This window comes from Peromyscus maniculatus, chromosome 2 (genome assembly GCF_049852395.1).
Source record: "Peromyscus maniculatus bairdii isolate BWxNUB_F1_BW_parent chromosome 2, HU_Pman_BW_mat_3.1, whole genome shotgun sequence".
In the NCBI taxonomy this organism is placed as follows: Eukaryota; Metazoa; Chordata; class Mammalia; order Rodentia; family Cricetidae; genus Peromyscus; species Peromyscus maniculatus.
In genome coordinates, this window is record NC_134853.1 from 20,849,771 (window position 1) to 20,921,859 (window position 72,089).

Sequence of the window (72,089 nt, forward strand, 5' to 3'; positions counted from 1 at the left end):
CATCATGAATGTCTCAAATTAAGTTAATTTTCCTTTTTCTGTGGCTCTCAGGATGGCTTTAGAATCAAAGTGTAATTATTGGGATTGGAGAGATATCTGCTTGTGAAATGCTTACAACACAAGATGAGGGCTAAATTCAGATCCCCATCACTCACACAAGAACTGGATATGGGAGCTTTTGTTTGTAACACCAGCACTGGGGAGACAGACAGGAGGACCCTGGAGCTCACTGGTCAGTCAATCTAGCCAAATCAGTGAACACCAGAGTCAGAAAAAGACCTTGTCTCAAAAAAATAGAGGTAAACTGAGGAACACATCTGATATTGGTCTCTGACCTCCACATACACCTAAACATACATGTACACCCTCCCACCCCCCCACCCACCCACACAGTGTACACATAAAAGCAATCAATATGACTCACTGTCTGCAGCTGGCCAGAAAGCCCCCGAGATATGCCTGCCTCCACCTCCTCAGTACTGGCATTACAATTATGCCACCATAACTGTATTTTTCATATGGGTTCTTGGGATTGAACTCAGGTCCTTGAGCTTGAGTGGCAAGCACTTTACTGCCTGCCCTATCTTCTCAGCCCCTTTCACTTTTAAAATACAGAATGCCCTTACAAACTCGTCAGTTATAACAATGGCAGAAAAGCACTGGCCTTGCCAATGGAGAAAGAATGGAAACAATACCAGACATACCATCTTCCTGTACAGAAGGCACTTTTTTTCTTTGAATCCTAGAGCGTACAGATGAAGACAGTGTTGTACTAACAAAAAAGCACTAAATCCAGAGGCCATCTTAAGTCAAATAGATGAGTCAGCGTTTCATTCCTGGATGCTCTTAGCTTACATTTGAGACAAAAGACTGGAGTAAGTTATTTAAGATTTATGACCGTAAATGGAGGAGAAAACTCGTTTTTTAAATTTTTTATTTTATTTTATTAGCATTTTTCTATTTATTTTACATACTGACCAGTTTCTCCTCCGTCCTCTCTTCCCATTTCTTCCCCTCAACTCCCATCCACCCACCTCCCCACCCACTCTTCCATCTCCACTCAGAAAGGAGCAGGACTCCCAAATACACAATAGACAAGAAGAAGAGATAAAGCCATTTTATTGGTTCAAGTAAAATGGAGAGATTGGCAAGGTAACGAATCTCTTAATGTAATTATACTATGAAGCATTCCACAAAAAGAAGGTGGATTTAAGCACAGGTACATACTCAAAGATTGCAAATGGCAAGCTTATGAATTAATTTGCATTAAGCATAAAGAATCAAAATAAATGGATTTTAGTTCTATGGATTAAACTTGCAGGTATGCTGTATTGCTAGCACTGAAATAATTTTGTTTCTTGAAAGTGATTACTTTACTGGGTCATAGCTGAAGAGGGGCCTGGTCTTGATCTTGAACTCACTCCTTGCTGGGTCTCAAAATGAAGCTGTCACTGTTCTGCCCTTCAGGGGCTGGGTTGGACGGTGGTTGCTCAGAATAGGAACAGCCGCCTCTCCATCTGCACTTGACAGGATACTGCGGAGTTGTTGCAGCTGTGGGGTGAGATGTTTGAAGGATGAAAAGCTGTTAAGGTCTCAGAAAGCACTTTGTTTTCAGAGAAGTTAGCGCACCGCTGTTTAGAAAGCAGTTGAGGACAGCAGTGGTTGTCTTAGTGGACAGGAAGTTTTCCTGCCTCTCTACCAGGTATTTTGCCTAAATGAGGCATTGTTGGCTCTGTCAGAACACCAGCTTTTTCTTTGTTAGCTGGGGAGCTTGTGCAAGTAGTATGTCAGCTCATCATGCCTTAATTTCATATAACATCTTCTATTGGGGATCTGTTGTTAAGATTAAATGGGTTAATCCATGCACAGCACTTGGTGTACAATGACTCTTCTCAACAAGCGTCACTTAAAGACAGGGCACAAAGGTGTGAGAAACACAAGACAGCTCAGGAAAGTAGTTGTTCCATCAATAAGCAGCAGCATCTTTACAAACAATAAACAAAAAGGTACTTTGTTGGATATTTTAAAACTTTAGCTGGAAAAACCAAACTGTTTAGTTAGGCCACCTGAGAGCCACAGTAGAAGTTCCGAGAAGAGTTCATTGTTTTTTCCTGACATTTGAGGAAGCCATCTAACAAGTTTGGTTTTTCTTTATGAAGAACAACAGCAACTTTGAACCTCATGCATCTATTTTCTGCATACAATTAAAACAGTTATTGCATGGGCTTTTGTTTTTATTTTATTTTTTGAAAACTCTGGGATTCTTCACTAGAAGCAAATTCATTTTAATTGATACCTGCTCAGGGCTGACAGTGATGCTCTCCTTAAGGATGAACCAGGTCACACTTTCATGAAGAGGAGGGTGAGTCAGAGAGCCAAAATAAGTCCAGTAGTCCCGGGATGAAGGAAGGAGAGTGGATGGGTCAAAATTTGTGAATGGAGCTCGTTTTCCCTGGGAACAATAGCAGTATATATCATGCTATAGAATGTATCAATATATACCCCCTTACATATTACCTAGAGATTTTTGGTGCATTAAACTGGCTTTTCTAAAACAATTATCATGACTGATAAAATATCATGACTGTTCTTTTTCTTGACTGCAGTAGAATAATTTCAGTTGTAGAAGCTGGTGATATGAATTTTCATATTTAATCTAATAATATAATGCATCTACTCAAAGATGTCCTAACACTAAGCCATCTGCATCAAGAGTGAACTCTACTTGTTCAAAAATAAGACTTTATCAATATGCTGTTGTCACTGATTTGCTATAATTTCAGGGTTATTTCAGCCATACTATTAGGAAAGATTGTGCTACAAATTTCTTTTTGCAAACTTCTTTACCCAATTTGCGTACTAGATTTCACTAGACTGATAGGAATTTTCTGTCTCTTCACCTGGGCAAATGTTTAGTTGACACTACATGATTTATCCTTTCTCCTTTTTTGTACTTCATTGGTATTTTGTATGTTTATGTGTGTGTATGTGTGTGTGTGTGTGTATGTGTGTGTGTGTGTGTGTGTGTGTGGTATGTGTGCACATGTGTATGTGTGCTCACTGATGTTCACATGAAGGCATATGTGCAGGTGTGAGTATGGATGTAAAGGCCTGAGGTTGGTGGCTGGAGTCTTTTTTGATGGTTATTTACATTATTTTATATGCAGGTCTCTCAGTGGAATCCAGAGCTCTCAGCTAAGTCTGGTCTAGCTAGGCAGCTGGCTCAAGCGATTCTGTCTCTCTCTTCCAAACTCTGGAATTACAGTGGACACACCATGCACCCCTGGCATTCAAGTGGGTTCTGGAGATATAAATGTTGACACTCATGTCTGCATGGTAATTTTTTTTTGCATGGAAAAATCTATTGAGCCATCTACCTACTTGATTGTTTCTTAAAGGTTGAGTAAATTTTTTATAAATTGGACTGGGCATGGAATTTTTGTTTAATAGATATATTTTCACTATCTTTTCAACTTATTCTTAGAGTTTTTGTCTATTTGGTTTTTCTTTTGTTTCATTTTTATAATTTTGTGTTGTCATAAATATCACTCATTTTATGACTGTTCAAATTTACTGGTATACTGTTATAAGCAGTTTTTGCTTCAAATTTTTTCTTCCACATCTATACTATTTTTCTAAGCTTTGAATAGAATTTCTTACACTTATTAGTTAATTAATTCATGCATCTGTCTGTAGGCATATGCATGGGGATGCACATGTGGAGGTCAGAGGACAACCTGTGGGAGGTAGTTCTTCCCTTCTACTCTGTAGGTTCTCAGAACTCAAGCAACCAATTCACCTGCTTAGCCATTCTGCCAATCCCTCTATAATAGCATTTGGTATTTGTGCCAGCTTTCCTTTGCCAAAGCTGCCCAAATCATTTTTTTGTTGCTGTGTTTATTCCATGGAATAAAGTTTTATTTATTTATAAGACAGTGTTTTGCACTTATCTGTCATTTTATTTCTTATTTTACTATTTTCTGCTTTTTTCCTCACTATTCCCTTCTGTTTTCATTTTCCATCTCTCAATTTACAATATGCTCACTCAGTTTTTTTTCTGACCTCAGTATAAAACAAACTTATTTTTAAGTAAAAACATAATGGTTCTCCTCATTATGAAAGAAAATGACGAATCACTTTGACCTACAGAATAAGGAGTTAATGTTAAAACAGTGGCGCTAAGGATGGACATTTCAGACACTACATTAAGGGTTTTAAGTTTAGTTCAGAATCATAGTTCTCAAATAGGACTCTTCAGGGCCATTTTTTTTTACATCACTAAAGAAATCAAGATATTCCTTTTCATGAAACATGATATGCCAAAAACTAATCAAACTTGAGTATGATTGGTTTTTAGCAGATCAAAAAGTGACTGAGCAACATGCTTTACTAAGAACAAGCACCACGAAAACAAAGCAAAACCAACTCCTACATCAGGTTCTCAAGGACAAGCAAAGTCTCCATGGCACCTTGTGGCTGCTTGGCTTCTACACCAGTTTTCCTGTTTCCCATTTCAAACAGGCAACTGGATGATTTCTGTACTTCTGTGTGCTCTTGTTTCCAGGATTAAATTAGCTTACTTAGCTTATTTACCTTAGTTTTAACTGAGTTTAGGGCATCGAGTACTTTCTGCAGGTTTGGGTTGGCTGGACCAACCTAGAGAATTAAAGGAAAAAGAAAATATGGGTTGAAGATTGTAATTTATAAAACACTCTTTAGTCAAAATTTAATTTTTCTATTAACATCAATGACTGTTGAGAGAAAAATGGAATTTCTTTCTCTCCAAGAGAGGAAATTTTCTGAGGTATATACTTTTATGGATCTTGTACTCTGTCAGTTTCTCATGACAGACAAAGTAGTAAACAGAAAGTATGGCTTAAATTTGATAATGAATTAAATGGTCAGAAGTATGTAAGACAGACTAGATGTTTATCAAAACAGTGACACAAAAATTGCACCTTCATTTTTATCTGTTATGTTAGTTATACTCAGTGCATTTTTGTCATATTTTGAATAGTGTTTGATAAAAACCACCTCCAAATACTGTAATCTCAAAAGTCATTTAGTCATTCAGTCTTAGCCAACTTAATGATGGCTTTCTTCAGAGCATCTCTTCGATGATAATATAAATTTAAATGATAAGTTTCACATCTACCATTTAAAAAATCAAGTGACAGCTATGCAACTACCTATGACTCACCTTCAGAAAAGCACCAATGATTGCCATCCCATCAGCCTTTGAGACTGCTTCGGCAACACTGGAGTACTTTGCAGCATTCCAGTGAACTATGTGAAGCTGGAAGTGGTGACATGTAATTCATTATTAATATGCAAATAAAAAGACAGAAGATGAATTACATGTTAATTTGTTATATTTAAGATATATCACGGTACAGGTAGATAAAAGACATGTGAACCCTCATCTTGTGGGCAACAAACTTTAGAATAAAAGGCAAAATCATTTTCTCTCACATGAGATAACTTTGTAAGAAGCTCCTTGACCGCTCAGAAGCTTGGGTATATTGGTGTCCTTCCCAGGATCCCCTCAGTCAAATTCTGCAGCCTAAACTCTTGGTGGAATTTTAGGCTTATGCATCCACATGCACCTGGATGTGTTCCTGACACTGTCTTGATATCTTCATATAAGTGTCTACCAGATGTCTGAGGAATCACGTGGCCAAAGGAAAGATTGATTCCTCATACCACATTTGTCATTTTCTCCTCTTAGGAAAAGTAACACTATACACCTAATTGCTCAGTCAAAAAGTGCCACTGTTATTACAAATCTCAGACTTTACACATTTATCATCCTCTATGCCTAGCAGAGAACACCTCCTCCTTTGGTCATAATTTGGGGTTTTTGTATTAGCTGCTGACTTCCTGGAATCTCCTTCCTTTTTCTCTACAATTAGGACTGAATTCAAATGCCACACTTCAATGAGTTGATTACCCAATATAGAGTTACCATCTTCAAGTCTATTATTTTCATAAATTTATCTGATCTCTTCTTTCTCTCTACTCCTCTCTTTCCTTCTTATCTTCACTTCTTTTAAAAGGTTTTCATTCCCCTACAAAATGTAGGTTCTGACTCAGTTACTTTAAAAACAAAAATACAGTATATTACAAAGACTCAGTAGTTGATATATAAGTAATTAGAACACTCTCTTTGAGGAAGATCAGTCCCCAGTCCTAATTCAAGCATTGTCTTATTGTCATTTATCCTTCCCACTCACTGACAATTCTTTGTAAGCACTTATACTGCCATTTAGTACAATTTACTTAATCTCCAACATTGATTCACATGTTTTCTCCTCTGTAGAACTACAGGTAATGTTATTGAGTACTTATAATATGGAAGCTGGCTTAAGTGTATGAGAAGATTAATGCTGTATACCCAACTCTGTAGGCAAGAAGAGCTTGCACTTGTCACCCATCACCTGTATTGCCTCTTGAAACTGGTGCATACCCCATACAAGTTTTTGAGCTGAATATTAAATAACACATTGGACTTTGTGACTAAGTGTTTCTCATCATTGGATTAGATTTTTTTCTCAGTTTAGCTGAGTGAATATAATCCCTGATTTAGATTCCATGAATATTTACAAGTATCCTTCCTAAACCATAATGCTTTAGGCTTCCTTTCCACTTTATTCTACCTTTAGTTTTGCAGAGGGAAACTAGGAATGAGTTTTTATTGCCTTCTGCAACACTGATAGGTATTATTTAAACTTTACAAATTTAAGTTAAACAAGTTATAGCTGTATTCAATCACTTAGCATCCAATTCTATTGCAATAAACTGTATATATTTTATAACCTGTGAGAAAACTCTCTAGTTCAGAGACTTAAATAATGGTAGAACAATCATTGAAGGTGGTAAAATGTCAAAGTTTTTCATGAACTCTCACCTACAACTTCAGCCATCTCTTTCCATAGAAAAATATCCCTCTATTGCAACATATGGTGTGCCAGTGTTTGATTTTAATAGATTTATACATCTGCCATACAAAGACCAGCAAGCTGTCCTCATTGAGTCATTCTGATAATAGCTTCTCTAGTACCAGAGCTGTTTCTGGAGCACTCTCATGAACTGTCTCGCATTAACACATCACATTACCTCTCCAGAATATTTGACTCCATCTACGGTGTGCTCGGATCCATGGTCGTTTGAGTTGCCCCAGTGAAAATGGAACTGGGTGAGCCGATAGTCACCAGAGAGAGGGCCACCTTTCAGAACTTGAAGGAAAGAGAGGTACTGTCAGCCAGGCGATCTCTAGTCCACATTCAATAGAAACAAACACCAGTGGGTGTCAACTGTTTGTTTTCCTCGTGTTTCCCACTCCACATCTCTGATAATGACTCTTATATATAGTGCCTTCCTGATAATGGCAGCAATAATATAGCTCATGAAATATACAAAAATTACAGCAAAGGAACCAAAAGTTTACCTGTTTATGTTACCAAAATGACATATTTCAAAGTGAGTAAGTTATATTATCACAGTTTTCCTTGGATCTCCATTAATTTGCGAGTTTATTCCTTCATTCAACCTTATTGTGTGGATATTATGCACAATTTCTATTAGTGAAAAAAATTCCCCATCACCTGTTTTTTAATAATCATTGAAGATACAAGAGTGTAGTTTGACAAATTTGTTGAGACCCTCTGAACAGGGACCAAGAGATACTGCCCACGGGCAAAGCCACTTTAAAAACTTCTGCTCTGAATGACAGTCCAGCCTGGCAAGTATATCCAATCATACAATTACTTAAGCAGTAAAAATACTAGATCTAACCTAGTGCTAGCAAAGGGCACACCCCTAAGGAACCTAACATTTACAATTAGAACTTTGTGGGAAAGTAGAGCAAGCATAGTGCTTCACATCACTGGAACTCTTACAGAACAGTGACTTACTAGCTTACTTAATAAATACTGATGAAAATCTGACCATGTGGTAAGCAACATGCCAGATTATCAGTATGAGGGGAACTCATGCTTCACCTGTCTTCTCATTAATCACCTACTCTCATCCTGTTTAGAATATTTCCTTTTTGTTTTCATGCCCATAAGGATTTAATCACTAGACTCTTATGGAGAAAAGTTGCTTTTTCAGAGAAATAAGCATATAGAGCCTGGAATGGGTAGAATAGGTAAGACGGCTCATTTAGAAGAAGGATTGAGAGAAAGCAGAACTGGGAGCTTGGCAAATCATCTTCCAAGAGGCCACAATGCCTCCCAGCCATTGCAATTTTAAGATACACAAATACATGTGCAAAATACATAGGATGTTGTGGTATTTCTGAAGCTACTCTGACTCTTTTGCCTGCTCTTGGGACTCATCCTCATATTGGGTTGCCTTGTCTGGCCTCAATATGAGTACCTTTGCCTTGTCTTTTCTATCCTGTTTTGTTATGTTTGGTTGTTGTCTCTTTGAGGCCTGCTCTTTTTGGAAGGGAAGTGGAGGAATACCTCTGGGTGAGAGAGGAGGTGGGGAGGATCTGGGAGCAGTGAAGGGAAGGGAAACTGTAGTCGGGATGTATTATAAGAGAGAAGAATCTATTTTCAACAAAAAAATTCACTTAGTAGATTCTAAGGAAACAAACATCATAATTTTTTTTGGGCTCACCAGATTGGTTACCACTGTCATCAAAAACTACATGGAAGGAATGTCCCACGTTAACAATTTCTTTGGCAGTTGCAGGATTATAGGAGACACTGATAGGTTTCAGAGAGTTGTCATGTTTAGCCTCACTGGTTTTAATATCAATAGGAGACTGGTTGTTTCCATTGGCAATGGGATACAGCTTGCTCCATTGGTCAGGACCTATGAGAACAAACATATGCATGTAACCACAATTTTACAGAATGCTTCATTCCAAACATCAGGACTTTAACCATTTGCTTATTAGATTATGGTTTATTCAGGACTCTTAAATGACATTCAGTGCTTGAAAATGTATCTTTTGTTGCTATACTAGTAAACAGTATATTTGGCAACATCAACAATACAGGCCTAATTATGCTGTCTATATAATAATAGTGTAGAAACAGTATGTACATATCAAATATATTTTGTAGATCTTCATGCCTCAAAACAAACTACTAAAAATACATACAAGAATATTGTAATTATTCATAAGTGACTCAAACCATTAACCTGTGACTATACAGTTAAGTTAGATGGTTAATAAATTCAATATTAAAAACAGGAATAAGCTGCTATTTTGATATATGTAAAAGAAGTACTCTTACCATTTTTGCCATCATATCCCCAGTCTGCACTTGCCATGATCTCCTATTTAGTTTTGGTTTCTGAAAAGAGAAATGATATGTGGAATAACCAATCGCACCTGTGCCTGCAGCAGAGATCTTAAGTGACACCATGGGTTTTTATAGAAACTTGTCTCCCTGTAATAGTCCACTGTTTCATCATCTCTGCTTATCAGGAAGTATACATATCAAAATAAGTGGTATTGTAAAAAATGTCTAACAGGGTAACGTCAGCTCTAATTGTTTTATTTTATTGTAATATAAAAATAAAATATCAAAATCATAGATGTTGTTAAACTAGTCTTGTTCTTCTATGCTTGTGGAAGACATGACTGAATGTTGACTGAAGCTTATCACATTTCCTAGAATAAAAAGTACTTCATGCACTTAGGATTTCTAGTGATGCCATAACTGGATACTAAACAATGTTAGCAATGGTAATTTAATAAGGAAATGAGTTAGCATGGTTATGGGCTGAACTGAATGAATATCATAATGTTAATTTACAATTAGGTTAATAGATCCAGTAATTAATTCTCAGTAACGTAACAGTATTCATAATGATACATTTTATAGAAACACAAATATATTTTATAGATGAATTCCAAAAAACTTGTGAATGTGAGACATTCTTCCAATATAAACTTTTAGGACAACACAGTCCTAAACAACCAGTCAGGTTAGAAAAAGGCCCTTTATTCTGGAGAAATGCTGGAATTCATAAATGAGGAAGACTGTATTAATATCAAAGCTGAATGTGGTTTGACATTTCCCACCTAGAATAAAATATGTCTTATTTATAGTTCTCTGCAATTTATGCATAATTTTCATGCTGTTTTATTATGCTATCACACATACAAATCTTTTAAAGTGAGAATTATCCTTTTGTAACTGAAGGATGGTGAAGGAATTCATCACAACTAGCAAGGTGTCAGGACACCAGCCTCTAGTGCAGTTGCTTCCTTCACCCTACCACTGTGCATGTCACCCGGGATGAAGGGTGGGTTCATGCCCCCTAATTCTGCTTCTGGGTCCACAGTGCTCAGAAGCTCAGTCTGAGTATGCATCAGTGTGAGAACTCACCTTGCTCACTCGCTCACGCACTGTTGAGCAGTGGGAAGCTGCACAACACTCTCCAGAGAGGCAAACGAAGCTGACTGGGATGTGTCAGAATTTGGCTAAGACCTTCTTTCAAAGCCTCCAAATCATGTTCTTTGGAAATAAAAGCAGAACCGTAAGCTTCTGAAATAGTGAGTGCCCTTCTTCCTTTCACTGCAGACTGTCTGAGCTGCCATGACCCATGAAGGAAAATGGGCAGACAGACATGTTTAGGCAGGCCCACCTATCATGCTGTTGTTGTTTAGTGCTGATGACTGTGTCCTGCCTCAGGAGTAAAGTGACCCGCGGCTCATGAGTATCCGGAACATGAGGAGGCCACAGTTGCTACCTTATGATCTTAGTAAGTATCAGGAGACACAGCTTGAAAGGGAACTTATGTTTCTTTAAATTTTAATTTTTTTAATCTGATGGATAGCACCATGGATTTTTTTTTTACATACATCATGTTTTAGAGCACATGTGCATTATAAAACAATTAAACCCAGTTAATGGTCATATTACCTAGAGTTAATTTTGTGACAATAGTGCTTAATGTCCACTCTCTTCATTATTAAGAATACAACCCATCACCATCAACTATAGTCACCTTGCTCTACAATATCTGTCTAACTGTAAGTATCTTTTAGTCATCTCTTTAAACCTAAATTGAACTACTATATTAATCAATGCATTTGGAAGGAACAACACTCTTGCATTATTACATGATGATTCAGTATAGGAATGACTTAACATTTATACTGTATGGTAATTCATTTAAAGATTTAGGGACAAAACTGCCTTGACTCCTACCTTCATGACCCTTTATTTTATTATGTACTCAGGGCATGTGCAAGTATTCCCACAAGGAAAGAATTAGAGAGAGAGAGTTGTAAAATTTAATGAGGGTTCAACCCTAACACTACTTTCACTTACTTTTATTCATTATTTTCTTCTCATAAACTGACTCTTTCATTTTTATGTCTAAGCTAAAGGGAGGTGTTTAATTCTTCATCCATTGAACTTCGATTCATAGGCCTCTTCCATTATACTTCCCAAGGATTATAACCTTAGCACTGCTTTTGCATTCTAAGAAGATGCTCAATCTGTATAGCCTTTGCTTTTCAAAACAGCTTATTTCTTGAAACCATCAAATGTACATATGGAAAAAAGCTTTTTTGCTTTTTCTAATAGACTGTTCTGAAGGAAGCCATATGCTCTTGAAACTTAATCATCAATCACCTAGATTGATGTAACAAAACTTTCACTTTTTAGAAAAGCAAAGCAGAATTACATAAGTAATTTTTCCAAGAGATTGTCTAATTGAGAATATTAAGAATATTCAAGAGTGCTAAAAGTTTTCCATTAATAAGAACTAGTTCCCAGTATATTCATGCTGCAGGTGAGCAGTAGAGGCTAGAAAAGAATACTTTATTGAATGGTATCAATCTTTCTGGGATTTTAAAATAATGATCTCATTCAATTTTCATAGCAGACCTTAGAAGTTAGTATCAACTCTTGTTTTTATTTATTCTGTAAGTGCTGATGATTGAACCTACGACCTTATGTGCACTAAGTAAGCTCTTGTGCCAAGTTGCAGCCTTCAGCCTTCTTTTCCTTCTCTTGTTTTTAGTTTTCAGATAAGGTCTCACTAAATTGCCCAGGATGCTTTGAGCTCATTGTGTAACCAACTCAGGCCTTGAACTTGTTGCTTTCTCCTCAGCCACCTGAGTAGCTGTGCCATCAGGTCTGGCTATCAATTGAGAATTGAAGAAGAACATTCAAGAAGGAGGACCAGCATTTGAATTAGTTTCTGGTTATGCCCACAGCCCAGGTATGTTCTGTCTTTTTGATTATGCTACAGCACCATCCTTACCAGATGCATCTAAGACATTTGCTTTAAGGTAAGTTCATAGGTCATCACATTATTTACTGAGTGAGTTCACTTTGTTGGGTCCTTTAAAATAATCATTAAATTCAGCCTTCACAGCTGACTCTGGGGAGTTAGGTTACACAAACTAACTTAAGGAAAACACTTTTTTTTAAATATCTGAAAACATTTTTTTAAAAAAAGTAGCATCACTTAATGTTTTACCAGATATTAGACTTGTGTATTACCTACTTTTAAATGATATTAAAGTGTTTTTTAGAATTTTTTATTCTAATTTTTTTCTAGCTCCTTAGATGAGTATTTTCCTCTGGTTTTTACTTTGATGTTTTAAAAGTAAACCACAGACTGTATAACAAAATAAACTGTAATGAGAATTAAATTTAAATTTGTAATTAAAAATAGTTTATTGGTATTTAAGGAATAAAAAGGCTATAAAAAGCATCATGCCAAGCTATGGCAGTGACCTGTCAAATGCCACTGGAAAGAAAATTGCATGTATCAATTGGCCCTAAGTCCAGAAGGTGACCACCTTTCTAAAGTGTGTAGAATTCCACAAGATTGGATGACTTTCTTGGGATACAAATTATGCTGGCCCATTATTTGCAACTATGTCAAAAGAATTAGAAAAGTTAAGTTACAAAATAAAGTTTATTTGGGTTCATGGTTCTGGAGGTTCCAGTCCAAGGTAGACTGTCCCATTGTATTTGATCTGATGAAACGTATCGTAGGTAAAGCATGTGGTAAGCAGATATTCTACTTTCACAATGCTCCCCAAATACTATGTCCTTCTAGAAATTATATTTTTGGTGCTGTTGTGATAAGATCAGCCTTTATTTGAGTGAATAATTGAGCCAGGACATTTCTGTATTAAGATAGACAAAATTATGATAAATCAATGTAAATGGTTGATCTGAATTTTACACATACCAGTTACACTGAAGACATGTTGCTAACTTTATTCTTCTAGTGTGCATCTCTTTGATGGACTTTGCTCTTCTGGGCCTGCCTCCTGGAGTCAGGGCTTTCTAAAAGCTCAGTGTTACCCTCTCACAGATCCAAATCTTCCACTGTGTCTCCACCCCGCCAGGCACTCTGCTATACCATTCTATGTTATTTAGTTTGTAGCCTTTGTTGTATTAGAAATTATTTTTAGTCACATTCTGAAATTAGCAGATTCATTACAGTTTCAGATTTTGGAGAAGGGTTAGCTTCAGATTAATGATATTCAGCTCATATCTGAGCAAATGCTCCAAAGTTTTGAAAAACTCCAAAACTGTAAATCCTGTTTCTATCCTCTTTCAATCTGTCCTTCATTTACTTGCTTAGTGTCTGCAACAGTCTCCAAAAGATCACCTCTGTAAGGACAGGACTTTGGCCAGGTAGCTTTCCACCACCACGTTCTCTCCTTTTAACTTCTGGAATATAATGCTGTTCAATATTGGCAGACAGAACAGCTGAATGGTCCCTGTAAAGCTCAATTATTTTATTTTCATGAAGAATGCAACGGGCAAGCTGCTCAGCAGGGCTGTTTGATCTAAACTCTGGGTGTGTGGAGAGCAGATGTGTGAGCATGTGAATGAGCTTTGCTGAAGGTGAACTCATGTCCACATTTGGACTAAGCAGAAAGAATCTTCCCCTCACACTTCTATTAATGGGAGGGTGAAGTGACCAACTGCTTCTGTCATTCATTTCTGAGAGTGTGAGAACTTTGGTTCTTAGAAGTGTCAAATACTTGGACACTTTATGTGTCAAAATTTAACTCTTCAATTATAATTTGAATTTTAACATGTTAAATTGAAAAAAAAATCCATGATTCAAGGCTCCCATTGCTATGACTAAAGACAATTTTTAACACTCACCACACACACACACACACACACACACACACACACACACACACAGAGAGAGAGAGAGAGAGAGAGAGAGAGAGAGAGAGAGAGAGAGAGAGAGAGAGAGAGAGATTATGTCTTACAGCATAGCACTTTTGAAGGCAACTTTTAAATCTGGCAATGAATTTTTAAAAATTAGTAACCAACTCAACTCTACACAAATAACTATTTTAATCAACAGTTTTAAGGAATTCATAGTGTCATGTAATCTGGTATGCATAAAAACTTTAAAATTTAAATATATTTAGTTACTGGCATGTTCACTAAAATAACCCACCCAGCTGGAAAGCCCCTCTGAGAACAAGATTTATAAACATTTTAGATAATAACCAGCAATCCCTTCTTTGCTGGCTGGAACATCCTCATATTTATGTTTAAAACTGAGAAAAATCCTTTGTATATTACCTTCTATAACTGATTAAGAAATTAATGTGCCCCCCCAACCAAATGACACAAGCAACAACATTTTCACAGCAAAACAAGGTATGTGCAATGCTTCATAAGCCATAAAACATATTTAAACCACTAAATGAAGCCATGAGAAGAGAGTTTGATTTTTAACTCTCAGGCAAACAGACAATTACATAAAGCAAGAGAGTTGAAGTGATTGCATGTGGCCTCAAATCCAAACAATTGCATAACAGATCTGCTTACCACAGCTTAAACTAAATACCACAAGTTAATCTAAAACTTAATATCATAAGTTTTCAAGTGTAAATATCAAGGAAGGTGAAGGACATTTTTATCAGTGATTTTGTCACTGTACTTCATGTACCTCTTTGGAGTGTCTATCTGAAATCATCTTGAGATTGAAAGAGAAAGTTCTATCATCCCCCATTTCCTTTATTAGCTCCTAAACTCTTTTATCCTGTCATTGTAGATTTCTAAAATATATTTGCAATTAAATGCGTCCTTTCTTAAATCTCACGTTTCTTAATGTGTAATTTACAGAAGACATACCTAGTATTCGCCAGGTGGTGATAAAAAAGTGCTCATGTGTGAATTGTATTCTTCCATTACTTTTATGAGATGATGGTAGCTAGATTGGATGGTCAACAAATATCAAGTGTGCTTCATAAGCACTGGTGGTCCCATTAGCTATACCTGGGAGCTATGTGAATACTCCTCCCATCTATTTTCCAAGACGTATATTTAAGTGAAAACAAGTTTCTGATCAAATGCCTGACTGTACATATATTATTAACAAGAATACACAAGAATGGATTATTATGAATATATGTAATATATTATATGTAATATATATTTATTTAAAAATATATTATTAACATGGAATACACACCAGTCTTTGTGCTCATACATATATGTGGTTTAAATGAAGTTTTCCCACATGGCAAGAGCCACAGACTATCTAACAGAAAACCCCGACACCAGGCATTAGAAGACTTCCTTTGAGTTGTTGGTCATAGTTGTCTAAGAGACTCTGAAAACATTCTAGGCAATTGATATTGCCCTTATTTGATATTGTCCTTGTTTGCCTCCCAGAGGTGAAAGGCTAAGTCCCTATTGCTGAAGACACTAAATGCGTTGGACATAGGACCCAGAAGACCCTGCACTGGATCTGACCTGAAAGCTCCTCACTGAGGACTAACTTTAATGGTACCAGAAAGCTCCATGCAAGCTTCCAAATTCTGCCTGGGTATGATGCCTATTAACCACAGCAACAATCAGCATGGTACAAAAACCCTGACGGTGCAGTCGTGGCACACGTACCTTGATGTTAACAGCAGCTCTCTAATTGAATGTAAGGCCAGCTCAAAGAAAGGGAGGTTGGGCCTGATATTGGAAACCTGGCAAACTCCGTAGGGTTAGTGAAGCCATGGATCTTGGAAGAGAACCTATAACCTCCACTTTAATAAAGCAGCATAATCCCTAACTAGATTCTAAATATTTATCCTTATACCCACAGAAATGTACGGCTATCATCCTCCACCAAGAAAACTTCTATTTGCAACAGATGGAGGCTATTATAAAAGACTCCAATGGATAGGATTGCAGAGTTGTGAAGCCCAAGCTGTTCTATCTACAACACAACTGCACCTAAGGCTCATGGGTCATTTTGGAAGAGGAGGCAGAAAGACTGTAAGAGCCAGATGATCAGAAAGTTTGCTGTGAGATTGTGTCTCCTAGAGAAGTCAGAGAAGCTGCACCTATGAAGACTCACTAAAGTGGCTGCCTAAGCCAGACCTGAACAAGAACAACACCAGTAGACATACTAATTGTGGAAGGGGAAAAGCTAAAGAGGCCTCCACCATAGACAAAACTCCAGATGACTAAGGGATGTTGAGAGCTGGGAAAATAGTCTTCCTCGGAGAAAAGCCCAGCAATCAGTAATCCAATACAAAATGGTCAGCCCTGAGAACATACATAAAACAACATAATTCAGACCAAGCAAGGTATATTTATATATTGAGGAATACACACAACACACACACACACACACACACACGCACACGCACACGCACACGCACACGCACACGCACACGCACACGCACACGCACACGCACACGCACACGCACACGCACACACAAGCAACAAAACCTAAAGAAAAAAATGCCGTGAGTTTGAAAGAGAGTAAGGGAGGATGCATGTAAGGGCTTGGTTGGAGGAAAGGAAAGGGGAGGGATAACATAATTATAATCCTTAAAAATGTCTTAAAGTGAGTGCAACGTGACAAATTGCTTAAAGCTACTGCTGCCTCAATGACCTTGCTGTTATAGAATTTATCCTTGAGATGTGATCCAGAAAAAAACATTCCTCCCTTTAAAAAGAAAATGAGTGGAATGATTACAGGTGCTTTTCAGGAAAGAAATATTTTCTTTTATGCAATCCCATGAAAGGAAGCTTTGAGTCACTATAGCTTCACTTTTAAGACCTTATGTGCAATTTTAAAGTATTCTGTGTGGTGAAAGAAAAAATATTAGTATTTTCACTTCAAAATGAACATAGAACCTTTTATAGTTGAGGGGGTTGTCCTACTTGTTCAAAGTGGGCTATACACATCAGACTTAGAATCTCATCTTCAAACTGTGTCAAGAATTCTTTTCACTATAGTGAGTTACTGAAAAAATTACCCAACCACAGCCTTTCTCCCATTACACTGATTTCATTATCAACAAAGTGTTCATTTAAACGAGGAGCTGCTACCTCCGAATGGTCGTTGTACTTCCCTGGAGCATAGGTCTCAGAGTTGACACGGACTCTTGTCTCCTCTTTGGAGCCTGGTGTCCTTCCTGATGTTGTCTGTGAGTGTGAGTCACGCTCTCCCCCAAAAGAACATAGACTGTATGTTTGCACACGTCCACAGCCAGTGTACCCAGACCCAGAACTGAGCTTTTGTGTAGAAACCAGGTTATACGTGACTTACACCACCAGATCCCAGTGTAGCTGGTGATGTTTTTCTACAGCTCCACAAACATTTTCTTTATTTCTTCTAGGTCTATGGGTGAAGGACAGATATTTTCCCTTCTGTTTCTTGGGCAGGTAGGTAAAAAAAACATTACATTTATATTTGAGTCACTACAGAAGACCAGGAAAGATTTCTGTTCTCTTAGCTGAGGGCAAAGTAAACAAGTTTGAATGAACACCCTTTCTGAGCCTGTCTTCCTTAGGTAAAAGTTTACTTGAAGGAATTAATTTAGTTGATAATGCATATCTCTTGTTTTGAACTTCCTGTTTTTCTTTCTATTTTTTTGCTAGCTATTCCAGACAAAGGAACATGTATAAACACACACACACACACACACACACACACACACACACACACACACACACACACACACATTGCTCCAAAACAGATTTAAACACTGGTTTAAGTAAGGAATGCCATAGCCCTTGGAGCTTTCTTACATGTGTGAATCCTCTGTGCAGACAACAAACTGCTTCCTTCTTATTTTTTTTTTTAATTTGGAGTCAGATGTTCTGATTAGCTCATGTAGGCAAGAGTTCTCAAGCATGACTTGGAATCACTGGGTTTCTGAACTCCAGGGTTCTGGGAAAGGTATCAAAGGACAAGATCCCTGCTGCATCCCATGGGAACGGTGTTTGGCCTGTCCCAAGAGTTCCTTAATGTGCAGTTACTTTGAAATTGCAGTAATATCTTTAAGACCGTTCCCAACTTTGCCTCTAATGAGTTGGTAAAGTTCCACAGAACTTTTGTGCAACCTCCCAAAGGTTGCAAAAGCAGGGACTGATGCTGGCCAGTGCCTGCATTTTCCATCATCACCCAGGAGGCAGCCGGAACCAGTTTGGTGAGAAAGAACTCAAGGAAAAACACCTCTCAGGTTCATGTCAATGTTTTTAAATGGACACCTATGGAACCCAAAGAATCCCAAAGGCTCAAATCGCTAAGAACCATGTTCCTGTTAAGGTGAACCTTATAACTATGTATCCCTTGGGACACAAATGGCTGGTTTTATATAGTGGAGTGACTTGATCTGGGAAGATAAATTCCTGGCTATGTTCTCGATGCCTCCAGTTGGTAATCCCCAGGGAAGCTAGCTAGCCAGGGCTCACATGAACATTCTTACAATGAGGTCTTTTGTTACTCCTGTGCAGGGCTCTGAGAATTCTTATAAATTCCTCTGCAGAGCAGGGCAAGATTTGACTCTGTGGTTGCTCACAGATGGCACCAGCTCTGAAGCTGCTCTTTTCTGTCTTAGTTTTGTTTTCAGAATTTTCTTTGTAGTCTTCATTCACCTTCTGACTGCTGATACACATGGTATTATTAGCAGGGGCCAGTGGTTTCTTCCAAGGCAGCACCAACTGGTTATATGAAGCCACCCCTAAGTATAGGCTGGCTGAATCATTTACTTTAGTTAATAAAATGTTTTTGAAAGAATCTCTGTAACTTTAAAGACAGAGCCAAACAACACAATTTTGATGAATTAATCCAGGGCTTAAAATGTAAGGGTAAAATAGCAAGGGAAAAAAGTGATCATTATTTAATAGATGTGATTGAATTTGAATGAAAGGGGGATAGTGTGTCTTTTATTAGATCAAATACTGACAGCAACATTCTGGCATGATGGACGTGCCTTCTGCATGAGATGACTATGACATCCTCTCAAAGAACAGCCCTGGGGGCTGCATGCCAACCATAATAGATGTGACCTTTTAGTACTGTGGCTGCTGGCATGACCCTGGTGTAATCCTAGATCACCCATTTTTCCATTTGGATGTAGCTGAGACTGACAGGGCAGGTGTGCAGCCCAAAGTAACTGATTTATAGTCAGCTTTCAGTCTCTTTCCTGCTTGTCTCTTCCAAAATAAGCTTGAAAATCTACTTCTTTTCACCGCTTCTGTGGATAACCTGGAGGCAAGAGTCATGATATTCCTGATGCCTCTGCTAAACTGGTGCAGCTTGGATCATTTACAGCACTGCTGTCAAATGTTCCAAGACTACACTGCTGCTTCTTCCTACAGAGGATATGGACTGCAGGTTATAGACAAGCAAAGTCCGGGTGCTACAAACGGTCTCACGGCTGTGGGGCACTGCCTTTAGCATTGCTGTTCTTAGGGGTTGATTTTGTAATTCAGTGACATATTGTCATTGATGCTATCAGGATACCTATCTGCAGAGATGTGCCCAAATCACTCAACACAGTGCCTGGCACTGGACGGAGAAAGTTTGTTTGGAACTCAGTGGCTCATGGCTTACTTGGGTAAAACTTGGGCCAGATATTAGTGAAAATGGAGAGGGAGATATTCATACTTCAACCACATGTTGTAAGCAGGAAAAATGCTTAAAGCCAGTGCAGAGACACACTTCAGGTATAGGCCTGTCTTTTCTTGAAGCTGGCTTCAAGTTACCTTGATCACAGAACCCACACACTTATGCTTGGTCGCAGTTTTGTCTTGGCCCACCAGAGCTTTCTGGACCTCAGCTCTGGTCCTTCAGCCATGACTCTGACCTTTCCCCTGGTTGGCTATGTCACAGCCCCTACTGCTGTATGTCTCAGGATCCAGGCTCCTGCCCTGCCTGTGTCCTGCCTGCCAGGTCAACCCAGCTCTGAGGCCAGGACCCTTATTCTTTGTGTCCCAGGACCTACTGCAGGCTGTAGTTGAATTCAGGCAGGCGAGGCAACTGTTTGGACTAGAGGCTGAGTTTATGCCAAGGAAGAAATCTGTGCACAGAGATCTAAGCCACAGGGGGGAAAGAGAGCAAGCCAACTTGTGCTAGGAACAGAGGGCATATTGAGCTCTCCAGTGGTTAAAAAAAAAAAACCACAAAAAAACAAAAAAACCCTCAAGGGCTCTCTGGCTCTTAAAAGGCATGCTCCAGGGAAGAGGAATAGAGTCTGGTGATACAGATGGCTTACAGGGGCAGCTTTGCTTTGTGCTCGCTCACCTACACTTGCTCAGAATACACTAATAGCAGGGAGCTAACAGCAACATGGTTTTTGTACTTGGGAAAAACATATCCAAGAGGAAGTGATACAGATAGCTTTTTCTAGTGACAAGGCTGGACAGAAACCATTCTTCTGTAGTCATCCCAAATATCACATTTTAGTGGAGAAATCCATTCTATTTTCCAGAAAAGGTGCTAATATGGAAACATTGTTGAGACAATTTTTCCATTCTTTAAAAATGCCTGCTTCCTTCCTCATGCAAAGTATAAAAGAAAGCAAATTGCAACAGAAGCAGAGAGAGGCAGTTTCATTTCATTGAGGATAGATTCAAGCTACCTTTTATAGAGACGACAGAGAGAATTGACTGGAGAAAACAGAGATTTTGTTTGTTTCCAGTCTCTGACTCTCAGTGAATCATGGCACACTGAGCTTCAGATCTGGAGCCATGAACAACAGGTTGGGATACACATGGACACCGAGAACCACTCCAAAGAGGCTTCCTGTCTGACTTAAGTACCAGATAAGTCATCAGAAAAAAAAAAACTTCAAAGGTCAGTTTGCAGACGACCAAACACATTTTGTGTGCCTACTCCTTTACAGAGGTTTACATTTCTGTACTTTAAAAAATACACGTGAGGCTGGAGAGATGGCTCAGCAGTTAAGAGCTCTTATTGCTCTAGCAGCGGACCCAAATTCACTTTCCTGCCCCATGTCTGGTGGTCTGTAATCTCCTGTAACTCTTCTTCCAGGGAATCTGATGGTCTCTTCTAGCCGCTAAGGGCAGGCACATTCATGTCCGCATACCCACCCACCCCAAACATACATACACATAATTAAAAATAAAACAAATATTTAAAAATAACAAAAAAAATACATAATCTGGACTGGTGAGTTGGGTCAGGCGTAGTGACACTGGCTGCTAAACCTGGTGATCCTAGTTCAATCCCCAAGGCTCCACATGGTGGAAGAAGATAAAGTTGTCCTCTGACCTTCACTTTTGTGCCATGGTGAGCATGCATGCACATGAGAACACACACACACACATGCACACGTACATACATACCCACATAAATTCAATTTTAAAAGGAAAATTAAAAGCACACATTTTCAATTTTAAACAATAATAGAACACACCTTATTTTCTTATTGTAGCTTGAAACTAAACATATAGTCCGAATCTAGGCATTTCTATTGATGGTACATTACGATAAATTTCCTCTTCTGGTAGGAAGATCAGAGTGTCTGCATGCAGTGGCTTCTTGGCTTCCTGTAGCACATGGTGCTTTCAGGATTTGACAATATTCCCACGACAACATGTGAACCCACTATAGTGACTGTCACTTCTGAGGGTGGACATGGAATACCTGATGTCACACTTCAGGGCTGGAGAGGTAAGATTTGATCCCACAAAAAGAGACTAAGCCCAACTGTGTTTTTTACCACAATTGGGAACTTTAAGACCACATTGAACTTTGCCATACTATACTAGTAAGAATAAAATACTCATGGGAATAGGGAGAAACAGAGTGCTGCGGGGAAGGGGGGGGGTTCCCAGGAATCCACAGGGATGACTCCACCATAGACTACTGGCAATGGTCAAGAGGGTGCCTGAGCTGGCATACTCTGGTAATTGGATGGCTGAATACCTTAACTGACATCATAGAACCCTCATCCAGTGACTGATGGAAGCAGATGCAGAGATCCACGCCTGGGTCTCAGGTGGAGCTCCAGGAGTCCAGTCGATGGGGGAGAGGAGGGATTCTGTGAGCAAGGGATATGGAGACCATGACTGGAAAAAAGTACAGAGACAACTAGCTAAACTAGTGGAAATGCATGGACTGTGGACCAATGGCTGAGGAGCCCCCATGGTACTGGACTAGGCCAGTTCAGTTGTTTAGCTTGAACTGTATAGGGGGCCCCCAGGCAGTGGGGTTGGGACCTGTCCCTAGTGCATGAACCAGCTTTTTGGAGCCTAGTGCCTATGGTGGGACACTTTGCACAGCCTTAGTGCATGAAGGAGGGGCTTGGATCTGCCTCAACTGAATGTACCAGGCTCTGCTGACTCCCCGTGATAGACCTTGCCTTGGAGGAGGTGAGAAGGGGAGGTGGGTTGGAGGGGGAAGGCTGAGGGTGAGAGGAGGGAGGACAGGGGAATCTGTGGTTGGTATGTAAAATGAGTAGACAATCTCTTAATAAAAAAAAATTATTAAAAAATAAATTAAATAAAATGCTCGACTCTTCCAGAGTTAATCCACAAGATGTGTTGGCTTATGGAAAAGCTCCCTAACACCTTAATGGTACAAGTAGAAACAAATATTTTAGCCTGACTGGACCTCAATTTCTTTACTTAGGAGGATTAGTAATGGTATATAAAGGGCCTGGTGAGCATTTTTTTGAGTGCTGACCAACTAGTTTTCTGGAGATGTTCAAGAAGTGTATAGACACGACCCCTGTCTTCATGGGTATTACACTTTATTGTGTACTTATACAAGAAACCAAGAGTAGCTTGCTACACACTGTGGCAGCTTCTCTGAAGGGAATAACAAGTCTGAAGAAGGCTGGCAACTGTAAGGGCAGAACAAACAGGCAGTTCACAGAACAGAACCTGGGAGGAGGTGGGGCTAGAGGCAGTGACCTGGCAAAGGAGAGGTTTCTCCTGCCTGGGATTGTCCTCTTTTATAACATCACATTGCTAGCTCCTTTTTATCTTTCAGATTTTAGGTCTAGTGTCATCCCTCCAAAAAATCTTATTGACACCATTATCTCTCCATCTCTGCCAGATATTCCCTACCAGTTACTTCAGTTTGTTTCTTCAGACCATCTTATGATTGCTAAAATAATCTTAATTTTTTTTGCAACTTGTTTATTACATGCTCTTCCTCTTTGGAAAAGAAGATTAAAGTTTTATGTATTTTATTCTTCTATTTGTCTTAAAAAAATCCAGGATGAGACCACACAAGAGTTGTAGGGAGAAAAGACCACAGAGCATCAAGCACGATGAGGTGTTTTGGTCTTGCAGTGGCTCTTCCTGAATCCTGTCTCTTGGGCTTTCCTATCCTTACTACTTCTAATGTTGGCTCTGGGGTTGGCTATTGGGACATCAGCAAACAATACAAGTACAGGCTTGGTAAGTGCTTGCTTAGAACAAAGGAGTCATGTGAGGAAAGCTGCCCTGCTTCCATCTCTTCTCAGTATGAAATATGGCTGGGAGATCAAGGACCAAGCATCCTATATATGTAAGTAAAACTTAGAACCCTCCCTTCCTCCAAGATCTTCTAATTAAATTTAGCTACACGAGTAAGTCCAGTTAAAAGTAGTGGAGTGATTTCCTCACCCCACAGAACTATGATCAATAAAAAAAATTAGTTGCCACTTAAGGTGATGAGGTTTCAGGTGATGTAGTACTTACAGAAGAACTGGAAAGGGGCTGAGGCAGAGAAGAGGGGAAAGTAGGGAGTTCAGAGTTCAGAGAAGTCAATAGGAACCTTGCCCATGCAGTCATTTCATATTACAAGTGATGGGAAGTTATTAACAGATTTAAAGGGAGAGTGTTTTGGATCAAAGAAGCCGGTTAGGAGACTATTTCAGTCATCTGTTGTTGCTGAACTAACGGAATATGGGAGAAGATCCCAGCACCATGATCCAGGATCAGGACTCTAATGATTTCAGAGAAGCTCTGATGCCTTTTCTAGGAACATTCTCTCAGGAGTCCAAGCCTCCATTAGAATTTTTAATGGATTCTTGTGAATGAACCCATGTCTGTACATGTTAGACAAGTGCTCCACCACTGAGATATATCTCCAGCCATCGAGCCTTCATTTAGAAAGCTAGTAACTATGCTTGGGAGATGATAAGGAGGGATAAAATAACAGATCCAATCAAATCTAGAAAAGGAGGCACATGCATCCCACTATGGGAAGTGACCAAATTGTCACCTAGGGCTGCTAGGTGACATAACCTCTGAATAAGTAATATAGTACAATCGTGCATATCATCTCTGTTCTTTACTGATCAGAAAAATGAAGGCAAGATTGATCTTTATTCAGGGATTTGCAAAGGAAAGGGTAGTAAGTTAATTTAGGCTGCTTACTGATGGAACAGGTTATGGCCAATGTAGGAGACCGGATGGCTCTGGACTGGAAATATAAGAGAATGTTGATGCTATGGAACAGACATGGCATGAAACCGGATAGTAGACGTAGAAAGAAAAGCAAACGAGAAGAAAGGAATGGCTATTACTGGAAAGCACCCCTCACCTTAGCCACTCCCCCTATGCTGTACCATACCCAAATGTGACTTTCTGTGACAATCATGACCAAATCTACCTTCGAAGAATGATACTTCCCTAGTTTGTTTTCCATACTTATTGTTTCTTGAATTTACTTTAAAGAAAAATTTTAAAAATGTATTTTTATTGTAATTTATGGCCCAAACCAAAAAAAAAAATGCTTTAAGCATCAACCAGTAGAAAAATGGAGAAATATATTGTGGCATTGTTGTATTGCAGAGTTTAAATAGAAACATGTGCATCAACATAGAAAAATCTACAAAATGTATTAAGCAAAGAAAATTACATTGGAGAAATGCATATTCTATAATACTAGTTACAAGAAGCTTAAACACTTGTAGTAATAAACAGACAGCTCAGAGGTCCTTATTGTGCAGCAATCACACAAACGAGAAAATAATCACGAAGTAAAGGCAGCAATAACTGCTTCTATATAGGGAAAATGGAAAGAAAATGGAAGGTTCTCACAGATTTTACTCTAGCTAGGAATGATACTTTCCCACTGTGGTAATTATCTGCCACAACTGAGAGAAAGCCTACATCAAAAAGAAAGATTTCAAAGGCTTAACAGGAACATCAGTGGAGGGAACATGTCCAGAGTTCTTTCTGAGCACATGAACATTCTGAAGGATCCAGAGCCATCTGGGTGAAGATCTGTGGGGTGGGGTATGAGGAGAATCTGGTTTGCAGGCTGACGCAATCAATCAGTGACTTCATTTGGTAGACAAGGCCTAGAGAATTCAAGGAACATTTAAAAATAGAACAGTCTAGGTCAGCTAACTCATAAATAAACATAAGATTCCATGAGATGAAATTATCATACCAGGACCTTTCTTATCTTACATGGCAGAGAAGATCTGAGAAAAAGAAGATGCCAAGCCTAAGCTTAAAAGAGAGAGGTTGTCATGGAGCTAGAAGAGGAGTACGAAGGGAAGCTAGAGAAAAAGACTGGTCATCTTTTTTCTTTATGTGTTTAAGAATCTGATAGAAGCAACTGCAATAGGATGCAGACAGCCTGGTGGACAACAGGGTCTTTTCAGAGACACACAGTCTGTCCCTCACCTGAACTCCTTGGATAGTCTGGGATACACATATGTTTTGAAAACTGAGTTCTCCAAAGCTATCTGTTGGGATTGTATGTGATGCACTAAAGAGTAGACCAAATTCCTTGGAAGAACATGGAGAACGAGTGCTGATGTTCTATGCAGATTGTGTTTCCTGATCTTGACGGGAAGGAACTAAATAAACAACAACAACAAAAAAAAAATGCAAAGGTACACGAAGAACCACTTGAGTCCTAATAAATCCTTGTCAGTCTTCTACACTTCTCTAAATCCTTCCAGAAAGATAAATCCTATGAGAGTTTTATCCTTTTAATTCCTTCAGCCATACTTATTTGACATATTCACTAACATTTCCTATTTAACAGGAAATCAAGCTCAGCTAGACCTTATACATAGGATGATAAAATGATAAACATGTTAATATGAAATAAAGACACTACTGACCTTTATTTATCAGTCTACAAAGTAATGGAAATTGCTCTGGTCACTCAGCCTTAAAACTTCAAAGGAATAAAAGTAGAAGATAGGTAAGTTAGCAAAATCAAGTGTAAAATGCAAGGCTTGGTTCCCACCCCCCTACCTTTTCTCTCAATTTTACTTTTATAAATGACATTCACAGCGTTCTTCTTTCTTGAAAAAGAAATCTCATAATCCTTCTTGAATATTTCCTTTTACAAAACCTACATATCTAAGAGCCAGCAAGGTTAGTGGCTTAAAGCCATCTCCAACCTCTGCCATGTTCTTTCTACAGATACACCAGGCTCTAGGAAGATGTTCGGGAAGACTGTGCCATGCAAAACATCATGGAAGCTTCAGAAGAGGCATTTGTCTGTCTAAAAACAAAATAAAACCTCCAACAGAGGGCTTGTGTACAAGGGAAGTGTGGCTTCAAGATGAGGTGGGTGCTCATAATCACTGTGATTTTGGTCCAAGAGGAGAAGCCTCTGAACTTGTGAGCTTTGTCCATGGAGGACAGGTTATGACAGGAACTGGTTCTGGCTCATGATTGGGGATGTCCAATAGTAATGACCTCTTTGAATGAAAGATGGAAAATCTGGGGATTCAGAGCAACCAAAGATCGTCAAGCAATGAGCTCACAATAAAAGATAATAAGGGAAAAACAGGTAAAGAAGAGACAGCATGTAAAACACTTTACAGGATCAGTGACACTCAGTGGGGCTTTCTGTGTGAAGGTATTTTTTTTCTAAAGACCCTAAACAAGAATGTTTCTTTCAGCTTCTAGAAGCTCTCTGTGTTTCTCTGCTCCAGCTTCAAATCCAGCAGCATAAAGGCTTCTCTCATTCTACTCTTTACCTTCTTATATAGAATTTTCTTACCTCAGGGTCCTTAATTTAACCACATTGTGAAGTCCCCTTCCTCATGTGAGCTATCATATTCAAAGGTTCTGGGGACTCTCTTGTGGAAATCTTTGGGGCCACTAGGGAGCAAAGGGTACTTTCTGAAGGATTCATAAAACTATGATAGAGATTGGAGTTGAGAGTAAATAGGGTACCCTATTGAAATAGGCCAACAAGGGGACAAGAGTTGAGAATGCTTGGATGGTATATTTAGGGTATGGTATTCAAAGGAATTAGCTGAATTTTGAATGAAAAGGACCTAGATATTTTACTCTAAAATGTGGAGATAAAACCAAGAGCTTGATTCAGCAGCAGCATGTCCTTAGAATGTGAAGGGGTTATACCCTGGCAACCAACCACTTGATTAACTAACTAAATGGTTAAATGAAATATGAGTGTGATTGTGAAAAGGGCAATAGGAAGAGTTAAGTGAAAACTGAGATAAAATGATGACCTAACAATTTCATCACCACCATAAACAGTATTCTCAGTATCTTTTTAAATTTATTGTAGTTGGTGTAACATGTCTACCTTTTATTATAACAGATATTTTAGGCAGCTAGTATGTCATACTATTTGAGGAAAATACCGTGCTAATGTCAGCAACTGATACATGAGAAATGACTAAGAAGAACTGAAAATGTTTGTTTTGCTAAAATGATTGCCAATAAAACCATTTGTGTGGACTATCCATCCACCTTAATCCCCCTGTGATACATTAGCACAGAGGTGAGTCAGTTAGATTTTGATATGAGTTTTATTTTATAGGGGCTATTACAGCTGCAGAGATTTGCTTAGTCACCAGGGTCACTAGTTTGTCACAAATCCATCATTACAATTTGAGGGCACAACAAAGGGAACGTTTCTCCCCCAATACTTGTTTCAGGCATGGCAGAGATCCACTACTAATGAGAAAAACTCCAGTTTTCAAAGTTAATTTCAGCATAAGCCTTTGTCTATCATTCTAAGCTCTGGGCCATCATGAATTGGAGAGCAGCAGAGTAAACACCTCTGTTCACACAGCTGAAGAGTGATGCCAAGAGCGCCACCAGCCAATCATTGTAAAACATGAAGAATCACATCCAAAGGGCATCTGTAAAAATGTCCTTAACATCTACTCAGTCCTTCTGTGTAAAGGTCAGCATGATGGGAGTGATTTGTCTGTACTCAGCCCTCTTAGCTCCAAGGGAACATGTGATTCTTTCCTTCTGCCTTTGGCGTCTTTATGAACAGGGTTGCCATGATGGAGAGCTAGATCCAGACCCACAGTCTTGGAGTTCCCTCTGTCTTCTTTCGCTTCATTCGGCTCCAAAGTATGAGACAGCCAATTTCATAATCACAGGCCCTCTAGTACTCTTTCTTCCTCCCTCATTTTCCCTTGTCGACATTTCTACTTAACTGCTGACAAAAATTCATAACCTAACTGGCCATGCTGCCTGAGCCTTTCTTCTTTCTGAACCAGCTCAAGTCCTACTGAGAATAGTCATCCTGAAACCCAATTCTAATTACCTCATTAGCAGTTGCTTTGCAAAAATGGTGAACAGCAGCCCTGGCAAGCACCTTTAATCCATTCTTTTAGAATACATGGGGAGTTCCTTTCTATGCTTAAGTTTTCAGTAAAATAGGACTTCCTGTTATCTTTAAATCTAGTCTGCATTCATCTCTCCACCTTCAGGATTTGATACTCATTTTACTCTTGTGCAAACTTCCATCTTAAATGCATATTCACTTAGAAAAATCTAAGAACTTCTTACATGGCAGGTACAGTAGTGCCCTATTATTTAATGTGGTAATTCCAAGACCCTCTGAAAACATGTGAATGGCACAAAAACCTATAAATAGTGTTTCCTCTCTATGTGCATTTATGATATATTCATAGGCTATTTGCTGGGCATGAAGTTAGCAAAAGCTAATAGTAAACTAAAATTCCAGGTTGTCAAAAAATTATGTAGATACTTATTGTACTGTCCTCATTATCTTTCTTCCTTGAGGTGATATATATGATACAATATCCACATGATGTCCTGCTCTGTAAGCTTGGGTCACTATGCTAGAGTCACTTGAGGACAAGCCTTGCAATTCCAAGTAGCCAATTTGATGCCAAGAAGCCTACTAAGTGACTAATTGGTGGATTGTGTGCACAGCATGGATACACAGACCACAGGGTGAGTCCCATTCCAGGAAAAAAGAAGTGGGAAGGAACAAGAGATTTTTGTTTGTTTTGTTTTGTTTGCTTTTTTCAACACTGAAAATAGTGTGCAATTTAAAGCTTATGATTATTCATTTCTGTAAATTTCTATTTAATATTTGGGGACTGTAATTGACCACAGGTAACTGAAACAGTTCTATGAGGGGAACTGTTGATGGGGGAACCGTACAGTATTTGCTTAGTGAAGGTATTCATGAAGTGTATACTGTCTCAAATTGAATGATATCTCCACATTGCCACTGAATTTGTTTTGCCTCTTTTTGACACTTTTCACACTGAAGCCATAATTACACTCATGCGTGCCTTTCTCTCTCCTCCACATGGCAAGGTTTTTGAGATTAGAAACTGAATCTTATTACTCTTAGGTGTTTTGCATTATTCTTCATTTATACTCTGCATTAGCATGAATGAATGATTTTATTGTGTTCATTTGTTCCATGGGAAATTAGTGAAAACATGAACAAACCATTTGAGCCCACTCAAGAATAAGAGTCATGTGGATCTATACTAGTGGATCAGTCAGGTGAAGAAGATGGTACTTGGATACACTAAGCCAAGAGAAATCTCATTTCTGGAAACCAGCTTCTTCGCACACCATTTTCAAGAAAGAGATACCATCTCACGACCTCAGACTCTGTCTAATCTTAGTACCAGAAAGCTGAAACCTCCCTGCTGGAGAATAAATAAGTTTCAACTTTTAAAAGATGACAAACTGTAACAGAGCTTGAGGGTATCAAATTAGCCCAAGCCTTAGCCACTCTTGCGAGCCAGCAAAGGGGCATGTGGAGAGAAATGCTATGATTGGGGCTAGAGCTTGGCCTCTAGTCATGATATTGGCAGCAACAACTGCTCACATCTCTGAAGGCGGCCCTTGCCTTCCCTAGTCAGACAAGAGATGGATGTGACAAGCTTTAGCAACTAAGAGCTCTCAGATGAGCTGGGGAGGTGGGTAGTCACCCGGGCAGGGCATCAGAAAAGGACTCCACTCTCCTCCAGAGATGATGCTGAATGCTATAGAGCAAGGTGATGAGATGGGTCATTGTTCATCTATAAATGGACCAGGAAATTTCATATTGAATTACAGCATGGAATTGAGAGACTACATTGTGTCTTTTATGACAAAAAATGAGGGTCTTCATAGGGGGTAAATTTAAAGGTGCTACATTTCAGAGCATTATGATCAAATTATAGGCACATCAATCTAGAAGGAGCAAGGTTGGGCTCACATAAGAGATGATGAAAGGTGAGATAACATGATGCTGAAATTTTGCCTGACCTGATAAACCTCTGTGACTTAAGAAAGAGAACCTTGTCTTGCTGTGCTCAGTCTCACTAACATTATTATGGGAAAAGGAATTTCTCACGTTGCAGGCTGGGAAGCCAAGTATGGTCTTCACACAGCAGCATCCTGCACTTGATCTCACACAGGGCTTTGCTTCCAAAGAGTGTTTCAGAGAATTGGGAGACCACTTTGTGTATTTTGCTTGTGTTTCATTATAGATAAATTTGTAGAAAGTTGACATACTTTGAGTATTATTTTAAACTCATTGTTTCTTTCAGTATCATCTTATTAACTTTTTTCTAAGCAGAGGGTGAAGAACTGAAACCATACAGTTGAATAATAACTGAGATATTGGGAAAGATGGAAGTGTGATTGTATACCCATGATCCCTCTCCTGGTCAGTATTCCACCCAAAAGATTCAGACAGTAGAATAACAAGGTCAGTGAGCCTCCAAGATACACTCTCAAAATCAGACAGGCGTGCATCTCATTGTTTGAGACTCAGGCAGAAGGCAGGAGCTCCTGGGTGAGTGGAGGGCCGATCTATTAGCTCTGGTAGCAACTCAGAGCCCCAAATAAATACTTAAACCAAGGCTACCCTTCAGCCTGGAGAAAATCTACCTCTCGGTTTCTAGTGAGAACACCAGTAATGCTTGAGAGAAACTGGGACCCTGAATCGAACTGCTGTTTGTCAACACTGCTGAGAACTGGAAGCACACACCACACCCTTCCTTACCAGTAACATCAGGGCATCAGTTTCCCTCCTACAGATTCAGAGAGGCCCTTTGACTCTAAGGTAAAATTTTCAATGAAAAGAGGACAAAAGATGACCTGGGGTACCAGTGTGGTCAGGAAATGCAAACTGAAACCATGGGAGACACCAGAGATGGGGAAAACACTTACTTTTCAGAATATTTCTAAATTATAAATTGACATGGTCTAGGACCCCCACACCTCATTTTTAGGAACCCACTAAAAATTTAAAAGGAGTAAATGGAAATAAATATGTCAGAATGCTAACTGAAGAGCAGGCTTTCAAAAATCTAATTAGCAGTGGATGTAATAATCTGACTGTGCTTCTGCTATTTTTAGATGTAAAGGGTTAGTTTCTGAGCAGTAACATACAATGATCCTGATTTTGTGTATGGAGTTTTCTGCACATACAAGCTTATGCGCTCAGTGAAAGGAGAGTCTACAGATAGACGTGGTCAGGTGCTGTGGCCCTGAAAGGCCCATGATCGTAAGGAAGGAAAGGCTACTAAATTTTACTTGATTCACATCTGAGTTATTTGATGGTTACAATGAACATATATCTAAAATATTTATGTACTTTTTTCAAAAGTTTTACATTTAAAAACATAAGAGAAAAATGGGTTTCTATTGTTTTTTTTTAATCTACTGATGTTAGTCCAGATGCCATGAAATTTTTAAATACTACTTTGTTGTTTCATAAAATCAAAAACTCTCCTAACCAGATGAACACATGGAGAACAAATTTTATTTTATTTTTAGATTATGATGATCCTTTTGGGAGATAAAGAAATACTTGTTTGGAGAAAAATACGAGGTTTGGAGAAAACAAGGGATCAATTTGACTGAACTCCATGGCATATGAAATTAAAACATTAAAGATGAGTGACTGGGAAAGAAAATCTCAGGATAATCTCTGGGGCATGACACTCTTTTCCATGTGCCTTTAAGCCGCTGTCTCTGAGATAGCAGTGTGCATTAGAACCATCTGGAAGGTTGGGAAAAGCTACTGCCCCACTTCACCGTGAAGGTAAATAGGTCTGGGTGAAAGCTAGGAAGATGTACTCATACCTGGTTCCCCCAGTGATGTTGATGGTGCTGGCCTAAGGACCGTACTTATAGAACCATTGCTTTAAAAAATACTTTAAAATACTTTAATATTTAAATACTAAAAAAGCACCCCTTTGGTCAAAAGTGGCTGAAATTTCCAGAAGCAAGCCTCATTGATAGGCAGTCTTCTACTGTTAATATGCCTCAAGGCTAAGTGTTCCAGACACGGGGCTCCTGATTGGTCGTGTACCAACAGACCTTCTCTCTCAGAAACCGAATCTGGCCTTCTGTGTGACCCAGTACTATTCCCTTGGAGTGAGCTTCAAAGACAGGATCTTTAGGTCATAACATGTCTGCAGGAAGACTCAGCAAAGCTTCTCTTTCAGCTTGGGTTTGATACTGTTGCTTGATGCCATTTCCAGAGACCTAAGAATATTTCTAAGCAAAGTATCCTCCTCCCCTCTCATTGTCTCAAATCCTAGTCTTTGGGCTCTTCCCATCCCATTATATTGTACAGCATAATTGCATGGCCATTGCAGATATACTTTCAAATTGTATGTTTACTTTGTGAAAGTGATTGCTTTAGGGAAACCAGAGGTCAGAGTTGCAGTTAGTTGACAGATCTGAGAAAATGACGCTTTGCTTTCCTTGCTCCTGGCTTGTATCACTTCTTGCTTGCTATCCTCTATTCTCCAAGCTCACTGATTCTTGATGCTATCCCTTGGCTATTCTACTCTGGAGAGTACCCAGCTTGCCTGAAAACATCTTACTGACGTTTGTCCCCAAACTAAACCACCCTGAATTTGAATATTTAACCATCTTGATACAAATTCACAGCAGGTTGTTGAAGGGAACATAGCTTTAAAAGATAATTTCTTCCAACTTAATCTGTGTTTTACATGGAAATTTTAAACTCCAAATGCCTTTCTGTGAGGGAATACATTTCCATCAGTGGACTGTCACACTCAATTACAGTTCAGGGACAGAGTATTAGAGCAGTTCCCCAGTGTCTCTCACATCACGGTACATCAGTTTAAGATGCTGTGAGAGTTGTGCTTATGAGGATGCAAGCAGTGTTCTCCTTTGAAAGACTCCAGGAAATCCCTATCTAACAGAGAGGTCAATGTAACCCTACACAGTGAAAGACTCACCCTCACATTGTTGCCCCAAGAACTGGACCCATGCTAGCCTATTTCGTACAGACTATAAGAAACATTTAATTATGGTTAAGAAACCCTTTGGTTCTAGCTCTGTAAGTAGAGAGTAGGATTACAGTTCAATAAATAGCCAAGTGTAATATGTAATAGGTTAGGTTCTGAGGCTTTGTGGCTAGATCAGGGGTAAGAGTCTAGTAGACCAGTTCTTACAGGGAAATAACAGGGTATCACTCTTTTGTAATCAGTACTGGAAGTGACAGGGTGGGGGATGGATGATGAACTAGCTGCCTGAATTGGCTATATTGTTTTATAAAACTAGCTATCTTATATAAACAATCTGTAATTTATAAGCCAATCAGGTTTTGTTTTTCTTATATTTCTTATAAAAATATCTGTCATGTGGTGGTGTGGAAGGGTGAGAGATACCCCTCTTGCCCCTCACCCCGTAACCTGTAACAAATGAGAGAGCTGATCCTCCTCCTTACCAGCTGCAGCACTCAAGAAACAGGCCCTGCCCCTCACCTAGGCAGCATTTCCTGGTGGTAGTCGGAGGTGAGGGTGACCCAGCCCCAATGTTATAAGCAAAAGGGAGTTGTCCCCATTTCTTATCAGACATATAGTAGCATGAGCAGAGGAGAGATACCCTCCCTCACACTATCCATCAACACCGGAGACAGGTGGAAGAGTTGGCCCTGGGGTCATAAGAGCAGGAGGGTTGTCTCTACCTCTCATCAGCTGCAGTACTTGGCAGAGTGGCCCCTGTACCTCACCTGGGCAACACAATAGAGCTGGTCCTAATGTTATAGGTATGGGAGAGCTGTCCCTGGGTGTGAAAGTAGAACCTGCCATACCCCTCGCTCATTTCTGCAAGAGGTGAGTTAGCTGGGTCAGTGCTGGAGAGCTCAGCCTGGTGGTGAGGAAAGGGGAGAACTGGTAGGTGGACCAGCCCTACAATTACCCAGACCCAGAACCAAGTTTATGACTTGGCCTACCCCAACACCCACCCTATCTATCTGCTGGAGCATATGAAGGGACCTGACTTGCAGACCCAAAGCTGCAGGATCTCCACAACACATTACAACAGGATATCCAAGAAGAGTCCTAGTGAGGATCCAGCATCGATGGTGTAGTAGGCACCATAGACCTCGAACCAGATCAATGACTCTGCAGTGAACACTGACTGGCAAGTAAAGATATATGGACAAATGAGGTTACTGAGTAACTCACTATGTCATACTACAGCTTCCATGATGATATTTTTAATTTTTCCCTTTTTCTTTCATTTTTTTTCTCTTAAATTTTGTTTCATTTGGGGTGTGGGTGTACAGGGGCAGAGGGTGGATATAAAAGGATGGAACATGAATGGAATCAAGATGCATGATGTAAAAGACAAATAGAATAAAATATATACATAAATATGTTTATTTATACTGATTCCTTTGCCTTTGAAAAATCCAAGACCATTTTAGCTTGGCAATGGGAATCATGGATATATTAGCTTTGCTGAGACTGCATTAGATATCTGGGGACAAGAATGGTAGTGACCATGACCATGAGGGGATCCTAAATCAGGGGAAGTCACACCAAGTCTCTAGACTCAGAAATGTCTTCAGTAGGACTGAAACTTTTCACATTCTTGAAAATATTTTTGGCAGTGTTCCATTTTAACTTTCTAAAAAGAAGGATCTGGAGCCCCTTCGGTCACCTTTGGCAACTGCTTCAGACAGGAAGTAAAATATTCTGCCTCACTTCTAGAAGCACAAAACTCAGTAAGAACTGTCCAGTTTACCATGCAGGTTTAGTCACAGGAAAGGAGAGGAATTTTTTATTCATATAGACTAAAAAGAAAGTAACCTCCACTTGCAGAAAATGACAATTACTGTCAACATTGATGGGCTGGTGATTGGGCTGGTGATTGGGCTGGTGATTGGGCTGGTGAGAAGGCTCCGTGGGTAAAAGCAGTTGCCACCAAACCTTAACCTGAGTTTGACTCCGCAGGCCCACATGGGGGAAGAAGGAGAGAACAAATTCTTACAAGTTGTCCTCTGACCTCTGCTTATACTCCATAGTATGTGTGCACCCCCCCCCCCCGACATACACACACAAAATAAAGAAACAATATGAGTAAAAAAAATTACAAACGAATGACACTTTGTGCTACTATGTTTAAGGATGCATTGTCACTCATAATTTGCTTTCTTACTTTCCTCAGTTAATATTTGGTTTTGCTGATTTTTCATAAATTATTTTAACGAGACCTACACTGAAGATACATAATTTCAAACTTCTTTTTATCAGATAAAACATGAAGATTAGACTAAAGTACAAATGAAATATAAATAAAAACCTTTGCTGTGCTCATATAGATCTACAATTGTTAAATTGATGCTTTTCTGACTAGTCTAGGTAATTTAGGAACTTTTCATTTGAGGTCATAATCCTACCATCATTGCATGCCTGGATCTAGATCTATCTAGAATGAAAGGAGTTTCTAGACATTGAAGGCTTTAGTGACACATGTGCTACTTAGCATCCCAAGTCATCAGATTCTGTGGCACTGGTCAGGTAGGTTCCGCCCAGTGCAAATATTTGTCTAGAGCCATACCCATAGAGATACTGTAATTTATAACTTTATGAGAAAAATAAAATCATTTTCTGAGTACAAGTGAAGCTGCTTTAGGGAATGAGGACAATAAAGGTTTTACCATATCGATAAAGATTTCATTGCATTCAGTGGATTATGGAACAGCAAGGCTCTGATATTGACCTTCAGTTCCTCTTTAGAGAGGAATGCCTCAGGGATCACTATGTTCAAAAGAATGTGCCCTGGGTTTCACAGATTATTTTATGTACCACAGCAGTCAAAAAATACTGACTGTGTGTTAGGCCATGAGCTGTTGAAATTATGCGAGAGAGAAAGAGAGAGAGAGAGGGGGGGGGGGAGGGGGAGGGGGAGGGGGAGGGGAGGGGAGAGAGAGAGAGAGAGAGAGAGAGAGAGAGAGAGAGAGAGAGAGAGAGAGAGAGAGAGAGAGCGCTGTGAAAACAAGTAAAAATTAATGGTGTGCTTTTCTAAGTGTAGACTAACAGCTTTACAAGCATTCTTTCAAAGGGCCTTCAAGAGGATCTTGGAGACATATCTGCCAGTCTCCTTGTTTTACAAGAGAGAAAAAGAATACAGGAAACAGAGCTGAGTGATCATTTTTTACCATAGTAGAACTTCAATGCACACCCAAATCCGTTTAATGCACAGGATTGTTTTGGGTGGTTATCTCTAAAAATACTTCTGCCAGCAACTAGATAGTTATTAAACCAACCAACAAACAAAATGGCAGGCTTTGTCTAAGATATGGAAGAATAGAAAAACTTGTTCATTCTAGCAAGGATATAAAATAGTGTAGCAGCCTCCTCTGCCTCCCAGCATGGGTAATTCTGTGTGTGGTCCACCTGCCTACACTGACCGGTGCTGACACAAATTTTTCCCTCCCTCCCTCCCTCCCTCCCTCCCTCCCTCCCTCCCTCCCTCCCTCCCTCCCTCCGTCCTTTCCTTTTTCTGTCCTCCTTTACTTTCTCTCTTTTTTTCTTTTTCCTTCCCCCTGTCCTAACTTTTTTCTTCTGAAGAGAATAATTACAATAAATATTTTGAGCAAATAGAAAAATTAAAATAAGCATTGGCAACAATGGATCTGAAAACAAAACAGGGCGTTAGTGAGATGGCTCAATGGTTAATAGCACTTGTTTTTGCAGGGGACCCAAGTTTGATTCCCAGCACCCACAAGTTGGCTCACAGCTGTCCATAATTCAGTTCCAGGTGATCTGAGGCCCTCCACAAGCATCAGGCAGACATCCAACATGTAGGCAAAACCCTCACATATATAAAATAAATAAATCTAAAACAAATTTTTAAAAAAGGTCAAGGCATTTCCGTGGGAATCTTACATGCTCTAAATGAGCCCCATGGTCTCTCTCTGAGAAAGCAGGAAGAATGCTCAGGCAAGATGGAGGACCTCATACTGGTTCTGAGGCCCTGTGGAGACTTGGCAGAGCTACTCAAGATGGAGGACCTCAGACTGGTTCTGAGGCCCTCTGGAGACTTGGCAGGGCTATTCTGCAGGTATATGCCAAACCAAATTTCAAAACAGGATGGTAGCAGGCAATTAGCTGCAGAGCAGTGAACTTGATGTACATTTACATAATGCTGTAAAACAAAACATTTAAAAGGTAGTACTTATTATACAGGAAATGATCAATAAAATAATATGATTGTTATACCAGTTTGAAAGATATAAAAAGCTTACAGGGTCCAATAATAAAAAAGAAATCAGTTAAATTTAAAGAACATTAGCATGTAAACAGCTTTTCATCGATCACATAGGAGTGTGACTTAAAAATAGAGTAAAGGTCTACAAGATGTAGAAAGTCCTTACTTGAGGACAGTATGCCACATGCTACCCTTTGTCTCAGGCTAGCCACCCTGGATATCCATGGTCTTTATTAGGTCTCAATTCCCTCTAAGACGTTTTATTGATGCTTCACCCTTTGCCATGATTCTCAGTACAGTAACCTCAACTGTAGGGTCATAAGACCCTTCCCTTTGTTTGAGTAAGTGACTTTGCTATCCTAGAAGAAGGCCAGAGTGAGCTAGATGAGCCCTTTGCTCTCCAGCCTCCTCGGCACAGCTGCCTGTGTTCCTTTCTATCTAGTTACTGATTCTCCTTACCTTACCTCATGCTTCATGATTGCCTAAGGTGGAACAATAGAGTGCCAAAAAAAAGCAACAGACTTGGGCAGAATGCTGAAGTTATTCCGAGACACAATGTTAAACCTATAGAGTTTGTTTTTGTGTTAAGTTCAAGAATTTAATGTTTAGAATCATTGAGGTAAGTCATTAAGGTTTCTAAAAGCCTGGAAATGCACAACAGAACCTAACATGTTAGAAAATTAGATGACTGACAGCCAGTGAGATGGCTCACCAAGCCCTACCACCTGAATTTGATCCATGGGAGGACCCTCATGGCAGAACACGTGTAAGTTGTCCTCTGACCTCCACATGTGTGCCATGGCATGCTCCACTCCTCATATACATATTATACAAATAAAAGTAATTTGAAGCCGGACAGCTGTGGCACATGCCTTTAATCTCAGCACTTGGAGGCAGAGCCAGGCAGATCTCTGTGAGTTTGAGGCCAGCCTGGTCTACAGAGCGAGATCCAGGACAGGCACCAAAACTCCACGGAGAAACCCTGTCTCGAAAAACCAAACCAAACCAACCAACCAACCAAACAAACAAACATCAAACAAACAAAGTAATTTGAAAAGAAAATTAGATGCATGAACTATATGATTTTAGTTTTTAAGAAACAATATGTGGTTTTTTTTTTTTTTTTTTTTTTTTTTTTTTTTTTTTTTGTCTCTACACAGTGTTAGATGGAATGAGAAACCAGGATAATGAACATATTGATCTTGTTTTCTTTTGACTTTTTGAGACAAGGCCTTGCTATGTATTCTAGGCTAGCTTTGAACTTGAACTCCTGCCTCAGCCTCCTGAATGCTGGGATCATAGAAGTGCCACAGCATACTGAAATTAGTCTATTTTACCAACTTTGCCTTAATTATTACATTCCTTTGCCAACTTCAAGTTTGTGAAAGACTAACTTGAAAAACATTTGGGAAGCTTGAGAGATTATGGTAGACTAAGTTAGTAGTTTATGTAACTTATAGTATTTAAAGAAACTTAATCAAGTCTGTTAGTAACATAAGTTAGGGGAATGAATATTGAATTAACCAAAGAATAGGTGTAACTAATCCATCATATCCCTCCCCCAAATTTCAAAATTTGTAAAGAATTACTTGTTAAACATAAAGCTTTGGAAAATTTGAGTTTAAACATTATAACTTTAGTACATTGAGAAATAGGTAGGACTCTGTTTATAAGATCTTTTTGATGGATAGGTTCATAAGAATATCTGTCTAGATAAAAGACAGAACCCTGTGTTACTTACAGCTCCAGAGAAGGATGGTCAGGTCACACAATGGATCCCTCCTGAGGATGGGTACAGCAATGCGGAGGAGTAGGTGACATCTTATATATAGTATGCAGGGTGGGGTTAGCTAGGGGCCCATGTTGGCTGATTTGAATAATCCTGCTGGGCTGTGGGGCCCAGGTCCTGTCCCAAGCTGTCTGTTGCCTGACCTCACAATGATTAGTATAGATCCATAATGGGCCCCAGAACATGAGACCCTGATAAGAGAAGCAGTTGGGGTGTGGACTTAATCAACTCTTCAAGAAAGGGAAAGGGCCAGCCACGGCCAGGGTCTCAAAACCACTACAAGATAGTACAGTGGAAAAAAAAAAAAAACATGCACAGCCTTATGTGACTATTATAGTCCTGGATATCTTGATATCAGTTTCAAATTCAATTACTTGGGAGATAGTTGAGTGGCTTGAGTGGAAGGGACTCCTAGAGAATTGGGAAATAATTTTTAGCATGGAGGAAAGACAGTCACTTTTCTAAGGATTGGATAGATGAAGACAGAAAGCATTCTAAGATGGGAGTAAAAGAAATGACCAAGTAGGAACAGGAAGTGACTGAAGCTTGACTGGCAGTTGGATTTAGTATTTGCTTGGTATTGGGAAGGCAAATAAGTCAAGTGAGACTTCACCATCATTTTGCCTAAATTGCAGGTTTCTGCTTAGAATTACAGAGTATGCTAAAGATACTAGTTTGGTCCAAGCTTTGTTGGAATGGACCCTCAGTTGGTTGTGTTAATTCATAAACAAGAACAATTAATGTTCCATATACCAGCTGAACTAGCCAATAGAGATTTGATGACAAGTTTATTGTCAACTCTGTATTTGCTGAGTTCTCTGATCTTCACAAAGCAGGTCTAGTGTATGCTGTACTTCAGAAACATGAGATAGTGGAATTTGGGGAACTTGTGGGTTATCACTGATGGCTTTCAATGCTGGGTTTATAGCAATGGTTCCTGTGGCCATTCTGGCCACTCCCCAGGCAACAATGAGGAACACTGTCAGAGGTATAGGACAGTGGTGACATCTGGCCAGGCTGGGGAGGAATGATTGGTATTATATATGTGGGAAGGCAAGAGACACTAGAGTGCTTCCACATGGCTTTAGGGCACTGGAAGGACAAAGTAGGGTAATGTGCAGCTTTGCTGTGGCGCCACAGTATAGTGTGCTATCATCTTTAGGTTGGATGATTGTACCACATTTTATAAAAAATGGGCATGAAGGATGGAAATGGAGGAGCTCAAAGTTTCTGCGAGTCCTAAGAGAGCACAGACATGCCTGTTGGAGGAAACATAAGGACCACTTGTCATGAGGGGGCACCCCAGATACAGGGAGGTGGTGGTTTGAAAGAAGTTCTCATTTCTCCATATATTGTGTCTGTAGGGTAATTACCAGCTTGGTTGCTGTGTGGTGTGTGATATACAGCCACAGGATGATAGCATATCTAACCACTTTATAGGAAATAACTTCAGTCAGATGTGTGTATATTTTGGATATCTGTTTAAATATCCAAGGTGTATGACAATAAGTTTGGATTTTACTGTCTGTGTAGTTTTTTAGAATACAAGAGGTCAAGGTGCTTTTAAAAGAGAGTTGAGTAGGGGTAGGAGACATAACAGTGAGGGAGTCAGGGAAGGATAAAGGGGACTAAATGACTTGAATAGTTAAAGGCCAGTAGAATAGCTCGGTGGCCCCAGGGGAGCACACAGTCTGCAGCCTTTGGTATGCATATCCTTTAGGTAGAAGCAGGAGGTGATAGCAGCAGGAATCTGCATCTTAGAAGAGTTATAGAAACATTAGATGTGGTCCCATGGAGGCTTAACCTTACCATGGAATACAGCCAAATTGTGGTCACAGAGAAAAGAACTTAGAAGTACACGTGATCATAGGACAGAGTTAATTTGATGGGCACACAAACTGCAACATCTGGAAAGTTACCCTGTATTGTGAGTCCTACCTTTTAAATAAAACAGGACTCAGTGATCTAATGGGTCACTGACAGTTTAGGTTTTCCTGTGCAGTGAGGCTTCCCAAAGTCTGGAGTAGTTCATATTCCTGGTAGTTGGAGATAAGACAAATTCACCTCTAAAGGTAAGTCTTTGGCCTGGATGGTGTGGTACTAGGGATGTCTTCCCACATATAAACCATGCATGATGTAATTTTGTGGCTTACATTGTTGCGTCAGCCATCATGTAGAGGTAGAGCCATTTGTAGAATCCAAATGTAGTATTGGGTTCTAGAAATTAGATTTATCCTTTCAGTTGTAGACTTGTGGGTTGTTACATCTGTAAGTGGACCAAATGCTGGAGTCTGACTGATATAATTTTAGTCTCCATCAAGAGTAGGTGAATCTAAGTGTTCTCAACAATGCAAGGTCCTTTGTGGATGAGTGAGGGGAGGTTAGGTTACTCAAGATTTTAGATCACACAGTGTGATTTATAATGTATGTGTAGTGTGTGTGTGTGTGTGTGTGTGTGTGTGTGTGTGTGTGTATGGTCAGTAGGATGTTAGGAAGTTTGCCTGTTAAAATATCACTGGCTGAAGTTGGAACTCTTATACAAGCCTACAGGTGACTTCATTCCATCAGTCACTTGGGCCTTTATCTCAGGTCTTGGTTAGTAGTGATAGGCAAGTCTTGAAGACATTTTGGTTTCAGGGCTTGCAAGAGGTAAATGAAGAGGCCACAGGATTTGCTATGTCTTGTTGAAACAAGGACATTTTGAAATTTTTGAGCCTTTTAAATCATATAACAATGAAAATAATCAAACTAATATTAGAATCAAGGTTTGCTTAGTGCCCTCTGTCTACCTCATGCAACATTTTATTGTTTAGCATTTCTTTCCTTCTGATAGGAATTGTCACCAAAGAAAGGTTGCCTAGTCTTACAGTAGGAAAGAATATTGATTGCTGTTTTGTTTTTGAAACTTGGTCTTTCTGTGTAGCCTAAGTGGACTCAAACTCACAAAAATCCTCTTTTTTAATATTTTCATTGATGGTTCATGAGCCACCACACTAGGTTTCTATCATTATTTTTCAATGGATTTGGTTTTTTTCCTCCTTGATAGTCTATGTTTTGTGGAAATTTCTGTGGAACAGTAATTTCAGTTTCTTAGATGGAATTAAGCAGGGAAGTCAGATTAAACATCCATCCCTTACAAGATGAATAGTAAGAAAATTGGGGGCTCAGATGAGTCCATTAACAAGTGGGTGCAGTCTAGTTTATAGTTTATTACTGGATTAGCTTGATAATTGGTGTACCCTTGTGATGGTTAATCTTGAGTAGGTGTCAACTTGATTAGATATGGAATCAAATAACACATGTCTATGGGGGCTGTGTGTAAGAATATATCCTGGAGCTTCCTCACTGACAAATAATTTTTATAGTATTAGTAGGTCCTGTATAAGCTGCTATGAGAAAAGCCATCAACAGTTTTACAGAGCCATAGACTCTGTGAACTACAATAGTGACTGGTGTAGCAAGATAGGCCCCTGGGTACAACAGTGGCATGAATGTTATGGTGTGTGTGTGTGTGTGTGTGTGTGTGTGTGTGTGTGTGTGTGTGTGTGTCTAAGTACTCTCTGATCGATTTTAAGGTCCACTGCTCCACTGCACAGGAAGCATGCCTAGTACTGTAAATCTGGCCAAGAACCCATGTTTGAGATATTCATAGACCCCAGAAGGCAGCCTGTAACTATGATTCTGATAATGAAAAAAGTATCAAGCAAACACTCTAAATTCATATCTTTCCCAATAGATTAGTGCAGCTCTTAGACCTCATCATAGAAGTTTTGTTGTGCAGTGGACAGTGGTTACTTCAGAAACTCACAACTGGTCAAGAGTATCAGAAGAGTGCCTAGCTACAAATAAGAATGAGACACCTATGCCATCCCCTCAAGGCTCAGGGGCCATCATAGAAGAGGGGTGGAAAGACTGTAAGATCAGAGGTCAGAATCTCATAGCAAAACAGTGCCATCTGGAAATGGCAGGCCACTGCACCCATGAACTCACAGAACTGGGGCTGTCTGCAGAAGGGGTGCACAAGATCAAGCCAGTCAACATTTCAGCATAGGGAGGAAAGGTATTCAGAAGCTTCAGCCCCTGATGAAAGACCTGTGGGCAGTTTATGGCTTCTGGTGGAGGGAGAGTCTGTTTAATTCAAGAGTTTGACCCCTGATTGGTTGACTGGTCCAGAGGATACCTCATACCCAAGAGTCTATGCATAGCACATATTGGTCTTAATGAGATTTAAAAAAAGATTCAAAGTTGAGTGTGGGTAAGAAGGTAGGGATGGATCTGGGAGGAGCTAAGCAGGGAATGGGCAGTGAATATGATCAAATTACATTCTATGAAAATTTCAAAAAATTGATAAAACCACTAAATTAAAATATATTATGTCTGTCTGTGTCTCTCTGTCTCTGGGAGGATGAATGAAAGGCAAGAACTTTTGCCTGTCTGGCCTTCATTCTGTGGGTGAGTGCATCTACTCTGAGGCTACTGCTTTTGCCATCCTTTTTTCACTTTGGAGCTAAGCTTCTTTGCCCTGTCACTGTAGACTGAAGACCAGTGGCTCTCCAGGAATCCTCCAGGCCTTCAGTGCCAGATTATGCCTGCTGAGACATCCAGCCTTTGGGACTGAGCAGTGACTGGGTCCTCAGCCTCTGGAATATGAAGAAAGTCACTGTTGGATTATCTAGCTTATATCCTTTAAGTCAAAACAATAAAATTCCTTTGTAATACATACTCATTCTATCCTAACATAGTGCCTTAGATGTACTGTCCCTAGTATGAATAGAGACATGGGTGACCCAGACTTTAAGGTATTTGCCAACTGCTGTCAAATTGATGCCCCTTGTTACTGTTTGTTCTGCACAAGGAAATTCTTTGTCTATCTGTCTCTGTCTTTGTCTCTCTGTGTCTATGTCTCTGTGTCTCTGTCTCTGTCTCTCTCTCTCTGTCTCTCTCTCTCTCTCTCTCTCTCTCTCTCTGTGTGTGTGTGTGTGTGTGTGTGTGTGTGTGTGTGTGTGTGTGCATTGACTGGACCAGAATCTAGACCATTGGCTATTGCCCTGGAATTTAGGAAACATTGCCAGACATTGAAGTAAATGCAGTGTGACAGACCATCGTAGTTTGGAGTTGAGGCACTGAGGCCTATCTGCATAGATGGCCTTTGATGATTCAGATTTAGGAGAATATCATAGTACAATGTTTGCAACAAGGAGAAGCCAATCAGTATGTGATCTTGATCACAGTGGTTATTGGCCACAGCCAAGGTGTGTAAATATTTCACAGGAAAATGGGGACAAGTCCATTAATACTATGAAGTAGGCAAACTGAGACTGGCAAGCCCCACAATCAGAACACACTAAGGAATGTTGGCCAGGTCGCTAACCATGTTTTGACTTTTGAGGAATATTGAGCACAGCTACTTTGATGGGAATATCTTCAGATGGCTGTAATCACTAGGAGCCTTCCTTTATTTGGATGGATCTTAGATGCACTTGGACTATCAAAAGGAAAAAATTTAGTTCTTATTACTCCTATTTTAATAAACCATGTAAGGAAGAACTTTGTTCTTCTGTTTCCTGATTTAACTGGTGTTATGGAGTTTCAAGTATCTTAACTGGTATAGATAAATAAATGGGCTCTTCTGACAATATCCACTCAATGCTATAGACATTCATTAATTCAGGATGGCTTTATGATAGTAGCCATTCTATTTATGAAAATTAAAGTTTTAAAAATTGGAAGTACTGTTGTTTCAAGAATACATCAATTAGCAAAATAAAGACAGATTTACAAATGACATACCTCATTCTGAAATGTCTATAATCCAAAGACCTGTGTAATCAAAACTGATACTTATACAGAGAGAGAACACAGGAGTTGGATGTGGAGTGTTGTGGAATATTTGTTTACAATGTAAAGATGCGTCTCTGCCTAAGGTGCCTTCTGATTGGTTTAGTAAAGAGCTGAATGACCAATAGCTAGACAGGAGAAGTTAGGAAGAACTCTGGACAGGAAGAGAGGAACTCAGAGTGTTAGAATGTAGGTCCACAGGACACCAGGAAGACATTGAAGAGGTCGAGCATATGGTGCAGAGTAGAGGTAACTGAGCCATGTGCCAGAATATAGATTAACAAAAGCAGGTTAATTTAAGTTATACGAGCTAGCGGGACAAGCTTAAGCTAATGGCCAAGCTTTCATAACTAATAAAACGCTGTGTCAGTATTTGTGAATTGGCAGTTCCGACAAGAAAATACTATTATAGTGGAGATTTAAAATAAAAAAAAAATTGTAACCTGGTGGTGGTGGCGCATGCCTTTAATCCCAGCACTCGGGGAGGCAGAAGCAGGCAGATCTCTATGAGTTTGAGGCCAGCCTGGGCTACAGAGTGTGTTCCAGGAAAGGCACAACGCTACACAGAGAAACCCTGTCTCGAAAAAATTAATAATGTAAGGAGGGAGGAGTTAAGAAAAGTCTTTTGTGAGACTGATAATCATTTTCTCTAAACTGAGAAATGCAAGTGATATGAACTTTTGCACCAAAAGGAAAATGCAAAGTATAAAGTATAAAGGGATAAAAAGGAAAAATTATAAAGAAATAAAACATCCCTTCATCCTCAAGGAACTCATATGTGATAGATGGAAGCAGTGCCTGCATGACATGGGTGTTGGAAAGCTCTTGTAAGGAAATTTGTCTGGACAGTTACTAGTTAACTAGATGAAAGGGTGAGAAAGAGTCAAGATGATCCTGGGCAGAGAATACAGACACACCAACAGTGAGGGGAAGGGGATGGTTTGAAATCTTACAAGTATACCCAAAATACTGTTTCCCATGTGTTTGCTCATTTGGTTACTTCTCAGGCAACTGCTCTGAAGCCAGCACTTACAAGTGTAAACTGAATTTCAGGACATATGCATTTTGCCTGAGATCACAGAATTAGAACTGTCTGGATATATCTAGTATTCAAGCCCAGACTTCACTAAGGCCCTACTCTTTCCTTTTCTTTTCTCCTTTCCTGAGTACTACTGATGGGTTCTTAAGTTAGATAGAGAGCTGGACCAGATGACACACATGCTTGGAGATTGTGTTCCCTGAATGACATCACCAGAGTACTTTGAGCTTGCACATAATGCTTTGATGGGCTCTGTTACTCTTTGGCTGGTTCAGCCATGACACCTGTCCACAGACACTTTAAAGACAGAGCAGTTGCTCTAATAAGTTTCTGAAATAGCTGAGCACCGAGTATCAGCTTCAAACATGCACAGGGAACATTTTAATGGGCCCATTTGTGTAAATTCCAGGGCCAGGCTGGCTGAAGGTCACTGGAGAAGATATGAACAGGGTTGAAAGGGCTTGACCTGAGCAATGTGTAACACAGGGATTATGTGTTCTAGTTGGGGGTAGTGGGGAAACAGATTGAACACTAGGTAGACTCTACAGAAGCAGAAAAGTCTAATTCAAGGCACCAGGAGTGAAAACATAGTTCCAAACTGATATAAGTTGTATGCAGATCAAATCCCCTGTGAGAGAAGTTAGATTACGGATCACTTTATATCATCAAATGTGAAGAGGATTCTGATTTACTCCTATGATTTTTTTTTCAGATTCTTAGTTATTTATACACTGATTTCTTCAGAGAAAAGTGTGTGGCCACTAAAATTTGTTTTTTTATATAAACTTACATTCTAAAATATAAATTTAGGTATATATTCAAAGAAGTATTTCCAAACCTTTCCTGTGGTTACAAGAACTAGGAATAAAAATTTTAATTCATTAACTTATACAATCATATTAATTCCAAATTTTCTCTTTTAAAAATTCTACCTGTGAAATAGTGTTTTCATTCTCTGTACAGCTTTTACACACTGACCAGAGCCAGGTAGAATCATAGAAGATAAAATACAGAGACAACCTGTATGTAAACTCTGTGTTCACCTATTAGTTTAATTTAGAAATGATTAAAATCTTTGGGAGTTAATTTATCCTACATTAAGATCATAATCCTGTAGACATGTATTATTATGGAAAAGTACTAAGCTAGACTCTTTGATGTAATATCCTGAATTTATCCTGAAATTAGGTTATCATCAAAAGTAAGCTGATTCCAGAATAAGTAAAACCAAGCATTTAAAGATAAAAATATTCTTCCTGTATCTAGAATTAAGGGAAAGGTGAAAGTTGATTGCCCTAAATCATGATTGCAAAGGCTGCCATGTCTGCAGATGTACAATCAATCTTGCTCTTGGCATCAGTGACCCTGCTCTAGAATCCAGATGAAGTGCTGATCTCAGATTTTAATCAACCATTTGGAACTTTTAGTCGGGACTAATGACGCCGTGGTCTAAAATCCCTTATCAGCAATGATGCCACAGATGAAGTCTAGTGTAACGCTACTTAATATCCAGTATCATGTCACCACCACTGGCAGTCTCTGGCCACTTTGCCTTTGGGGATGAGAGCATGTTTTTATATAACATCATGGTTGCTCCTGACAAAAGAGAAAAGGTGAAAGTGAATCATATCTATCAGCAAATAAGTAACAAATTAAAATAACCTCAAGTAAACAGTGTAGGAAAGGGGCCCATTTGTGTATGTATCTTTACATCATTAGCTAAGTCATCCACTGTCCATTGATAATGTGTTGACAAGTATTATTTGAAGGCAAGTCATCTGATAGAGTGACAGACTCCACATGAACCAGCTGTGGCTGTGGGCCATTGACAAAGATCTCAGATTCAGTTTCCTTATCTGTAAGGTAGTGGTTATAAAAAGCAACTGCCCAGAGTTGCTTCTGAGGTTTAAGTAAGGTAAAGAATTGACATAATTAGCATCAGGCTGGGATCTGAAAGTTTCTCAGTCAAGTATAGCTACACTTGCTTTTAAAGAGTTGGCATGTGTCTAGGTGTAACTATTGTGATGAAGTTGTTATTTTGTCTAAAATGTTTATTGAGAAATGGTATTTTTTCCATAAATAATTGCAACTTTGAGGTCAGAGTTCACGTAAAGATTAAAAAACTATCATTTTCAATTTTGTTTGTGGTTTAGTAGTTTTCACACAATTTTTTCCTCACCTTCTACAAAAGTCTTCTGAAATTCAATATAACATATATTAACAAGATATTGTTCACTTTTAACTATATGAATTGTAATTCATGTATGCAAATAGCACTATACTACACTCACTCATATTTAATAATTTAATAAATTTTTTCTTTTTAAAAAAATTATCTAGAATTTGTGTGTGTGTGTGTGTATGTGTGTGTGTGTGTGTGTGTGTGTGTGTGTGTGTGTGTGTGTGTGAGAGAGAGAGAGAGAGAGAGAGAGAGAAAGAGAGAGAGACTGTATGCCACACTGTACATGCGTGTACATGCGGAAGTCAAAGGCCAACTTTGTGGAGTGCACTTTTTTCTTCCTCTTTTACCTGTGTTCTTGGGCATGAAACTCCGGCCCCCTGGCTTACCCAGCAAGCACCCTCGCCTGCTGAGCCATGCTAACAGCTCTTCTTCAGTTTCTTTTTTATTTGAAATAGGGTCTTGCTGTGCAGTCTAAGCTACTGAAAATCTGCTATGTAATACTGGTTGATAAACTTCTGGTGGTGCTCCTGTTTTACCCTACTGAATGCCGGGACTACAGGAAACTGACTCCACACCATAGTTTGCTTGTATGCTGTGTTTAGCTTCTTTCAATTGAAAAATGACTGGGTATAGTTATGAAATATAACATGATGTTTTATCTATGTGTGCATTGTATAATTGATTAATTAATTTAGATAACATGCCTGTCATATAGCCAGCTTATGGGTTTTTTTGCAATGAGAAAGCTAAAGATATATTCTTAAGAGAAAATTTGAAATGCATTTTTTTTTTTTTGAGACAAGGTTTCTCTGTGTAGCTTTGTGCCTTTCCTGAATCTAGCTCTGTAGACCAGGCTGGCCTTGAACTCAGAGATCTGCCTGGCCCTGCCTCCCCGAGTGCTGGGATTAAAGGCGTGCGCCACCACCGCCCAGCTTTGAAATGCTAATTATCATATAGCTAGCTATAGTGTTAGTGCTGTACAATGGAATCACAAACTTACTTCTCCAGTCCACTAGAGTATGTACACTCTTTAAGTGGCATCTCTCCTAGCTCCATGGCACTCTCAGCATGGTTACTGAGACACTCATTGCATTGTCTGAGGTCAGCTCGGTTACACAATCATATGGATTTCCACTGGATGACTTTGCTTTTTGGAGGTGCATGAGGAGCTGTTAGAGTTCTCTGACAGGAAGCTGAGCGCTCACCTTGGGATTCCTTCTCATCTGTCAGCTTTCTTTCTGAGAAACCATCATTCTTTTCTTGAATATATTCTTCTCAAAGAATCTTTATGGAAAAGCAAGACACATGAATCTAGGAATACAATTAATAATGTAAATAGGCATTTAGGCTATAAGATGTTATAACATATTGCAAAAACATCATAGCACTTTTAGACGCAAAATTAAATGTAAATATGGATTTCCACTATGGTTAAGTGAGCACGTGTGAAAATGTATGTTCAAGCAGGCTCCATTTTGTGAATTTAAATTGAATTTATACTTTTTATATCATTGAAAAATGGTATTTTCTTGGCTGAAGAGGACCTCAGGGGTAGAGCACTTGCCTCGCATGCATTATGCTCTCCAGCACTACAAAGCAACAGGAGGCTGGGGAGATGAGACGGCTCATTAGGCGCTTGCTGCTTTTCCAGAGAATCCGCATTCAGTTCCCGGCACCCATGTGAGGTGGCTCACAACTACCCGCACTCGGCATTTGTCAAATCCATGGCATTTGACACTACATTCTGGCTTCCATGCGAGCTTGCAAACACATGCATATACTTAGGCACATGTATGCACATGCGCACACACAGAGTCAAAATATAAAATGTAAAAAAATTGGAGGCAAAAAGCCTCAAACAATTCTATTTAACAGCAGAGAAAGCCACTTTTTCTTATTTAATTTACTGTAATCATGAACATAGAAATGTAGCAATGTAATATTTCCTTGGGTTGGTGAATAATAAAACTTGTATCTTTTGATTAGTTAAATTCCTCAGTCTCTCAGTTCCTTGAGGGATATTGAGATAAAATCCAGAAAGTAAAGTTGTAATTTTTTTCAGAATGAACTCAGCTTGACACTGCTATATTTATAAAGAACTAACTGTTGTAGAAACTTTAAAATCCTAGGAGAATTCATTTTCATATTTCTAATTTTTGATTGAAGAAAAACCTTGCTGTGCTCATTTTGGGTAGTTGCTAAGAGGGTTTTTGTATTTTTCTTCTTTGTTTGCAGAATACTCGGTTCCTGGTGAATGTTTTGTTGATGAGCTACAGAAGACAAACTGCTGGTTGTTCGCTTAGTTTTCTGTCATTATAGCAAATTACAGAGACTTTCTAAAGAGCAAAGGTTTGTTTGGGATTACAGTTTCAGAGGCTGAAGTCCATGCTCTTGGCATGTAATGAGGCAGTCCAGCATGGTGGGGGCTCCTGGTGAAATAAAGCCTCCTAATTTGTGGCCAAGGCATAAGAGAAGGTGAGACACCAGGAACCCATCAACCTCTCAAGAGTACCCACAGTGGCCAAAACCCTCCAATTAAGCCCCATTTCTAAAGGCATTGCCATGTCCTAACAGTGCTACCCTGGGAACCAAGGTGCCTTTGAAACAGTGATTCTCCTCTCTAGATTTAAAAAGACTAGTGTGGATTTCAGAGCTGGGTATATGTTTAGCCCAGGAACTAGCACTTCAGACTGTGTTCTGGAATTCACAGTAGTATAGATTTGTTTACTTGTTTTGACATGATCTCAGGTAGCCCAGATTGACCTCAAACTTACTATTATGACTAAAGATGACCTTGAATTCTCAATCCTCCTACCTCTACCTCCCAAGTGCTAGGATCACAGGTATGCACCACCATGCACAGCATTATTACAACAGTATAGCTTTTCTACACTATGCCTTGACTTTTTTTTTTTTTAAAGTAAAACACTCTTGGTTGTCTCTTTCCTTCTCTCCCTCCCTCCTCTTTTTCATCCTTTTCTCTCTTCTCTTCCTATTTGGACACTAATGCATGGACTTAAATTGTGAACATAAGCATTTGCCTATATATGGCTGCATAGCAACTTATCTAAGTATAATATTAGAAGGATTTCTGAAAAAATGATAAAATGTGTACTCAAAGATCTGTTTAAAGCAATAAAATTTCTTGAGTCTCTCCATGACTGTCAACCTCCTCTTAAGCCCCTTCAGGAGCAGTAAGCTTAAATAGATTCCAAAATGGGAAGGGGCTAGTGTGAGCACCATCACTCCCATCCAGACTTGGAGCCCTATCTGCTGCACTTTCAGAAACCAGAAACAGAAAGCACCCCTTATCTCCATTGAATCAGTGTAGTAACATAGAAACAAATCCATTCAGGAGTATTTTAATCAAATAGGCTGAAGGGACAAAGTTCTGGGCCCCAGTTAATGTTTAGTAAACACATGGCCAGTGAATGTCTTTAAAGCTTTTATCCTCTAGTACTTGATCCATGGCTTTAAAAAAAAAAAAAGGCTATCCATCCTCCTAATTCACTTGTTAAGGAGGACCAGTATTCAGAGGGATGAGTTCTGCTCTGATGGAGCATGTACAGCACACTCAGGTGATCTGGCACGTGTATCAGCTTTGTACTTGAGGATGTCTCTGCTACCAGTATCCTAGAGAGTAGAGAAACCAAACTTGCAAAGAAATGAAGAAATGAAGAAGGAGAGGGAAAGGGAGGAGGAGAACAAGAAGAAAAAGAGGAGGAGGAGGAGGAGGAGGAGGAGGAGGAGGAGGAGGAGGAGGAGGAGGAGGAGGAGGAGGAGAAGAAGAAGAAGAAGAAGAAGAAGAAGAAGAAGAAGAAGAAGAAGAAGAAGAAGAAGAAGAAGAAGAAGAAGAAGAAGAAGACAGTAGCAGCTTTCATCCTTGGAAAGACTTCAGAAACACCACAGCTGTCTGCGGGGGCCTATTTAGGGCATTTAACAATGACACTGGAGAGGACAAGGAAGGATGAGTAAGAGCGTGTCCACATATAAGGCTGTCCATAAATGACCAGCAGAGCATGCTCTTGTCTCTACTCTGGATTATAGAAGCTTAGTATAAGGAAAGGTCACTTCAGATCCCTCTGTTATTAGCTGTTAAAGGAGTATGAGAATAGATGCCTTGTATAAGCCTCATATTAACAGATAAATTATACAACATAGAGTACTGTGTAAAGAAGTACTTTTATGCATGATAATGTTTTGAATTTTATATTTTGGCTAGTAAATGTGACTTCCATGGAATATGTGGATATATTAGCTTAATTTGTATACTAGAAGTTATATAAACATAAATATGACCCAATAGAAATGCTTGCAGTAGATCTAAATGTTATACATTGAAATTAATGAATACTTTGGCTCCAAAGGGACCTATCCCCTTGACACAGTTCCTTATGTTGTGGAGACCCCCAACCACAAAATTATTTTCGTTGCTATTTCATAACTATAATTTTGCTACTGTTAGGAATTGTAATGTAAATAGTTTTGAAGATTGGGGTTTGCCAAAGGAGTTGCAAACCACAGTTTGAGAACCACTGGTTTGTGTAGATACAGAAGCTTTAGCTGCAGGAGCCCAGAAAGGCAGTTACACCACACCTCCCACCTTTCATAGTGAGAAGCAGGGCTCCTTATTTCTCATATAGGGAGATTTTTTGATAGATATTCAGGAGTCTCGAAAGGCAGATTGAAAGCCAGGAGAGAAAGAAGGGACTTGTTCCTTTTTTTGTGCCCCCTCCGGTTACAGACACTCCAGTAATGGTTGTTTATCCTCTCAGAGCAGAATCAATACCACTCATGAGTTATTCTCCTTGCACTAAATTAGTCACAGTCGCAAAGCTAGTATGGTCCTTGTTTTGTTTCATTTGTTTGACTCCTAAATTACATAGCATCTAAAACTCTAAATATCTTAAAGTTCCTGGGTCGTGAATAAGAGCATGAGCTAGCTTTATAAGAAACGGAGCCGAGGTCTGGGAGAAGAGCCTGGTAATAGGGACGCAGGGCTTCTACATGATGCATACTCCAAAGAAATCAAGAGGGCTGCTGAAGCTTTCTGAATAGGAAGGTGACTTTCAAGTTGTTTGTTAGCATGTAGTACTGGTAGTACATTATGGGATGAACTGTGAGGGGTTTAAGTTTAAAGAAAACAGTGTAAGACGGTTGCAATAATGTTCAGTTTATTGAAGCAAAACAAATGTGGTTTAAATGACCAGAAATTCATTTACTCAGAAAGGGAGTATTGAAGAAAGAACAGAAAAGAGAGGATGAGGTGAGGTAAAAATTTCAGATGTCCTTAGGGGTGCTATTGACATATATATATATGCAATGAAGATGGAGTTGAAGCTAGGCAATCAAGAGTTTAGATGTTATACTAGCCAAGGGGTGGTTCAGATGTGTAATCTAAAAATGTCAAGATAGGTCCAAATAACTTCCCTGGGGTTTTGAAGGAAAAAATGCTAACAGAGACTTGAGTGAGCCAGGAGAGTGAGTCAGTGGATAAAACCAAAGGGTCAGAGTGGTAGAAAAAAGTAGGAAAAAAGTCAAGATTGTACAGAAAGCAGCTGGAAGCCAGCCATATGGAGGCTGGGAAGCACTAACTGGGTTATGCAATGCGTAGATGACTTTTGACCTTTGAGAAAACAGATCCAAAGGAGGAGTGGTGCAAAAGTCAATGTGTAAAAGAGAGAACCACAAGGGAGCAAGTTAAGTAGGTGGGGCTGACCCATTGTTTCTGGGGGAGAAGTTACAGAGAAAGATGAAATCTCATGGTTTCAATTTACATCTCTCTGGTGACTAGGGATGTTGAGCACTTTCAAAAGCATTTATTGACTTTTTTGTTTATCTTGAGACCTGTCTGTTCAGTTTATTAGCCCATTTATTAATTGAAAGGTTCTATGATTTGATGAATATATGGATAATTATGAATGAATCATTATTCATTATTGGTGAGGATATAGAGAGACATGAGGCACCATGATAGAAATCAGTATGGAGAGTCCTCAAAAAAATTAAAAATAGAAGTACCATCTGACCTTGGTTTACCATTCCTGGCTATATACCCAATGACCTCTAAGTCCTTCCATGGAGATACTTGAATACCCACATTCATTGCTGCCTTCCTTGCAAAAATTATGAAACAATCTGCCTAGACGTTAACTCAAAAATAAATACTTCTTGTTTTCACTCATATGTGAGTCCTAGATATGTTTGTGTGTCTGTATGTATGTGGTAATATATGTATAGGACATGAAACTAGAAAGAGGATCATGAAAAGGCCAAAATAGATCTTAAGGAAAGGGTTGGAAGAGAGAACAAAAGAATACATATGATAGCCGGGCGGTGGTGGCACATGCCTTTAATCCCAGCACTCGGGAGGCAGAGCCAGGCGGATCTCTGTGAGTTCAAGGCCAGCCTAGTCTACCAAGTGAGTTCCAGGAAAGGTGCAAAGCTACACATAGAAACCCTGTCTCGAAAAAAAAAACCAAAAAAAAAAAAAAAAAAAAAAAGAATACATATGACATGAGAGTTGAATGGTAGCTACTGAGGGGAGGAAGGGAACCAGAAAGAGTAGACAGAGGAGGCAGAAGAGTAAACCAAAAAAGTGTGTATGAAAAGCTATAAAAAGACCCATTACTTAGTATGGGCATTGATAGTTAAGAAACAAATAAAAATATTGAGGGAGGAAAAAGAGAGAGAGAAGACAGGAGTTAGGACAGTGTAACTGGAGGATTTTTGTGTTGGGTTTATGTTTGTTTGTTTGTTTACCTGCTGAGAAGAAACAGGTGAAGAGGAATTGTTAATGATATTAAAGGACATCTGTAGGTTATTTTTTTCTCCTCCATTCAGAATCAAAGAAGACAAGAAAAGAAGAAAGTAACTTCATAGACATGTCAGATAATAGAAATGGGTTGATATTATCATCCCCTCTTCTTTTGAATCATAACTTGGGGCAATAGATGGGGGTAGGAAAGGAAAAGATTGTGACAAACAGGGAAAGAGGTAAGAAAGGCAGTAGTAGAACATTTTCATAGACTAACAAGAATGGAATCTTATCTTTTACAGAAAAAGCAGGAATATTTGGAAATATAAAATTTTGAAGTCAACCAACCAGAAGACAGTTTGACCATTTCTTTGAACATTAAAGATATTACGATCATATGATCCAGATAATTGTCTGTGGTATTTAACAAAATGATCTGAAAACTGATACCACCACAAAAATGATGCACTTGGGAGTTTATATCATAATTGCCCAAACTTTGAGGCAGCTCTTTGCCCAACCTCTTCAGGGTTTTTCAAGAGATTTCAGTCTTTTTAGAAGAGAGGTGAACAGTTTTGCCAGCCTACCATATTTTACAAGGCAGAAACTATTGTAGTGTTTCCTGAGATGATTGTGACCATGAATATTCTCTGAGAACTCATCCTACTTAGATAGTCTAAGATATGTCTTTACTTGGCTGCCTGGGGCTGGATGCTTGTGTGTTTATGGTAGTATATTCTGGGATGGCTATCTCTGCTCTATGTGGACATTACCCTTCACCAAGCTAGCCTAGGCTGTCTGTCATGACAGCAAGTTCTCAGAGAAGTGAACACCACACAAAATCCCCAAAAGACCCATGGAGCAATCATTATCACACCACCTTTTTTGTTTGTTTGTTTTGTTTTGTTTTTAGAGAAAGGGTTTCTCTGTGTAGTTTTGGTGCCTTTCCTGGAACTCACTCTGTAGCCCAGGCTGGCCTGAAACTCACAGAGATCCACCTGCCTCTGCCTCCTGCAGGCTGGGATTAAAGGCGTGTGCCACCACCGCCTGGCTCATACCACCTTCTGTAGGCAAAGCAAATCACTACCCTGAGCAGAGTTACAGAGCAGGAAAAAGGACATAGTCACATGGCAGGGTATGGATGGGGCAGGAGCAGAGACATGCCAGCTATGGATCCAGTTGCTATGTGATAAGAAAAGAGTATGTGTCAGAGGAATGAGTGGTGGTCTGGAAAATTAAACCATAAGCCTTATAAATCGGAATAAAAACTGTGCGCTGGTAAATAATGCGAGGCATGGAAGGTGGAGGCAAAAAGGCAGTAGACTGGCATCTCACTTCAGGAAAATAACCCTGCTAGCAATAAAGTATGTGAACTTAAGGCAGCCAACCCTTTCCTTGTAAACAAATACCTGAGATGGAAACCTGCATAGTTATCTACGTATTTATATCCTATCCCATTCCAGAGAAGATATGACTCTTACATCTCTCCCATAGTTACTTTCAAAATTATATTTATTTATCCCCTCTTTGCTGCTAGAAAGAATTTGAAGCAGCTCTTTTGAATTCTGCCCAAAGGCCATCTTGGAAGCATGTCATGGCCTGCCTTAACTGAGCTACCCATAAATGAAGCTCCAGAGCTCCCAGCCAGAAATATTCCTGGAGGCAAAGTAAACAGAGGTGAATTCGGCTGTTTAAAAACACATGTAAGCACTTTATTTAGAACTCTGATTCCATTATGGCTGAAGCGAAGGGAAGGGAGGGCAAGTTCAAAAAGAATATCCTCCATCCTGGCTGTCTTAGAAAATGTTACAATGACTTCTGCTTTGCCAGCTCCAAAACAGCTGGTAAAACTGTTTGGGGAGCAAAGCATAGATGGCCAGAAAGGCCCTTTAGAGACCAGACAGGCTGGCGGGCAAGGCTGCTTTCCATCTAGTGTTAGAATGAAGCAAACTTGAACAGGCCAGTTTGCTTTCTGTCTTCCATCTGCAAATGAAAGCAAAATGAAACCAAGGGAGGGTGGGAGACTTCTGGGGTTTGCATGGGACTGTCTTCCTCAATATTAGTGAGGTTTATATATTTAATTACTTGTTTATCATTACTTTTTTAACCAAGATGAAATTCATCTTTAAGTCAATTGCAGTCAAGTTGAAGTTAGGAATCTTGATCCTACCATTGTCATTCTCCTTCCCAGGTTACCAAATTTGAGCAGTGTATGTCTGCACTAGCACAGAGGCTGCAAAGAGGAACAGTGTATCCTTGGGAGTTGTTTATAGATAAATGTCACTTCTTATTAAGAGCTTATATGTAACCGCAAGCGAAGTTTCATGGAGCCACGGGAAATAGCAGCAGCCTTACTTTCTCTTGGTTACTACCCCTTGTCTTAGAGCCCTGTTCTCACTACTCTAATACCATTTCTAGAGGCTGGCTTAACCATGCACTTCTGTTGTCTAAAAAATAGGCTTCACTTCCAGTGTATCCCAAAGGCAGGCTGCATTCAGTATGGTCCTGGGCTTCAATACTACCTGGTACCTATATAACGTGTAGATGTTTTCTCATTTACAAAGATGATGTCAAAGCAAGCTCTATAAAAGCTTCCACTTAGAGGATGTGAAGCAAGGGCAACACTCTTTCACTGCTGATGGGAGAGCAAATTGTACAGCCACTTTGGAAATCAGTATGGTTGGGTTCTCAAAAAATTGGAAATCAATCTTCCTCAAGACCCAGCTACACTACTCTAGGGAATATACCCAAGGAATGCCCAATCATACCACAAGGACATATGCTCAACTATGCTCACAGCAACATTATTTATAATAACCAGAACCTGGAAACAATCTAGATGCCCCTCAACGGAAGAATGGATTAAGAAAGTGAGGTACATATACACAATGGAGTATTACTCGGCAGTAAAAAACAATGACATCATGAAATGGTGGCTGGAACTAGAAAATATCCTGAATGAGGTAACCCAGGCTCAGAAGGACAAACATGGTATGTACTCACTCATACTAGATACTAGATGTAAAACAAACTATAACCAGACTACAACCCACAGCTCCAGAGAAGCTAGGAAACAAGGAAGACCCTAAGAGGGACACATGGATTGCCCTGGAAAGGAGAAATAGATGAAATCTTCATGAGTAAACTGGGGATGAGGGAGCAATGGTGGGTAGGGGATGGGGGATGAGAACATAAGGGAATAGGATGGTCGAGCTGGAACAGAGATGGAGTGGGAGAGCAAGGAATGAGATACCATGATAGAGGGAGACATCATGGGGATAGGGAGAAACTGGGTGCTAGGGAAGTTCCCAGGAATCCACAAGGACAAACCCAGCTTAGACTACTAGCAATAGTGGAGAGGGTGCCTGAACTGGCTTACCCTAGTAATCAGATCGGTGAATACCCTAACTGTCATCCTAGAGCCTTCATCGAGTAACTGATGGAAGCAGATGCAGAGATCCACAGCCAAGCACCAGGCTGAGCTCCAGGAGTCCAGTCAAGGAGAGAGAAGAGGGATTCTATGAGCAAGGGGCATCAAGATCATGATGGGGAAACCTACAGAGACAACCAAAACAAACTAGTGGGAACTCATGAAATTTAGACCAACAGCTGTGGAGCCTCCATGGGACTGGACTAGGCCCTCTGTATAAGTGAGACAGTTGTGTAGTTTGATCTGCTTAAGGGGCCCCTGGCAGTAGGATCAGGATCCATCCCTGGTGCATGAGCAGGCTTTTTGGAGCCCACTACCTATGGTGGGACACTTTGCACATCTTGGACCTGCCTCTACTGAATATATCAGGTTCTGATGACTCCCCATGGGAGGCCAAACATTTTTGGAGAAGGAAGTAGGGGCTGAGTTTGAGGCAGAAGGATGGTTGGGAGGAAGGGAGGAAGAGAGGGGGATCTGTGGTTGGTATGCAAAATGAATAAAAAATTCCTTAACAAAAAAAAATCAGGTGATTGCCATAAAATGAATTAATCAAAATTAATGTGCAAATATGCCTCAATAATTAGAATGAAATATTTTTAATTATGAATTTAATTTAGTTTTCTATTGCTCCTCATTTTCTTTACCTTTGTTTTTCTACAATAGAGGAGAGGGAAAAAGCCTCCTCTTGCTGCTCTGCTGTATCATATGCTCAGCATGTTAGAGTATTTTTTTTAACAATATCCCTGGCTCTGAAGACACACTATACAGCCATGATACTAATACTAATGCCAGATCTTCTCGCACCAGCTATGAGCTGGTGTTTTCCAGTTGTGATTTTTTTTTTCTATGAGTAACAAGTTATCCAGTCTGGTCTCTCTTCTCTTTGATGAGGGATGTGAACTTTGAAGATGTCTGGTCTAGGTTAGGGCTTGTGTGTGCAGTTTAGCAACAGTTCTCAGAACAGAACTGAATATTCTGTGCAGAGATCATGGTGGTGGGGACCCATCAGTGTCTGGCAGCCATTAGAATGAAGCTGCCTCTCAGAACAGATTCTTAATTGTACCCGCTCCTTGGGAAACATTGCACTAGAAAAGAGATTCACATTCCAGTCTTCAGTTTTCACTAATGTGTGAAACTCAATACTTGGTGTACTTGTGCTTTCAAAATACACTGAGGGCACTTGCCATGTTCCCTAAAAACTGCTGGGGAAAAAAAAAACTTCAAAATGATTTCGTAACATAGTATGGAGCAAGGTTTTTTGTCTTTCGTGCTTAGGGAGACTTTGTTTTTGCAACTAACTGGACTCAATTACTTTAAAAATCTCTTATAACTCAGTGTTCTTTGGTTAGCAAGATTTAGTAGTTTGGATTTCTATAATGACTAATATTTGGGATAAGCTCAGTTTGAGTACCATTATAATATGAACTGCTAGAAAGATAGCCAATGGGCATTAGAACCACACAGGCCAGGTTTGAGCCCAGCTTCTCCAGTCTATAGGTTTGTGGTCTGGGACAGCTCACTTTCTCAGTCTCAGCTGCATCACTTGCCAAGAGGGTCTGAGGACTTACCCTCTGCTGTGGTGAGGGTCACAGCCAGCTTGAGATGCTGACCAAATGTCCATGTCTTTCTTTCAGCATCTCCCTGGAGATGGTACCACTCCCAATCTTTGAAACATACCCATTCTATAATTTAGGGGATAATTCTAAGATTAAAGGGATCTTATCTTCACATTCATAAAATTATCCAGGATAAAAATAATCTTTGTCCACAAATAACCTCAGGTAATAAAGAAGTCCATAAAGAATGACATGAGTAGTTCTCTAGCTTTTAGATTTTGGAGACATTCTTTTTATTCCTAATAAAAAATATCCTCTAAGGGAACTAAAACAATTTTGGTAGGTTATTTTCTATTAACATACAAAGTGTTGAATTTAATAACTGTCAATTAAATAGAGTTTTTTTTAAATCTAGGTATAGTTACTTTAAAAAATGTGAAAAAACAAGTCACTCTAGTAGTATTAAATCACAGACCACAGAGTAATAACAAAAACTGGTACCTTGTTCTAGAATGAGTTGTGCCACATTAGGCAGGTTAAAAATGGTGAAATTAGAGGGCCTGTCCAACGGGGAAATTCTCCAGAGGACAGGTATCTATTCGAGTATGCTCATGATAGAAGTCAAAGGCCTTTTTTTAAATGTCATGTCTCTCGGTGGGAGAACACATCTTCCACGGTAGCACATGGAAAGATATTTGATGAGGACTGGAAAGGGAACAAGAATGTGCGGAGGTGTTAGAGGTGGAAGAATGGTACACAAGAGACAGCAGGCCATTTGACCCAGCAGAAGAGCAGGTGCTGTGTATCACAGGAGACTTTGAAGTAGAAACCCATGATGGTATGATTTCCATGGGTGAACTGCATAAGGAAAATACCTCGAGTTGGTTGTGCAAATAACTCTTACTCAAAAACAACTGACACATTGCAAAGTTGTGGCCTCACATCTGTCTTCTTTATTACTTTTTCTTTATTCTTCAAAGCACTAACCACATTTATTGTGCTTTATAATTTGTTTATCAAAATTTTAATTGTCCTTATATCTCCTTACTAGAATATAAGCTTCCTGAGGTCAGGGATATATTTTGGTCACTTTTATATCCATGACATTTTTTTTTTCTGAAATGAATGGGTGAATGTCCACATGCATCAGGTCTCTGAGAATGCAAAAACATGATTCTTCTTAGGAAGCAAGGAATAATATATGCTCATTCTGTTTTATAAATGGAATTATCAGTTCATGTGCATAACTGTGAAATAAATGGAGAACTCCACAAACTGAGAATAACATCTCAATATATATCTAGAAAAAACATCCTTGCCTGGAATGCTTTAAATTGCTTTTTGGATAATTTTTGTTTGTCTTGGTTTCTTCATCTCTCCCCCAGTGTAAATATTATTGTTATAGAATATCTGTCTCCATTTGGCAAAATGAAAGTGATGATGAGCCTGCTCAACTGTATGAGTTTAATCTCTGAGAGGGAATCTTATAGTGAAGAACAAGCATTCGGAACAAGGTCAGGTAGAGAAGGAAACGTAAGTAGAGTTGAGGGGTCCTTGGATTCTGGGAGGCATTTCCCATCTGACTCCCACCCTATTCTCTCTAAAAGAACAGAACAATAAAAAGGAACTGGCTACAGACTTACAAAAATTTTGAAGCCTTTATTATACAATAAATATTAACTAAACATCATATTTTAATATATTACTTCTAGTTAAAGAAAAAAGCTTAGATTGTTGATTAAAGACAACCCTAATGTGCAAAGACATATAGATATAGGAATTGAGTAGAAGTATGTAGAAATAAGCATTATGTAGGAATACTAGCATTCAGAGTAACCCAATAATTATACAAACATCAAGGACAAAATTAGTTCTGACTTGGGTGAAATATAACTGTGGCAAGCAACATATTTATGGCTTTTACTAATCTACTATTTTGAAAGACTTTCCCTGCTTCTTGGAGCAGATGTTAAAGTTTAGAGTGGGTGAAAGGAGAGCAACCAGCTCCTGTTTGCTGTCATGGAGAGCAATTTTTACACTGTGAAAACTGAAGATGAAAGAATTAAAAGGAAATGCAATGGAAAATTTTATGTCAGCAAGTTAAACAGACAATTAAGAAAAGGATTGGTCCCTAGCTGTTGAATTGTACAAAGCATAAAGAGCAGCTAATATCTCTCATTTAAAACTCTTACACGGCCACTTATATCATAATATCAAATTCAGAAAAGCAGACAGTAAAAAAAGATATAATAAATGTATATGAAGATCAAAACCACAATGATTTACAATTTCTCACTGAATAGGAGAGCTACAATACAAACAGAGAGAAAACAACAACAACAACAAAAAACCCAAAACAAACAAACCTGTGTAGCTCTTTACCCCAAAATTTCAGCATAGACTTCCCAATGATTCAGCAAGCCTCCTCTTAGGTACACCCAGGAGAAAATAGTGAAGAGAGATTTAAGAAGACAGCAGCATTCTATGAAGTATTAGTAACAACAACACAACAACAACAACAACAATAATAATAAATACCCACTACTTACTTGCTTCAGGCTGCATTGGGTGAGCTAGCCAAGGCAGTACTGGAGAGTTTACCCCGGTAGTGACGATGAGGGAACGTTGAAGGGCTGACCAACCCAGCTACAATCCAGGCCCAGAAACCAGGGTTATAAGTTGGCCCACCCCAACATCCACTGTATCTATGAACTTTTGGAGCATATGAAGGGGACGAACCTACAAATCTAAAATATCAGAATCTCCATGACACAGGATATCCAAGGGGAACCCCAGTGAGAGCCCATTATTGGTGGTATAGCAGAAACCAAAGACCTCAAACCAGACCAATGACTCAAGACAATGAACACTTACAAGTAAAGATGGATGGACTAAAGGGTAAACTGTGTGACTTAACGGACCACACTGCAGCTTCCATGGTGAAATTCTTCTTCTTTTGTTTGTTTGTTTTGTTTAATTGGTTTTTGGTTTTTCTTTTAAATTTAGCTTTGATTTGGGGAAAGGTTGCAAGGGCAGAGAGTGGATAAGAGGGAGATAAGTGGGATCAGAATGCATGATGTAAAATCCATGAAGAATCAGTAAGTTAAAAAATGTAGAAATAAGCCAAATGTTCATAAGCTAATAGTATAATAAACAATGAGTATTATCTCAGCAGAAGCAAAACAAAACAAATTCCCATAAAGTTCTTACACCTGTGAATCAAGTAGAAGCTAGGCAGAAAAAGTCATGTTTGTACAATGAAACTTATTTTAAAGATACGGAATTGGTCAGTGTATGGAGGGCACAGTGAGAGCCACCAGTGCTGGGAATGGTCAGAGCAGAAGCAGGAAGTGACTCCCTAATGGACTTGGGTTTCTGTTTGGAGTTATGGGAATTCTTTGCAGTTAGATACTGGTGATGATTTACATATTTGGAATGTACTAGAAGACATTGGCAGGGCTATATATTTTAAAACGGTTTGAGCAATGAGTTTTATCTCAATGAAAATACCTCAATTCATATAGGAAAAGAGGGCTATGAAGACAGTTCCCAAAAGGTTTTCAGTGACATATAAAAATCATGTGGAAATTAATTTGAAAAACAAACAAGGATCTCCTGAAACTATGGTATCATAATTTTATATTCCTAAGAAATGAACAGTTGCCATATCATCAATGACAACTGAGGAAGATTTGAACCTAAAAGCACAAACTATATCCTTGGAAGAAAACATAAATATAAATCTTGGTGGCCTTGGATCAGGCAGGGGTTTCTTAAGTATGATGTCACCTCCTAAGAAACAACAATAATTAATAAACTAGAATTCACAAAACTTAAATATTGTAGCACTTTAAGAGATGCCATTGAGAAAGCACTGACAAATCATTGAGAAAGTACTAATAAATCATACATTTGGTAAGGCATTAATATTCAAGATGTAAAGTATTCAGAAAGACCTCTTGCAATGCCACAATAAAGACAACACAATTGAAAAATGGTCAAATACTTTGAATAGGCACTTTCCCCCTAGAACTAACCAATATGTGGGAGAATAGTAGAAAGATATTCATTAGTGTTAGACTTCATGAAAATGCACCTCAGATCCTCAATGAGACACTGCCACACATTCACTAAGACAGCTGCAATCAAAAAGTCAAACCATAACAAGTGTTGTCTAGGATGTGGAGGAATGTGAGCCCACTTATACTGCTAATAGGCCAAGATGGTGCCACTACTTCAGACACAGGAAGGACCCACCCATTTTACCACACCCACCATAGTGAAAAGTATGTGAGTGTTTATGGTGCCATTATTCACAAAAACCAAAGTTAGGGAACAGCTCAAATATTTGCCACATAAAGAATGGGTAAAGCAGGGTGTTTCTGAACAATAAAATATTATTTGACCCTAAAATTGAATGAAGTACTGATGAATTTTCAATTCTCAGTAAACCTTGAAAGAATGACACTAACTGAAAGAACATAGTCACAGAAGACCGCATATCAAATAACCTCATTTATAAACATGACCAGTAACTAAATTCAAGGCAAGAGAAAAAATATGAATGTCTATGTTAGGCTGGACAAAAAGGAAGTTCAAATGATCAATTTCAGAGAATGTTCTGATTTTAAATTATGATAACATTTTCACAAGTTTGTGAGGATACTCAAAGTAATTGAGTTACAAAGCTGAAAAGGGCAATTTTTCTATAAAGTAAAACAACAACAAATCAATGAAGAATAAATGATAATTGTGTAACACCATGTCTGAAGGTTTTTCATAATTGGACTAAACAAACAAATGCAGGAATAGACATGAACAATTTTTCTTGGTCCAATCATTGTTTTATTTACTTATTTATTTAGATCAATAATTATCTGTTAAATGCTCTAGTTGTCAGCATGAACCTAGGAGAGTGGGGCCTAAAAATGAGGCAGACTGAAGTATCATGCTGTAGCCAACTTTATTCAGAGAATCAGACAAATTATACTCTGAGAGTTAAGAAGAGTCACCTGAGTAAAATATACAATTCCAAGGACAAGCCATATGTGGCAAAAACATGTTTTTCCATAGAGGCCTATGAATAACAACAGCTGAAGTCAGCTCACTCCTATCTGCTACACCTGGAAGGAGCATGACAGCACATTCCCAGGACAATTTTGTGTTTTTGAAGAAATTGAGGTCACAAGACTCTTGTCTTGTTTCCTTGGAGTTTCTTCACAAGTGCTCAGAATTCTCTTTGCACAACTCTCTTCTTAAACTGTGTTCCAACAATTATCTGCTGCTACTTCATTGAAAGTGCCTGCTTTGTTCTGGGTCTTGGAGATACAGAGGTCAGAATGAGATAGGTCTCCATGGCATTAGCCTACTAACTAAAACAAACAAACAAAAACATTATTTTAATTACAAAAGAAAAGTTCCCAGAAGTTAAATAAACTAGTAAGTGACAGTAAAAATTTTAACTATTATATGTGACAATAAAGCCCAGGCTGTTTCCGTAGGTCATGCTTCCAAATGCAGCATGCTTGTGTCTAAGAGCGTCATGGTATAACTAAGGAGAGTTACAGAGTCAAATCACTGTGTGCCTGAAACCCAAGAGCTTATACTGATCTCCATCTCCAGCATCTTCACAGAGTTCTGATCCTGGTTGGATGCTAGTCAATATTCTTATCGGCAACATAAATGAAGACCCAACCACATTTGCTATTGACACAAAGCTGGAAGAGACAGTTAATGCACTCACAGAAAAGAATGGGGATTCACAGAGATCCATCAGACTGGAACTATGACTTGAAATTAATACAAGGCTCAAGGAGAACTGGATTAACAGGAATTCACATGAAAAAGACTTGGATATTTTAATTGACAGGCAGCTCAGTGTGATCCAAAGGTGCAAGCCAAAAGAGCTAAAGCACTCTTATCCTGTATTAAGAGAAATACAGCATCCAGGAAAAGGAATGCAAGTGCATTTCTGGTCTTTGCTGTTGTCAGATTCAGTCGAGTTTGGCTGTGAGGGCAGTCATTTATAAGAGGCGCATCAACACACTGGAGCAAGTGCAGAGAAGAGGAGCCAGAAGTGTAGCATTGTCACATGAAGAGCAGGGGGACTTAGCTTGGAAGAGAGAGCACACAATGGGAGGTGTGATTGGGGACAAAAACCAGAAGTGGTGTTTTAGGGTTGATAGTTATTCAGGGAACCAGGACCCATGAGACAGTGATGCAGAATTCTCCTCTTTCATATACTTGGGCAGTTGGGACATAGACACAACATGGACAGGTGGGACAGGTACACTATTATGGGAACTACTGAAAAAGAGTCTGGGTGACCACTTAAAGCTGTTTGATTGAACTTCCTTGAGGATTGGTTTAATGACCTCAAAGATCTTCATGAGCTTTTAAAAAGCAAGAACAATAATAAACAATTTTCATGATATCAACTAATATTGTTGTAGTTAGCCTCACAAGAGTTTATAAAGAGCTTTCAACTCTCATTTCCCCATTTATGAGTAAGAAAATTGAGGCTAAGTAACTTTTCCCAAGACACATGACACAAACACAGGCTGTGGAATTCCGACTGTACATAACAAGTTCTCTTCTAAAACTCTCAGTCTTGCTTTGTTGTGGTGGCATACACCTTTAAACTCAGGACTTGGGAGATAAAGGCAGGAGGATCTCTGTGAGTTCAAGGCCAGCTTGGTCTACAGAGTTAGTTTTAGGACAGCCAAAGCTACACAAAGAGACGCTGTCTTAAAAAACAAACACACACACACACACACACACACACACACACACACACACACACACACACACAAAACAAAACAAAAAAAACAGAACAAAACAAAATCCAAAACAAACAAACAAAAAACCTCCCAGTCTTCATGTCTTCTAGTGTGCTTGATGGATTGACTATACGAGAAAATTTTACTTGAATTCTATGTGCTTAGAGTGACTATAAGTATAGACGTGTTGTGTTTTGGACATCTAAATAATTCAAGGTCAACTAGAATTCTTATCTCTGTGGAAAGAAAGGCTCTTTCAGCAGAATTTCAGGATTCTCAGGTCCAGCATTTAAAAAAGCAGATAGCTTAGCTCATGTCTTATTCCTGGATCATTTTAAGAAGGAGTGTGCCAGAGTACACAAAAGCAGATAGCTTGGTTTCAGATTTTCATTCCTGAATTGGGATTTCAATATGCATGCCATGTTAGCAGAAGCCTTGCAGAGAATGGAATGAAGAGAGAATGGAAATTACCGTATTTACTGGTATGTCAGGCAATTAAATTTCTGCAGTGTGTGTGGTTTTATTTTCTTGTTCCTAGCAGTTGAGTAACTGACCAATGTTTCCTGATAGACTTGAAAATATGTGTTTAGTTTAAATTTCTAGGCTCCAACACAAAGTGTAGGCCATTGTTAGAGGAGAAAAGTGGCAGCATCTTCAGTACATTCCTTTCTCCTTAATTAGTGTACATTCACTGGGTTTCATGAGAATGTTTTCATACAATGAGAATGTTTTCATACAATATTTAATATAATTTTTTTACCATATTCCTTCCCTATGCTCCCTTCATCTCCCCTTTCTCTCACATCCCCCTCATGTTCTTTCCCTTGCTTTTCTAGGCAATTTTGTGTCTTCTGTTAGTTACAAAAGATTTTCACACATTCTGTAGGCTACCTCTTCATTGGATTGTTTCCTTTACTGTATAGAAGTTTTCTTATTTCATGTAATCTCATTCATCAATTTCTAACATTGTTTCCTGAACAATTAAAGAAAGTACAGAAAGTCCTTGTCCAAGTCTTGAAATTTTTTTTCTCCTTTTTTTCTCTAATAGTTTCAGGATTTTGGTCTTATATTCAGATCTTCACTTCATTTGGAATTACTTTCTAATCAAGGTTAGAGATGGAGACTTCATTTACTCTTCTACATGTAAATACCCAATTTTTCATTATCACTTGTTGATCTGTCTTTTTTCCATGCATGATTTTGGCATTTCAGGAGACTATAGCTGTGTAGGGTGAATTATGAATCCTCTACTCCATTTCACAGACCTATGTGTCTGTTTCTATGTCAGGACCCTGCTGTTTTTGTTACTATTACTCTCTAGTGTAATTTGAAATCAAGTATGGTGATTCGTGTAGCACTGTTCTTTTTGCTCATGATTGGATATTGGGGGGTCTATTGTTTTTGTATTGCTTTGAATTTTAGGATTTTGTTTTCTCTCTCTGTGAAGAATGTCATTGGAATTTTGATGGGGCTTTCATTGAACCTATAGACTGTTTTGATTACTATTTCCTTTTTCACAGTATTGATCTTTCTAGTCCATGAGCATTGGCTGTATTTCCATCTTCTAGTGTGTTCTTCAGTTTATTTCTTTAGTGTTTTCCAATTTTCAGTGTAGAGGGGTCTTTTTCTTCTTTAAAAAAGTATGTTCCAAGGTATTTTTTAAGCTATTGTAAATAGCATTTTTTAAAAATTTTTTCCTCAAGTGTGTTTGTTATTGGTATATAGGAAGGCTAATGATTTGGGGGTGATGATTTGTATACTGCCACTTTGCTGAAAGTGTTTATCAGTTCTAATCACTTTCTGATGGAGTCTTTAAGGGGTCTCTTATGTATAGGATCATATCATCTGCAAATAAGAATCTTTGACTTATTTTTGATTTCTATTCCTTTTATTTTCTCATTTTGTCTTATTGGTCAAAGACTTGAAGCACTATAATAAGTAAGTGTAGAAAGAGTTGGCTCTCTTGTCTTATTCCTGAAGTACTTTGAGCCCCCCCTTTTAGTATAACATTGGGTATAGGTTTCTTACATACAGCCTTTCATATTTTGAAGTATGATTCCTCTAGTACTACTTTCTTCAGGGATTTTGTTTAATGAAAGGTTATTAGACCTTATATTGAACACAGTAACTTCAGAAGCATAAAACTAGAAATAAATTCATTCCTTCATTCATTCAGGGAGGTGGACAAATGCACTAACTCTAGATTTTAAGAAATGAAGTAAGTAACATACATAGGAAGCTCTTGAGAAATAAGAGGTAGGTCTACATATGATCCAGCTATCCTACCTCTGGGTCTGTGTCCAAAGGAAAGAGTATCTTCATAGCAGAGCCAAGCACACCCCTCTCATATGTGCTGCTTTAGTTGTCACAAGAGCTGACAACATAATAAACCTGAAAGTCCATCAGCACATGAATAGGTAATGAATATGCAGTGTACGCAAATGAAATATTGTTTAACTATAGAACTATAGTATTCTGTCATTTGCTCCAAAACAGATGGAAAATAAATTCTGGATAATCTACATATGTTTTTTTTCTAAGAACCTCATCTATGTGTACAGTAGTAATTACTAGAAGCTGGGAGATATGGGAAGAAATGAAGAAAGCAGGATATTGACTAAGAACACAGTTACAGAATAAGTTGTACTGTGATAAAGCATAATGTGCTGGTTGTAGTTCACATCGACCTATTACATATTTATGAATGACTAGAGCAGATAGGTTCAAAGACTTTATTCAAAACATAATGATGAAAAGATGGAAGTGATAATTATGTGATTTACCAGTACATATTATGAAATGTATTAATACATCATACTCTATTTACAAATATGCACAATTATTACATGCTAGTAAAAAATTGAGACATTGAAATAGATGAAAAATGTAAGGACAGCAAGTTGATTTTTATAGTATATTCACATATTGAATTATCACACTGCATGCTATGAATATGAACAATTATTAATAATAAGAACCAGAAATATAAATCATAAATATAATACAAATGCATCCATTTAGAAGGGAAGGTCAGGAAGGCCATTCTGAGCTTACTAGGTTTAAGCTGAAGCTAAATGTTGATGAAGAACCTGAGCACAAACAGCTTTGTGGGAAAACAATTCTACATGAATTCAGAAAATTCAAAGATCCTGAAATGGAGAGACATTATGGCCACACTGAGCAGATTGCAATAACCTGCACTACTAGGCTTGTGCTATGATGTCAGCAATGGAAAAGATCATTGGAGGTTGCATTTACACACCAGGATTGACTTTATACATGTAGCTGACGTTATAGGTGCTTCACCTATACATGAGGAGTTTGGGAGACACTATTCTAGCTCTACATACTCTCCAGAGATTTTTAGCATATTTCAGTCTTTCATCAAAGTCTGGGACAAAGCAGTTCCTTTTCTCAAGTTTGAGAGACCAGGCCAGCTCCTCAGGCCACTTATCTGTGCTCAGGCTCTCAGTCCACCCTCCTCTTCCTTCTTTCCTGCCTTTTCCTGTTTGTATGTTAAGTAACTGTCTGACATCAAACAACATATGGGGTACGTGGTTCTGAACAAAATCAGGCCTAGATTTATCTCCACGAAGTTTTCATTTAATTAGGAGTGGGTTAACCAGAATGCAATTGTATCAACTTTATGTTTCTATTTTTCTTAGCTGGTAAGTATTGGATGTATATTAAATTCTATGTTACATGCATTATCTTTTAAATGTTGTTTATTGTAAAGAGATATTATGGCCATGGCAACTCTTTTTAACTAAGACATTTTTTATTCATTTTACATACCCACCACAGATCCCCCTCTCTTCCCTCCTCCTGTCCCCCCAAGCCTTGCCCCCAACAACCCCTCCCCATTCCCTCCTCCAAAAAGGTAAGGCTTCCCATGGGGAGTCAGCAAAGCCTGGTACATTCAGTTGAGACAGGTCCAAGCCCCTCCCCCTGCATCAAAGCTGTGCAAAATGTCCCACCATAGGTAATGGGCTCCAAAGAGCCCGATCATGCACCAGGGATGGATCCTGATCCTACTGCCAGGGGGTTCCTTAAGCAGATCAAGCTACACAACTGTCTTGCTTATGCAGAGGGCCTAGTCCAGTCCGATGGAGGCTCCACAGCTGTTGGTCTAAATTTCATGAGTTCCCACTAGTTTGTTTTGGTTGTCTCTGTAGGTTTCCCCATGATCTTGATGCCCCTTGCTCATAGAATCTCTCTTCTCTCTCTTTGACAGGACTCCTGGAGCTCATCCTGGTGCTTGGCTGCATCTGCTTCCATCAGTTACTGGGTGAAGGATGACAGTTAGGTTATTCACCAATCTGATTACTGGGTTAAACCAGCTCAGACACCTTCTCTACTACTGCTAGTAATCTAAGCTGGGGTCATCTTTGTGGATTCCTGCGAACTTCCCTAGTACCAGGTTTCTCCCTATCCCCATGATGTCTCCTCTATCAAGATACTTCTCTCATTGCTCTCCCACTCCATCCCTGTTCCAGCTTGACAGACTCTTATAAAGGAAAGCATTTAATTGAATTTTGCTTACAGTTTCAGAGGTTTAGTCCACTGTCACCATGGCAGGAAGCATGGTGGCATGCAGGCAAACATGGTGCTGGAGACGTAGCTTAAGAATTTTACATGTGGAATCTTCAGGCAGCAGGGAGAGAGAGACACTGGGACCTGGTTCGAGCTTTTGAAACCCTCCAAAGCCTGCCTCCAGTGACACATTTCTTTCAGCAAGGCCACACCTACTCCTACTCCAAGACCATACCTCCTAATCCCTGTCAAATACCA

At 39.1% G+C, this 72,089-nt stretch overlaps 1 protein-coding gene and 1 long non-coding RNA gene across 4 annotated transcripts; one reads left to right on the forward strand and one right to left on the reverse strand.

Moving 5' to 3' along the window:
• Positions 1–1,101: 1,101 nt before the first annotated feature.
• On the reverse strand, positions 1,102–39,836 carry LOC102912840 (carbonic anhydrase 1). 3 transcript variants are annotated; one of them, XM_042271129.2, is made up of 9 exons: positions 39,670–39,835; positions 10,353–10,481; positions 9,252–9,311; positions 8,626–8,823; positions 7,117–7,235; positions 5,201–5,296; positions 4,594–4,656; positions 2,297–2,452; positions 1,102–1,551 (listed from the first exon to the last, which is right to left on the reverse strand). In XM_042271129.2, exons 3-9 carry the CDS (start codon positions 9,286–9,288, stop codon positions 1,435–1,437), a joined length of 786 nt encoding a protein of 261 aa, XP_042127063.1. In that variant the 5' UTR covers positions 9,289–9,311; positions 10,353–10,481; positions 39,670–39,835; the 3' UTR covers positions 1,102–1,434. The 3 variants fall into 3 exon arrangements, with proteins under 3 accessions (XP_042127063.1, XP_006994790.1, XP_076419936.1); XM_006994728.4 differs by lacking the exon at positions 10,353–10,481 and having other exon boundaries at positions 39,670–39,836; XM_076563821.1 differs by lacking the exons at positions 10,353–10,481; positions 39,670–39,835 and adding an exon at positions 17,310–17,386.
• Positions 26,030–52,075, forward strand: LOC121827225 (uncharacterized). Its single transcript, XR_006069389.2, has 4 exons — positions 26,030–26,391; positions 26,616–26,762; positions 29,214–29,387; positions 51,012–52,075. It is a non-coding gene; the product is annotated as an uncharacterized LOC121827225 (long non-coding RNA).
• The last annotated feature ends 20,014 nt before the right edge of the window (positions 52,076–72,089 follow it).

What these genes read in the sequence shown, in the direction of transcription:
- LOC102912840 (XM_006994728.4), bottom strand. Translation starts at nt 9,288, where the DNA reads ATGGCAAGTGCAGACTGGGGATATGATGGCAAAAATG. An exon ending in TCATTGGTGCTTTTCTGAAG is followed by an intron (nt 4,657 to 5,200) that starts GTGAGTCATAGG and finishes TTAATTCTCTAG; the next exon opens with GTTGGTCCAGCCAACCCAAA. An exon ending in TCACTGTCAGCCCTGAGCAG is followed by an intron (nt 1,552 to 2,296) that starts GTATCAATTAAA and finishes CTCACCCCACAG; the next exon opens with CTGCAACAACTCCGCAGTAT.